Here is a 72,089-nt window from a genome sequence, read left to right as displayed (position 1 = left end):
CACCTCATAGACACAGACAACAGTATGGTGATTATCAGAGGGAAAGAGGATAGGGGGAGGTAGAAGAGGGTAAGAGGGGGATAAATGATGATGTAAAGAAAAGACTTGGAGTGGCGAAACAATACAAAATACAGAAGATGTGTTATAGAATTGCACAGATGTTGCCTATATAATTTTATTAACCAATGTAATCCCAATAAAGTCATTTTAAAAAATTGGCAGAATAACTGTAGTTTGCTTTCTTACAAGGGCCCAGAAAGGTATCCAAGTTCTCAGAAGTTTGATGAAATATACAACTACATTTGAGATGCACAGAAAGTCTTAAGCAACTCTTGACCCCACCATTAATAAGATTATTCCAGTCTTTTAGTTGAAAAAGAAACTCCAGATCTATACCTGGCACAAAGGGGTAACACAATGATTACTTTTTGGAATGAATGAGGGTCTGCATGAAATCTGTGTTCAAATATTCCCGTAGTCAGTACCTTATAACAATCCACATCTCCCAGGAGGGTGCCAATGAAATCAGTAGTAATAAAAATAATTCTTTCACTAATTCATTTGTGGATTTTAATCTCAACCTAAGTGCTTTAGTCTTTGTGCATGCATTTTAACTTGTCCCAAAACATGGCTAACTTTTCAGGAAGAAAGTCAGGAAAAATCACTTATGCCTCAACAAGTAACCATAACAATAACACTGGCACATAGGAAGAGTCTGTAAGTCTGAGATAAAGCTGTAAAAAGAGCAGGCATAATACTCTTTTATACAAGAGGAAAAATACTATGCCTGGACATATCCTCTTAAACTCTTCATTTTAAGTGTCTTTTCACCTTCCTTGTTTTTATTCTTCCTTTTGTATAAACAGTTATTAAAAATATATGTGCCAAACCCAATGTGTAGCAACAGTAGCTACTTAATATATAATTGTTGTTTATTATGTAAATAATAAATAACAATAAATGGATAGATGGGTGAACATAAATAGAGAAGGGCCTGGCCAGGTATTAGTACCTATATATCTTATTATTGTTACAACAGACACCCAGGAAGAGAAATCCAGAACTGTGTCTAAAGGTTCCAGCCATCACCTGCTAAAATGTCTTCTGCTTTCTAATTAGTGTCCCACCTACTTTAATGTAGTATAATAATAGCAACAGAATTTGGATATTGCAAACCTAAAAGGAATCTTCTATACCTACTGCAGGGTTGGTGGCTGAAGGAGAACCTACCCCCTCACTTCAAAGAACACACTTACTTGAACATTCCCAGTTTAAAAATGGAAAAAAAATAGAACATTTCATGAGAAACTGAGGAGTCTTCACAGAACTAAAGTCAACTTATGCTCCATTTTCAAAAACTCTGAGAATACATGATGTATGAGGTAGCAAGGTCAGTGAAAAGTCTATAAAACTTTGTAAATTTAGATTTGTTAGAGTTAGTAATGAGTTGTATTACATAATTTAATAATTATGTGCCCATGGAGGAGATGGAATCAAAAGAGGAGGAGTAAAAATTAAGAAGTTAATCAATCAATCAATTAAGAGACTGAGAAAGACCAAAATGCAGTAAGCAAAAGGTGTGGTCATTTACAGGCAGTGATGCCCTGGCCAAGAACATTAACTAACATTTACTTAACACTTATTGTATATTTAAATGTTGTGTTTTGCTTGATGAAATATTAATACTTACTAAGTCCTCTGAAAGTTAAGGCTAATAAAGTCAGAGATGGAAAAGGACTTTATCCATTCCCAAAGTCCATGCATTTTGTAACATTTTTCATTTTCACCTAGGAGACCTGTTAGAAAAATGAAGGAATAGCTGGTCTCTATATAAAATACTGGTAGCTGAAAAAAGCAGTAGGTGAGTTTCTGCAGACTCCTTGCTCACACCAGCCCTTCCTGAGGGTCTGAGGAGGGGCAGGGTGCTGGGTGGAGGGCAAGCCTCTGAGAGGGCCCTCGCTGGAAAGCGGCTGTGACAAAGGTGATGCACAGCATAACAGGGCCTGAATGCAAGGAGCTTGCAGGTCCAATGATCCCAAAATAAAGGAAGTGAATGAGACCCTGCTAGAAGGAGCTCTGTAGCAAAAAAGACACAAACTCAGCCTCACAGATCATGAGGCTGCTATTGATCACAAGAAGGTCTGCAGCCACAAGAATGGGTTGCAGTTTGAGCTCAGTGGGCTACTAAGTGTGAAAGTGGCCTGAAAAGACACAGACTGCTATTGATTATGAGAACCCTGCTGCACTGGCACACATCATTGCAAATTCGGTGGGATTTGAATTAATTTCTGCAAAAATAACAATTTAAAGGGGGATTGTACATTTCCAACACACAAATAAATTGCATGAAGGAAACTTGGAAGAATTTCTTTACATATAATTTTAAAGAAATAGAGACTAAGAATACATTTTATTAGTTCAAAATTCCAAGTACAAGATTCAACTAAAAAAAAAGTAAGAGCAATAGTACTGGCTAATGTCTGCAATAATTAGAATCATAAGTTAAACTGTGAACTAAAATTGTATTTACACCTTCATATTCTTCTTTCGTTGAAGCCATTATTTCCCTGTGACTAAGTAAAAAGTAGTTTTAAATGTATTTTAATTGCATATTAAGATCCAATAAATACTTTGAATGCCTAAAGCCTACCATTAAGAATTTTCTTTAAAAATGATCACCTTTAGTCATAAAAGTATAAACTGGACTTACTAAAACTTATGTTCAAACAGAAGAATTATCTTTTCATACAGTTAGCATTTTGAAGACGGCTACATAAAGCTTTGCCATGTAAGGAGAACAGTGAAAATACACCTATATATATAACAGACTTAGCTGAAAATCTATAGCCGAGCAACTGAATTGCCAAAATCGAAGAACTGTTGTTATTATTGCCTACTTTTTCATTAATTCATTTATTCACTCAACAAACATTTCTTAGCATGTAAGGAAGTTTGCTGAATAAAAATGATGAGATCAACTCTCATCTTCTCTGTCTCAGTCATTCTCGTATATTTGTATAGCTCACAAGCAAGTGATCTGATCTGACCTGCATTTAGAAAGTTCACATGATGACTCTCTGGTTTTGGAAAAAGCTATTTAATTTATAAAGTACCATACAAACTCAAGGTATGATTAGTATGGACTCATTTTCTTCACTGTTCTTCTCTCTCAAAGTGAGGCATACTTTCCTTTGTGTTATTTTATTTTTTATTTCTACATCTTATTTTGGTTTTCTTAGTACCAGTTATAACGCAGAACATATGTTAGGTAGTCAAAATAATGAAGATTCCCTAGCTCACATAAATATCCATTAAATATGACTTAAAATAATTGTAAATGGGAAAAATACAACTTCTATAAGAAAATATAGACTATATTTAGGCAACATGGTGAAAAAGTTCTCATATAAGGCGCAAAAAACACTATCTTAAAAGAAAGAACTGATAATTACATTAAAGTCAAGAACTTCTATTCATCAAAAGACTGCCATAAAGAAAGTGAAAAGAAAATATGCAAATTCAGAGGAGATTTTAGCCATATATAACCAACTAATATCCATAATATCTGAAGAACTCATGAATTCTCATTTGAAAAAACACAGTAAAGCGGCAAAATAATTTTAATAAATAGGCATGCCACAGAACAAACATGAAGGATCAGTAAACGTATGCAGTGACCTTTGATCTTAATAATCAGGTAAACTAAGTTACAATGTGATACCTTTTACAGCCACTAGGGTGTCAAGAAAAGAATCATTAAAAATCTGACAATGACAAATGCTGGTAAGGATATAGAAAAATCAGAAATCCTAAATGCTGCCCGCATGTGAAAACTGTTATAACTCCTATAGAAAAAAAAAATTGGCATTATTCAGTTAACACCCAAACATGTACAAATTAACGTGCAAGAAATATTTATACCAATATTGTTAGTGGGATCAAAAATAACTAACTCACTCACTAAGTAAATAAATGCATTCCACTTTCAATAGTGATATAATGAAATACCATATAGCTGAGAAAATGAGTAAATGAGAACCACATGCAGCAAGAATAAATCTTAGATACATAATGTTGAAACATTTACCAAGGTATAAGTCACCTTACTGCCAAAGGTGATAATTGTATGAGTATCAATTTTTATGAAGTTCAGAAATAAAACAAACAATACATTACTTAGGGATATCTCTAACTGTGATAAATGTATGTATGAAAGATATTATAATAATAATTATTGTTTTATTATGTTAAATTCAGGGTAATATTTATCTCCAGGATAGAGGCAAAAATTTGGAACTTGGAGGAAGATTGAAGAGATAGCAAGGGTTATGATAAGATTCAATTTCTACAGTCAAGTGTGTGTTTCAGAGGTGTCTGTTTTATCATTAGGTTTCTACATTATGTATACAGAACCTATATTCTTTTACATGTATCAAACACTTCCCAGTAAAATATGTAAGAATAATTTACAATTTAGAAAAAACTTAATGAACAAGAGATATTTAGTTTTAACACCTAGTAAAGAAGGTAAACTATACAAATATCACAATTTGATCTGAGATATGGAAATATATATATTAAGTTATATTTTAAATCAAGAGCAAAATCTTCATGATTTATCTCACAATTTCCATCTCTTCACAATTATCTCAGTTCCAGATGTCATTGTTTTGCTGAGGACCCTGCTATAGCTTCCTCCTCCACTTATTGCCTCTTGTTTTACGAGAACGTCTGTATCACACCAGAGCCAAGCTCATCTGTGTAAGGTGCAAACGTGACTGTCACCCACTCCTGTAAAACACTTCAAACACCACATGGCCTTCAAAAGGAGTTTTGAACTCTGTAATATGTCATGAACCATTTTTTTTTAATTTTCTTTTTTATTCTTGTTCAAGTACAGTTCTCTCCATTTTCCTACCACCACTTTCCCCTGCCCCACCTACCCCACCTACCCCACCTCCCACCCTCAATCCTTCCCCACTTTGGCTTTGTCCATGGGTCTTTATATATGTTCCTTAACTTGACCCTTCCCCTTTTCCCCATTACCCCCTTCCCGCCTCCCCTCTGCTTACTTTCAGTATGTTATTTTTATTTCAGTGTCTTTGGTTATATTTTCTTGCTTGTTTTGTTGATTAGGTTCCACTTATAGGTGAGATCATATAGTATTTGTCTTTTACCTCCTGGCTTATTTCACTTAGCATAATGCTCTCCAGTAGCACTCATGCTGTCTCGAAGGGTAGGAGTTCCTTCTTTCTTTCTACTGCATAGTGTTCCATTGTGCAAATGTACTACAGTTTTCTGATCCATTCATTTACTGTTGGGCACTTAGGTTGCTTCCAGCATTTGGCTACTATAAATTGTGCTGCTATGAACATTGAGGTGCATAGGTTCTTTTGAATTGGTGTTTTGGGATTCTTAGGATATAATCACAGCAGTGGAATTGCTAGGTCAAAAGGAAGTTCCATTTTTAGTTTTTTTAAGAAATTCCATACTATTTTCCACAGTGGTTGCACCAGTCTCTATTCCCACCAACAGGGTACTAGGATACCCTTTTCTCCATAACTTTGCCAGCATTTGTTGTTTGTTGATTTGTTTATGATGGCCATTCTGACCTACGCGAAGTGATATCTCATTGTGGTTTTAATTTGCATCTCACTGATGGCTAGTGATCGCTTAGCATAATGCTCTTCAGTTCCATCCGTGTTGTCACAAAAAGTAAGAGTTCCATCCTTCCTTCCTTCCTTCCTTCTTTCCTTTCTCTTTTTCTTTCTTAATGCAGATTGATCTGATTCTTTTTAAATGTCAAAGTCAGTTATAAAATATTAAAAAATTTAAAATCATTATAAAGTCTCAGCAATTAAAACAACATGACACCGGTACAGAAATAATCAAGTAGATCAATGAAATATAATGAGCATTCTAGAAACAAATGTATATATCTGTATAACAATGTAATATATGATTAAATTTATATATCAAATCAATGGGGAAAATAAAGCTTATTCAACAAATAAGGTGCATGGAAAAATATTATTTGAAATAAAACAAATATAAAGCCCTATTTCACACATTATACAAAAAATATTCGAGTTCAAAATCAATATGTAAAATCTAAAAAATTTTAGGAGAAAATACAAAATAATATTTTCCTTACCCTGAAGTAAAATCTTCAAACCAAGAAGCTATAAAGTAAAATATTGACAATATGATTATATTAAACCTTTAAGACTATACAGTAATATACATATTAACAAAAATAAAGGACCAGGAATAGAATAGGAAAGCAACACATCTAAAAAAGGGTTAATAGGTTTTTTGTTTGTTTGTTTTTAGGGAAGAAGAAAATTCTAGAAACATTTAATCAAAAAATTGATAAAGAATACCAAAAAGTCATTTAAAGCTAATGGAAATAGGCAAGAAATATACAAAAACAGTTTAGTTTCAACAAATAATAAAGGAACAATTAAAATACATCATTGTCACAATCAGATTAATACATATTAAAAATATTGGTAATATCAAGTATTGGTGACTTTGAAAGGAACTGGGTATTCATAGACTCTTTTTCTTCACCTTCTTAAAGCAGGCCCTTTAGCATATCTTGCAAAGCTCGTTTTGTGGAGGTATATTCTTTTAGCCTTCTTTTGACTGGGAAAGTCCTTATTTCACCTTCCATTTTAATTGAGAGCCTTGCTGGGTAGAGCAGTCTTGGTTGCAGACTTTTGCATTTTATGACTTGAAATATTTCTTGCCATTCCCTTCTGGCTTCAATGTTTCTGTTAAGAAGTCAGTTGCTAGCCATATGGGACCTTCCTTATATGTTACTACTTCTTTCTCCCTTGCTGCCTTTAGGATTCTCTGTTTGTCTCTGATATTTGTTATTTTAATTATGAGTGTGTTGGAGTAGGCCTCATTGGGTTCCACTTGAATGGAACCCTTAATGCTTCCTGGACTTGTGTGATTTTTTCTCTCCTCAAATTAGGGAAATTTCCATCATTACTTTTTTCAAAAAGTTCTCTATCCCTTGCTTCTTTTCTTCTCCTTTTGGTATCCTATTATATGGATATTATTAGGATTCAGGTTGTCCTGCATTTCCCTCGATGCCTTTTCATTCTTTTTGAGTCTTTTTTCATTTTCTTGCTCTTTCTCGGAGCTGTTTTCTACGTTATCCTCTGAACTGAAAAATTGTGTTCTTCAATTCAGAAATTGTATTCTTCATTTTCTCTTATCTCTTATTGGTGATTTCTATATCCTTTTTCATGCTGTTATAGTTTGCAGTAAATTCCTTGTAGTTTCCCTGTAGTTTTTTGTAATTTTCTTTGAGATCACTGAGCTCATTAAGCTTCCTTATAACCATTATTTAGAACTCAGTCTCTGATAGTTTACTTCCCTCTATTTCATTTAGTTCTCTTCCTGGGGATTCTGCCTTTCCCTTCCACTATGGCACATTTCTTTGTCTTCCCTATTTGTGAGACTCTTCTTTATTGCTTCTGCTTCTTAAATGGATCTGTCTTGACTTATGGACTTTGTGGTGTGAACTACGGTAGGAACCCCTGATTTTACTTTCTGGATGTTCCTCTGATGATGTCAGATGTCCCAGTTTGACCTTAGGCAGTCTGTTTGAGACTTCCAGGGATCTACTGTCTGTTGCTGTCCCCTTCAGCTGTTAATGGAGTCACTCTGCACTCAGCAGGGTGGTTTAGAAAACTCAGGGTTGGGTGGAGTCCTCCTGGGGGTGGGGTTATTGGGTCCTCTCACACTGCTGCAACTCAGGGGAGTGGTCCCTGCCTGAGTCAGATGGCTGCGCCATATAGGGGAGGAATCAGCTCCAGGACCCCACCAGCCACTGTCTCCGTTCTCTTCCCAAAGTCTCTTTTCTCACTCTCTCCCCAGGCATCTCTAGTCTACTCTGCCCCAACGTTTGCTGGAGACCAGAGTAAGTGGCTGCAAATAAAAATGTATGCATTGGCCTTTCAAATGGTTCTTTGCATCTCCAGCCGCCTTTCTCTAGCAGAGAGTAATACTGCTGCTTTTTGCAGCTGGCTGTTATTGTGTGTACTTTTTGGGCTCTGGTGTTTTAGGCTAGAGATCCCCACTTTTGGTTTAGACCCCACTCTTCTCAGGGGGATACAACTGGCTCTTTTAATGTCCGTCTGGTGTTGCTACCCGTGGGTGCCCCACTTCCCTTCTTTAGTCTCTACCAAACTCCTTACCACTTAGAATGTGCTAAAGCTGATTCTTATGTCTGTCTGAGGTTATAAGACTCCTCTCTCACTGTTGTCCAGTTGTTTGTTCCAGGTGATTTCTCCACAATTTATTTGTAATTCCAGGTTGATTCTGGGAGGAGATCAGTATGACTTCCACTCACTTCTCCGCCATCTTGATTCCATGTGATTTCTTTATATATTTTAAAGATCAAACTCTTGTCCTAGGTATCACTGGCAAATATATTTTCCCATATGGTTGGTTCTCCTTTCATTTTCCTGATGTTTTCTTTAGCCATGCAGAAGCTTCTTACTTTGATGAAGTCCCATTTGTTTATTCTTTCCTTTATGGTCCTTGCTCTGGAGGACATATCAGTGAAAATATTGCTACATGGAATACCTGAGAGTTTTCTGCCTATGTTCTCCTCTAGGATTTTTATGGTGTCACGACTTATATTTAAGTTTTTTATCCATCTTGAGTTTATTTTTGTATATAGTGTAAGTTGGTGGGCAAATTTCATTTTTTTGCATGTAGCTGCCCAGCTTTCCCAACACCATTTGTTGCAGAGACTATTTTTACTCCTTTTTATGCTTCTGCTCGCTTTGTCAAATATTACTTGAACATGGAGATGTGTGTTTATTTATGGGTTCTATTCTATTCCATTGATCTATGTGTCTGTTCTTATGCCAGTACCAGACTATATTGACACAAATAAATGGAAATGAGTTCATGGATTGGAAGAATTAACATCATTAAAATGTCCATACTACCCAAAGCAATTTATAGATTTAACACAATCTCTATTAAAATACCAATGGTGTATTTCACAGATATAAAACAAAGATTTCAAAAATTTATATGAAACCATAAAAGACCTGGAATAGCTGCAGCAATTTTGAGAAAGAAGAGCAAAATAACAGAGATCACAATACCTGACATGAAACTATACTACTAGGCCACTGTAATGAACCTCTTTTTTCTCCCTAGGATTTACTTCCAGTTCACTCTTCTAACCTCATTCCTATTTATCCCTTACTATTCTTCCTGCCATTTAGACTCCAGTTACAATGATAGCATTACACTTGCACAGGGCTTACAATGCCACAGATGTCCTTCCAAGCTCTTTACATATAATAGCTCTTTTAGTTTTCACAGCAATCTTAGAAGATAAGAACTATCATTATATTCATTTTAATTTATAAAACAGGCTCAGAGAAGTAACTTTCCAAGTTATAATAGCAAGTAAAATCAGGGCTTGGATTTTCCTTTTTGGAATGGCTGTCTCTTTATCTCTCACAGTTTGCTTGCCTAATTCCTCCTTGTTCATCCAGACTGATGTTAAATGGAGACTTTCCTGATCCCACATCCTAGCACACCCTATCCTTAATACTAGGGTAGAGTTAACATTTGTGAGCTCATGCAGCAAGGATGTATGAGTACATAGTACCTAGTACATAGCACATAGCTTCCACAGAATGCTATTAGTAACTTCTGTCTTAGTATTTTACTTTTGCCATCTTTACAACATTGTCAATTCCTGGTACACAATCATACTCAATACATATTGATTAAACTCATGAATAAGTAGACACATTTAGATAAGTAGTGACTCAAATACATTTTAAAAACTTTCTTTTATCTCTTCAAAAATGCTATTTTCTGTATTTTCTATGACTAATCATTATTATTATCCTTCTAAATTTTTTATCATTGTTTAATTACAGTTGTCTCAAATTTTCCCCCATTTCTCTCCCCTGCCCTACCCACTCCCCACCTCCCACATTCAATCCTACTGCACCCTGTTGTCTTTGTCCATAGATCCTTTAAACATGTTCCTTGACTTGACCTTTCCTTTCTTTCCCATTATATACCTTCCACCAACAATCTTGTCACTGTCAATTTGTTCTTTATTTCCATGTTTCTGGTTTTATTTTGATTGTTTGCCTGTTTTGTTGATTAGATTCCCCTTATAGGTGAGATCACATGGTATCTGTCTTTCACTTCCTGACTTATTTCACTTAGTGTAATACTCTTCAGTTCCCTCCATGCTGTCATGAAGAGTAGAAGTTCCTTCTTTCTTTCTCCTGCATAGTATTCCATTGTGTAAATGTACCACAGTTTTTTGGTCCACTCATCTATTGATGGGCACTTAAGCTGTTTCTAGCATTTGGCTATTGTATATAATGCTGCTGTGAACATTGGGGTACATAGGTTCTTTTGAATTAGTGTTTCAAGATTCTTAGTGTATAATCCCAGCAGTGAAATTGTGGGGTTAAAAGGCAATTTCATTTTTCGTTTTCTGAGGAAATTCTATACTGTTTTTCTCAGTGGCTGCACCTTTCTACATCCCCAAAACATGGTACTAGGGTTCCCTTTTCTCCATTACCTCGCCAGCACTTTTGTTTGTTGATTTATTAATGATGGCCATTCTGACAGTGTGAAGTGGTTATCTCACTGTGGTTTTAATTTACATCTCTTTGATGGCTAGTGATATGTCCCCTAGAGCAAGGGACATAAAGGAAAGATTAAACAAATGGGACTACATCAAATTAAAAAGCTTCTGCACAACTAAAGAAAATATCAGCAAGACAGAAAGGGAACCAACTGTATGGGAAAACATACTTGCCAATGATACCTCAGACAAAGGTTTGAACTGCGTAATACATAAGGAACTCACATGACTCCACATCAGGAAGACAAACAAACCAATTAAAAAATGGGCAAAGGACCTGAACAAATACTTTTCCAAAGAGGACATACAGAGGGCCCAGAGACATACAAAAGGATGCTCAGCAACACTAGCCATCAGAGAGATGTAAATATTATTCTTACTAAAACAATGAGAATAAAGCTTTAGAAGCCATGAAAACTATTAATATTGGAAACTGTTTATGACCCATTGTATTTTTACCAAATTATGAGTTTTTATAATTAAAATAAATAAAATAAGCTTAAATAACAAAAATAAGTAATTAAATGTTTCTTGAATAAATTTTGATAGGGTCTGTATTTACAGGTAAATATACTAAGCTCAGGATAACTTAATTCATTAATAATAGCCAATTGAGGTCTTTAAGAGAATTAACAGATCCCCCTCAACTGTACATTTAAGATTATAACACTACAGGATAAAATATTGTATTAGCTTGTTCAGGTTCATATCAACTTAATTGGGATGCTTGGCTGATGTTAACCCATAGAAGGTGCCACCAGACACTTGGCTGAGAGAACTTAGGAGCCACTCAGCACTCACAAATATTACTATCTATAATATTTGTGATATAGATAAATATTATAGATAGTAATATTATAGATAGTAATGATCATGAATAAAGAGATAGAAACATGCAGTGACAGTAAAAAGTCTTGTATTTGTTTCACTTACAATTGTTTTCTACAATTTTAAGCAGAGTGATCATTTCAATACATTGATTTTAATGCTCCCTGAACCAAGGAATTATCAATGCTTTCAAGATCCCAGGCCATGCCAACAAACCTAAAGCTTATATTAGGCTGGGTGTCAGCTGCAAGAGATTTCTTTTGTAGAGTAGGGGCATCAAATTTACCATGAGATCATGACAATCAGGCAATTCTCCTAAAGCAATATTTTTGATAATTCTAGGATTAAGTGATATTGCATCAATATTTCCTTCAGGTAACTCTACAGGTTGTCATCAGCTCTTTGTAAAATCACCAAAACATTAAAAAACTAAAAAAGAATGAAAATCAATGACTTAATATTTTATTTATCACCTGATGTCAATAAGACAATAACCTTTCTTTCCCTCTCTTCCCTCTTCTCACCTTCTTCTCCCTCTTGACTCCTTCTTTGTCAAGAAATTTGATCAATTTGTTCTCTTAGGTCATGTCCACATTTCCTGATGTGATGTGATAGGACACAATGGAAGGAAAAGAAGATGGAGAGAAGAAAGAAGGGATGTTGATAAATAAATGGGATTTCTCAGAAAATACATAAGATGAAGTATAATCTTAAATAAGTTGTAAAATCAGGAGCATCACTATTCACTTAAAAGTGTCTGCTGGAGGAAAGAGAGCAGGTGGGGGAAACAGGCAAGGAATTACTAGACCTTCATTTGTGTTCATATGTGCACTGACAGCTGGGTTAGTGGGAGATCAAGAGACCACATGGCAGCAGAAAGAGACCTAGAAACTACATCAATGTGACCTGCAGACCTGTGTGCTCCATTTGAAGAAATGTATTTGCAAATATCTCAAGAGTTTCATGCCTTCCTGAGGTGTTAAAATGCTCTGTCCAGGATATAGAGGTCAAGGAGGTAATACAGGTGGAAAGCATGTGCCAAGAGCTTTTGATCATTTCTGATAAAGAAATAAGAATCACTGATGACTGTATTTAAAAAACACTAAAACTATATCAAAGCATAAACTACACCTTTGTCTAAAACCATTGAGCATTGTAATCTTTTATTTTTTTTATATTTAAAATATGTTTTGTTTAAGAATTTCTGCATTTTTTATAATATGAAATATACACTAAGTCCTTAGTAGTCCTCATTCTTACTTTAACATTTTTAGACACGTGACTTAATTAAAATTAAGACAACATTATCAAAAAAATATTGTGTACCTACCAGGTGCTTGGCACTTTTCTGAAGCAGAATTTATAACTATTTATAGTGTAATATTGCATATATTATATTTCTAAAGTCCAAAGATAACTGCCGCCTGCCTGTGTTGTCAATAGCAGAAGTTCATGACATTTGATTTGAGTCTTTGTGAGAGGCAATGTTATTCTGATTTAATAGCTTCCATCTGCTCTTCTCATTTTCATTGCTCCTTTTACAGTTTCCAAATTCCACCCTGTACCTCCAGGGAAATCTTCTCAAGCATTGATTCTATTCATCTATGAATTGGAGGAAGGGGAGTGTTCTGCAACCTTATGGTTTTGTTTATTGATCTTGATTGTTAGGCAACTTGTTGACATGCACACAATTGCTTTTCTATTTCTCACATACTATTTGGTGTTGGTAAGAGCTTGGTAACCACAAAAACTTAAGTCCTAAACAAAATATAGTGTTGATACATTTCTTTTACAAAGTCATTATTAAATTTAGGTAGAAAAGAGATCCTTTTTCCTTTGTTAATCTATAACTGAACAATATTTATTTACTACTATTATTATAAAACAAGAAGATATATATTTAAATTTACTTGTTTAAAATAAAGAAACATGAATGCAGAGTTTCATTTAAATTTATTACAATGTATTGCAACATTAGTAAAATGTTAGCACGATATTAACACATAATACATTTGGGAAGTCTCATAGGCCTATTGGCCTCATGCAGCATTATTTTCAAACTTCTCATTTTAAAAGTAAGTATTAGATTAGCTGGAAAAGTAAGTATAATTCTATCTTGATATAATATGCCATCTGACTTCATGCAGAAGTCAGATATTGAATGTACAATAATTTCTCTAACATAGAAAAGACTTATAAATGTGTTCATCCTCATATAGATAAAATGAAAATAAAATAACTAATATTTTACAAACACCCATCATGTGCATGATACAAATTTAATCACATATGCCTTATTATTATTTTTTGAGAAACCATATTTTATGATGTCTTAACACTAAAATGCTTTTATTTTCAATATAAAAATCTCAGAGGGAGAGGCATACAGATACATTTCAATGATGAATGGGGCAAAGAAGGAGAAGGTTTGTCAAGGAACATGTATAAAGGACCCATGGACAAAGACAACATGGAGGGGGAGGATTGAATTTAAGAGGTGGGGGTAGGTAGGGCAAGGGTGAGTAATGAGAGGAAAATTGGGACAACTGTAACTGAACAATAATAAAAAATAGACAATAAAAATTTACTACAATTAAAAAAATAAATTACAATTTGATAACATTTAAAAGTAAAAAAGAAAAATGCCACTAAGCAATACCTTTAGTAAAACATTTTTCATACTTATTAGCCATAGAGTGTGATTAGTGTTTTTATTTTTTTTAATGTTTTTAAGATTTTGTATTTACTTATTTTTAGACAGAGGGGAAGGGATGGAGAAAGAGAGGGAGCAAAGCATAATATGTTGCTGCTTCTTGTGCATCTGCTACTGGGGACCTGTCCCACAACCAAGGCATGTGCCCTAACTGGGGATTAAACCAACGACCCTTTGATTTGCAGACTGGCACTCAATCCACTGAGCTACACCAGCCAGGGCTTGATTAATACTTTTAGACACACATTCTGGAGAAATTAACTTTAATTTCTAAAGTAAATGAGAAATATATTAAAACAAATAAAATAGACTTAGGTTGAGGGTCAGGAGCTGTCTTTGCAAAAACATAGAAGAACCGTCACTGACAGGAATAAGGAGACCCAGATGTTAAAGTTTCCTCTGGGCTTCTCTGAATGCCTTGTTCATTCCCTCAGTGTCGTTGAATTATAGAATGGCTTGAAGGGCTTTTACCGCAGTCTTCTACACTCTGATAATAGTTGAGTAATCTTGCACAAGTCAGTGTTTCACCTGCTTCACATAGATACTGCCTTTTGATTGAGAATTTCTAAATTGAAAACCCAATTAATGGTTTCTTCTCCATTTTGCTGTGGGTTGCATTTTTATTGTATGTGTTCCTTCTCTAGGTATGTATAGATAATTAGAATAAGTCTACAGTCAAAACATTGGGGTCATTTCTAATTCCACCTGCTCTATGCTATCCATTAGATGTACTCCCATCACACATCCTGTGTATTTACTTACTAGATTACTTAAACTTTAGTTTATTTTCTACACACTTTTACCTTTGTCATCCATTTAACTAGTATTTAAGCTCTTTGCTGGCAGAGATGTCTTTTTAACCTCTAGCATGAGTCACCTTGTTTTATACATAGGCGGTTAAAATAGTTGTTTATCAGAATGAAGCTCAAAAGTAGTAATTTACATCTAATTTTATGAATTTATTATTTAATTCCACAAATTACAATAAAGACCTACTATGTGCTCAACATTTTAGAGGATGCTTGAAATATGTGCAACACTAAATCCTTATGTTCTGAAAAAGGAATATTTAATGGTAATGCTAGGTTTGAGATTTTATCTCTTGAAATAATTAACATATTATTTTAAAATAAAAGCAATAGCTGATTCTGCTGAGGGAATATTCTAAAATATAAGGTAACTGAGATAATTAGGTAGTCCTAAATTAATTTCATACCTCAGTCATTCCTTGATTAAGTCCTCATCTATATCCTCTATTAACCATTTATTTCTCACATTTTCTAATTTTTACAAAATTCAAATGAGAGTTTCTCTAAGTTATTTAATTTTGGAGACAAAAATTTATTACATTTAGTACGGTATTAAATAATTCTCTTTTCTTTTTTTATTTTATTACTCATTGCTTTGATAAATTTTATCTAGTTTCTCTACTATAATGCAATCTTTTTTTCCCTCTAGTATAGTAGTTTTAAGTATACTTCTTTGAACTAATTAACTTTTATTTTTGGTGTTCTTGGACCCACTGTTGAGTTATCTATTAAAATAATGAACTCCAAACTAGAACACTGTTGGTGGGAATGCAGACTGGTGCAGCCACTGTGGAAAACAGTTTGGAATTTCCTCAAAAAGCTAAAAATGGAACTGTCTTTTGACCTAGTGATTTCACTGCTGGGATTATACCCTAAGAATCCCAAAACACCAATTCAAAAGAACCTATGTACCCCCATGTTCATAGCAGCACAATTTACAATAGCCAAGAGCTAGAAGCAACCTAAGGGCCCATAAGTAAATGAGTGAATCAAAAGCTATGGTACATTTACACAATGGAATACTATGCAGCAGGAAGCAAGAAAGAGCTACTACCCTTCACAACAGCATGGGTGGAACTGGAGAGCATTATGTCAAGTGAAATACACCAGGGGCCGAAAGATGAATACCATATGATCTCACCTATAAGTGGAACCTAACCTACAAAACAAACAAGCAAGGAAAATATAACCAGCAACATTGAAAGAAAAAAGAAACCAACAGAATCAAGGGGGAAGGAGGGAGTGGGGAGAGGGAAGGGAAGGGTCAAGTCAAGGAACATACTTGAAGGACCCATGGACAAAGCCAAAGTGGGGAAGGTTTGACAGAGGGAGTTGGGGGAGCGAGGCAGGGGAAAGTGGTGACAGGAAGGTGGAGACAAATGTATTTGAACAATAAAAATAAATAAATAAATACAACTACAAAAATAAATAAATAAATAACAAACCATAAGCGTAAAGCATGAAAAAAAATTGAACTCCATTCTATCCAAGAGCAACAAACCAAATTAAGTGTATTACAAATACTTTTGCCTTCAAAACTAACCTCGAGTATAATTCTTGCTTATTGAGACAATTTATTGCATAACAAAATTAGAATTGCTTTATAATTTGACTACACTTCACAAAGTTCCATCAATTTTCCAGCTTATTCATATTTTATATTCGTTTTCTAGATTTTCATTTTCTGAATTGAAATATAATTTTATTTATTTACACATATCTTTAAATTTATTTAATTGCATTAAATTTTCATTCCTTGTTCATGCCAGTATTAGTAAAACCACTCAAATGTCAAATTCTAGTACACAACATTTTACAAGTGTTCTCCCTTTTTGAAAACATGTAATGTACTTTATTTAAATAGTGATTGCACTTACTTTCTACTGGAAGCTCTACTCCTAGTTTTATAATGTATGAAAACATCATAATGGTTTTTGATTATGGTGTTTTATGCTCATTCATATCACTGACTTAAGTTTCTCACCAAGACAATTAGGGGACAATTTCACAATAATATATTTGTGAGCATCTAAAAAGATATATATTCATTTATTTTACAATTAATTGTAGGATTTACTGGAAATAATCACCATTTTTAAAGGCTGGTACACACTATATTTTATTCATATGCTACGTTTAAGTTCAAATTTTTATATTATTTTAGATTAAAATCTATCTAATTTGTTTTTTTCTAATTGAAACCAGCCAACACCATTTTATTTTTCTCTATCTAATTATTTCAATTTCCTTAGTTCTAACGTTTTGTTTTCTGAATGGATTTCTGAGTAATCATTTAATAAAAATTTTTGTTTTGTTTTATTTTGTCCTTTGGTTTCTTTTTTTTTTTTTTAACATTTGAGAAGTAGATCTGCCTTACCAACTTAAATGATGAAACTTACTAAAGGAGACAGGACACATTGAGATCTGATGTGAAAGTTTGAGAAGAGTCACATTTAAGGTTACCTTCATATTTGAATACAAAACTCTTATAAAACTTCAGTTTCTTTTTCCTTTCTTTTTCTTTATAAAAAGAGACTTTTTATACAAAGAGATGTTTCTGTGTCTTTTAAAAGCTATTTTCAATAAAGTACATAATTGTCTAAAGATGTCACTGCAAAAGCAGATGGAAAAAAGGCAGTAATACTGTTTTGTTTCTCTTTTTTATTTGTTGTTCAGTTACAGTTTTCTCATGGCATTTTTATGCTCTGCTGACCCCTACCCTATGCTCCCCCCTGCACTGTCCATGCCCATGAGTCCTCTATTCATGTTTCTTAGCTTGCCTCTTCCCCTTTTTTCACCATTTCCACCCCCCATCCCCTCTGGTCACTGCCAGCTTTTTTTTTTTTATTTCCAGGTCTCTATTTTCCTCATTTCTTTGTTTTGTTGATTAGGTGAGATCATATGGTATTTGTCTTTAGCCCCCTGGCTTATTTCACTTAGCATAATACTCTTCAGTTCCATCCACGCTGTCCCAAACAGTAGGACCTCCTTCTTTCTTCCTGCTGCATAGTATTCCATTGTTTAAATGCACCATAGCTTTTTGATCTACTCATTTACTGATGGGCACTTAGGCTGTTTCCTGCACTTGGTTATTATAAATAACATTGCTATGAAGGTGGGGGTGCATAGGTTCTTTTGAATTGGTGTTTTGCGATTCTTAAGGTATAGTCCCAGCAGTGGGATCACTGGATTGAAAGGCTGTTCCATCTTCAGCTTTTTGAGGAAATTCCATACTATTTCTCACAGTGGCTGCACCAGTCTCCATTCTCACCAAGAGGGTACTAGGGTTTCTCCACAACCTCTCCAGAACTTGTTTGTTGATTTATTAATGATGAGTATTCTGACAGGAGTGAAGTGGTATCTCATTGTGGTTTTCATTTGCATCTCTCTAATGACTAGTGATGCTGAGCATTTTTTCATGTGCCTATTGGCCCTGTGTATGTCCTCCTGTGTCTGTTCAAGTCCTTTCCCCAGTATTTAATTGGATTGCTTGTCTTCCTGGTATGGATTCATGTGAGCTCTTTATATATTTTAGAAATCAAATCCTTGTCTGAGTTATCATTTGCAAATGTTTTCCCATACAGCTGGTTCCCTTTTCATTTTGTTGATGTTTTCTTTAGCCATGCAGAAGCTTCTTATTTCAATGTAGGCCAATTTGTTTATACTTTCCTTTATATCCCTTGTCCTAGGGGATGTATTGGTGAAAATATTGCTGTGTGGGATATCTGAAATTTTCCTGTCTATGTTCTCCTCTAAGACTTTTATGATGTTATGACTTATATTTAAGCCTTTTATCTATTTCAAATTTATTTGGGTGTATGGCATAAGTTCGTGGTCTAGTTTCATTTTTTTTTTACATGTAGTTGACCAGATTTCCCAATACTATTTGTTGAAGAGACTATTTTTCCTCCATTTTACGGGCCTACCCATTTTGTCAAATATTAACTGACAGTATTGACATGGGGTTATTTCTGGGCTCTCTATTCTGTTCCATAGATCTATGTATCTGTTCTTATGCCAGTACGAGACTGTTTTGATTACAGTGGCCTTGTAATATAGTTTGATATTAGGTATTGTGATCCTTCCTACTTTATTCTTATTTATCAAAACAGCTGAGACTATTTGGGGTCATTTATGGTCCTATATAAATTTTTGAAGTATTTGTTCTATATCTGTGAAATGTGTCATTGGTATTTTAATAGGAGTAACATTGAATGGAGAGATTGCGTTGAGTAGTATGGACATTTGATGATGTTAATTTTTCCAATTCATGAACATGGTATATGCTTCCATTTATTTGTCCTCCTTCACCTCTTTCTTCAGTGTTGTATAGTTTTCTGAGTCAGTCTCTTTTTCTTAATCATACATTTGTTATGGGAGAAACTTGGTTTTTCTTGCAGAAACAATAAAGAATTACAGATCAACATCCTATTAGTGTGCAGGCAAAATATACTGGTGCTAAGTTCTAATGGGATAGCAAAAGCAAGGGTGGGAAGAGGTGGGAGTGGCAAGAGCAGGTTGGCCAATGGCTGGGTGATGAGAGAGAGAAGCCAGGGGACCAGAGGCCCCCCCTGTGGCAAGAGAGAGCCAAGAGAGCTAGTCCTTTGTTCTGAGGACTTATATAGTTAGTGAGATGGGGGTAAAGAAATGTACATATTGATTGACAGGTAAAGGTGGTGCCAGGTTTCCCAGAGGGATGTGACTATCCAAACACAAGTATGTGGGGGCAGGTCTGTTAACCTGAATCCTTATCTTGTTCCTGACTCCATTTGTTCATTTTGTATGCAAGACAAAAGACAAGCAATTAACCAAAGTTGTTTTATGGGCTTTTCCTTTGGACACTATTGACTCTCTCTCCTCCCTTCCAGGCCTTGGGATGAATATACAGTCTCAAGGTTTTGCTTTTCCCAGCTAGCGGAGATGATGCACACAGATTTTCAAGTCCCCACCCCCTCTTGTGCTATCATAGTTCTGCTTGTGCTATTCAAAATGCTTGGCAATCATATGGGACCAGGCTCAGGACTGCTGGGTCAATGTGGGAGACACGACTTCCTTTGCTTCTAGACACCTGTATTAAGTTCTTTGTTAGACCGTAATAGTGAGAACCCTGCCTTTATTTCCCCTCTGGCTGCTCATTCCTAGCTGCTACATAACACATTCATAAATTCTTATTCTTTATATGTATATTTTCAAGTTATCGTGCTAACAAAGATTGGTGAGACCAGAACATTAGTAACTGCTATTTTCATTCCAAACTCAAATGCATTCATAAAAAGCTTCAAGAAGAAAAAATTACTGATTATGGATTTTCCAAAGTATTATCAAATCCATAGAAGCAAATGTATTAATATTGACTCCATTTATAATATCAGTATGACACACTGAGGATAACATTACACTTAATAAATAGCCCAACTTAAGAGTCTTCTGATTAAAATGAAATAATTAATTAAATAAGTATAAATACCAATAAGTAAATAGGCAATAGATTGATATACGAGTGCTGATGAAAATTTATTGAAGGAATTTTGACATTTACAAAATATCATATAGAGGAATGTGCTTTGAGGAATCTTGAGCTAATTTTTTTACTAGAAGACCAGCCCTCTCAAAAATATTGTTAAAGTTTTAATATTTTTTAAAGATATTTTATTGTTATTCTATTACAGTTGTCCCAATTTTTCCTCCTTTGCCCTCCTCTACCCATCCCACCCCGTGTTCCCGGAGTCAATTCCCACACTGTTGTCCATGTCCATGGGCCATTCACACATGTTCTTTGTCTAGTCCCTTCCCCTTCTTTCTACTATTTTCTCCCTCCATCCCCCATTCCCCCGGTCACTGTCAATCTGTTCCATGTTTCCAAGCCTATGATTCTATTTTGTTCCTTAGTTAATTTTATTCATTAGATTCCTCTTATAGGTGAGATCATATAGTATTTGTCTTTCACAGCCTGGATTATTTCACTTAGCATAATATTCTCCCATTCCATCCATGCTGTCACAAATAGTACTAGTTCTTTCTGTTGCATAGTATTCCATTGTGTAAATGTACCACAGTTTTTTGATCCACTCATCTGTTGATGGGCACTTAAGCTGTTTCCAGCATTTGGCTATTGTAAATAGCACTACTATGAACATAAGGGTGCCTGAGTTCTTTTGAATTGGTGATTCGGGACTCTTAGGGTATATTCCCAGCAGCAGAATCACTGTGTCAAAAGGCAGTTCCATTTTTAATTTTTTGAGGAAATTCTATACTGTTTTCCATAATGGCTGTACCATTTTGCATTCCTACCAATGGTGCAAAAAGGTTCCATTTTCTCCCCATCCTAGCCAGCATTGTTTGTACATTTATTAAAGTTGTTAATATTAATATTACACACATGATGATGACTATTACAAAACATTCCAGAAGAGTGCCAATGTTCACGTTATCAGGTTTTATGAATAGTAAATTACCTTTATTTCCATTCCCTCCTCCAGTGTTAGTAATTACAGTCCACAAGCAAACAGCCTATTGTGTGACAAATAACCCTCTGCAGTATTCCATCTTTGAATTAAAAGAACAATTTTCCCTCTTTGTCCAGTGGTGACAAGGTGGCAAACAATTTATCTACTGGCTTGACAAACCTACTCAAATATACTGAGAATGTGGCACATGTCCTGCTGAATATGGCTAAGTGGGATAGTGAGGTGAGGTTCTTACAAATACACCTTTCAAGTAATCAAAACACAAAAGCAACTGAGAAGGACATTATTTAAAGTCACTCACTTACACTAAGATCAGTAGTGACAAGAACATTTTCTATCATTCTATTCATTGTTTTCCAGTTGAATTTTAAAATTTTTCTAAGATATAGAACCTCAAATTTTAATATGTTAATCTGAAATGTGACATTTTGTTTTTCAGTTTTATTTAAAGAGCATCCAATCAACAGTGATTTGGAGATCTTTGTATTCTATGGGCTACTTTGTTTCTCTTTCTCTCTCTATTCTTAAGTCACTTCCCACCATAAAGCCTTTGCATCTGTTATTTTCTAGAAATATTTTACATATTCCAGTTTTTTGTTAGGCTTTTGTGTTTCTTAGTTGCCACAATTTCCCCTTTCAGCCACAACCCCAGGCATTTCCTACTCGAGAATGACACTGAACAACATGTCAAGAGCCTTTTTAAATTGCTGCCAGACTTCAGTGACATTCTTACAGCATATGGAGTACTGATGTGCTGAGAATACGGCAGAAAACTACCTGATGCTTACCGCATCAGGAAGTTCCAGTCTGATGGAGTGCTCTGGTTCAGATTTGCAACATAAATGGTGCTTTAACTGTTTTTTAACAAAACATCTAAGTAAGAGTTACCAAAAATGTCATTTCCAATCAATTGTATTTCACAGTCTTCAGCCACTAATCTGCCAATAAAGAAGAAAATATTAAGATAAAACAAAAATTAAAATTATTCCTAAGTGATCCTGGCTAATAGAATAATTCAGTTAAAATTTAAATCCCCACCCCATTCCACCGCTACTGAAATTCGCGGAAGAAAATTTAGTGCTTGGCTCTATGGATACCAGTTATACAATAATCTATTTTGCATATGAAGGTTTGTATTTAACTTTTTTGTCTGTTAAAAACTTTACAGTGGCTATGCCAAAAAAAAAAAAAAAAAAAAATTAAATGTGTTCCATTACCTTAGATCAAGACAACACCATATGAGAGCTAAGTGTTTGCTATTTGTTTTTATATGGGGAAAACCTTTTACAGAATATGAAATTCAAGATGAAAAGAAAAAATATGAGTTAGGAAATTCAGTAAATACTCATTCAGAAAAAAATTCAGTGAAATAATCATGTGTTTAATCGGGGTACAGCTTTTAATTTGTTAATAAATTGATATTTGTTTAGCATTATACATAGCATATACATGGTTATATATGCAAATTCATTATCCATAAATATATGTGTGTGTATATATACATAATTTTAATGGTTTTTCTTATTGGAAAATTACCATATTATTAATATGAATGCAAAATTACTTAGTATAAAACAGTGTAGGGCAGATGTGCTATTGCATGATTTCCAGATGGTGGTAAATTTGTCCAGCTGATTCTATATTTCCTAAATAAACTGTAATCTTTTTTATGATCAAAAAGAATATAAAGATTGAAACAAGTAATATCAGAGAATGACACAAGTGCTCCGAAATTTTCCTTGCAATTCAGTTTTATTATAGATTTAAATCAATAACCCTCCAAAAAGTACTGTCTATATTTATATATTTATTTTTATTTTTTTCTTTTTTAAATTTTTAATGTATTTTTCTATTACCATTTATCTTCTTATAACCTTCCCACAATCATGACACCTGCCTATGTTCATGAGCCCTTTTTCCTTCTTGCTCGATGCTCCCACCCCCTAACCCAAACCCTACCCAGAGCTGTCAGCCTGCTCTCTACCCATGAGTCTATCTTTATTTTGCTTGTTAATTCAGTTTGTTCATTAGATTCCACATATGAGTGGAATCATATGGTATTTGTCTTCCTCTAAATGGCTTCTTTCTCTTGGAATAATGTTCTCCAGGTCCATCCATCCTGCCACAAAGAGTAAAATTTTCTTTTTTGCAGCTGATTAGTATTCCATTGTGTAAACATCCAACAGTTTTTTTTTACCCGTTGATCCACTGATGGACACTTGGGCTGCTTCCATATCTTGGCAATTATAAATGACACTGCAATGAACATAGAGGTATTTATGTTCTTTCAAATCAGTTGTTTGGGTTTCTTTGGACAAATTCCTAGAAGTGGAATTTCTGGGTCACAAGGCAGCTCCATTTTTAATTTTTTAAGATATTCCATACTGCTTTCCACAGTGGCTGCACCAATTCTCACCAACAATGCAAAAGTGTTCCACTTTTTCCACATCCTTGCCAGTACTTGTTGTTTGTCGATTTATTGATAATAGCCATTCTGACCAGTATGAGTTGATATCTTTTTAATTTGGTTTTAATTTTGCATCTGTCTGATGATTAATGACATTGAGCATCTTTTCATATATCTATTGGCCATCTGCATATCCCCTTTGGAGAATTGTGCATTCGTGTCTTTTGCCCATTTTTTAATTGGGTTATTTGTTTATTTGATGTTGAGTTCCTTCTGTCAGTCTTCTTATGTTGTTTATAAGTTCCTTCTGTCAGTCTTCTCTGTGTAAATATATTTTAGACATAAAAACCACGTCACTTTAATAGTCATTGAGTTTTTGAGTAATTTCCTAAAATTTATAAAACCTTAGTTTTATAAAAAAAATGCATAACAATATATTTCATAGAGTTTTTAAATTAATAAATTAAATAATAATATACATTTATTTATTCTTTAATCTTCACCTGAGGGTATTTCTATTGATTGTAGAGAGAGAAGAAACAACAGAAAGAGGGGGAGAGAAAAAAAAACAGAAAGAGAATCTTCAGTGGCTTGCCTCCTGTACATGCCTTGACTTGGTATAGAACCAGCAACCTAGGTATGTGCCTGACCAAGAATCAAACTTCCAATCTTTCACTGTTTGGGACAATGCTCCAACCAACTGAGCCATCTGGCCTGACACATATTAAGTGCTCAACAACTGTATCCTCATTTTTATTTAAAATGTGTACTACTATTTTTTAAAGTATATTTTATTGATTTTGCTATTACACTTGTCCCATTTTTTGTTCCTTTTATTCCTCTCTTCCCTGCACTCCCCCCACCAGCATTCCCCCGCCTTAGTTTATGTCTCTGGGTTGTAAATATATAAGTTTTTTGGTTTCTCCATTTCCCCTATTTATTCCACTATTCTTAACCTCACCCTGTTTATTTTGTACCTACCATTTATACTTCTTAATCTCTGTACCTTTTCCCCTCTTCTCTTCCCTCCGCCCTCCCTGCTGATAACTCTCCATGTGATTTCCATTATGAGATTCTGTTCCTGTTCTACATGTTTGCTTAGTTTGTTTTTGTTTTTGTTTTTAGGTTCATGTTGATAGTTGTGAGTTTGTTGCCATTTTATTGTTCATAGTTTTTGATCTTCTTTTTCTGTAACATGTCCTTTAACATTTCATATAATAAGGGCTTGGTGATGATGAACTCCTTTAACTTTACCTTATCTGGGAAGCACTTTATCTGCCCTTCCATTCAAATTGTGTACTACTTTTTATTGATACAATTTTATCTTAAACTTGAAACAGGAAATAATATACTAGTATTTATATTACAAATAATTATTGGATAGATTATTGGAATGTTAGCTTCTCTCTCCTTCACTATAGGTTATCCTCAGATTGTATTTAAAATTCTTCAGTGGCATCACTTGAATTTATCTATGCCAGTCTCCGTCCTCATTACCAATTCCTTTTTTTTAAGATTTTATTTATTTATTTTTAGAGAGTGGAGAAAGGGGAAGAAGGAGAGGGAAAGAAACATCAACATGCAAGAGTTACATCAACCAGTTGTCTCACACACCCGCAACGGGGAACCCAGCTGCAACCCAGGTGTGTGCCTTGACTGGGAATCGAACCAGCGGCCCTTCGGTTTGCATGGCCAGCCTGAACCATGACAGCCAGGGCCTTAATTCTTAATTAGTCAAAATTTGCCTTATCTTGAGTATACCATTCAGACCTGCACTTGGCTTCATTTACCTTTCAAATCTACTTCCCATTAATTTTTAATATAAGAATTTTTCCTTCAAAAAGCTGCTTTTCATTCTCCATTCTAGGATGTCAAACGCTCAGTAAACAAATAATATGTAAATATGTATCATACGTAAATAGTTTTAGCACAGAAAAAAATTTTAACAGTAAAACTTGTTAAGCTACTATATAACCATGATACTAAAACTTGACTAGGAAAAAAAAAAACACTGAAAACAGACTGTAGTGATAAAACACAGGCTAAATAAAATAATTAGTGATGAATCATAGTACCTTAAAGGATTAAGTTCTCATTTGGAATATATTTATCTAGAAAATAGGGAGATTAATCTAGGATATTATTAAAATAATGTATTACATAAACAAGCAAAACAAAACCACAGTCTATAGTTATTTTGAAGGCATGAAAATCCATTCTTAATTTTTTTAAATTAAATAATACATATATAAAGATTCACCAATACTATGACTAGAAGGACAAGGACACTTTCTTATCATGAAAAAGGATAAGTATTCTCCAAAAATATATTGTACATAGACAATAGGGTGTTGTGTGTGTATATGTTGAGAAAGAGAGAGAGAACACAAACTTGAAAAACAAATGATGAACGCTTATTTTCAAGTTTTTCAATTGAAATATGACATATATAAACTAGTGAAGGATGTAACCATTGTATAGGAGAAGGAAAATTTTCATTATTTATAGAAATTTTCTTGATACATTTAAAATGCACAGGAGAATCAACAGCAACAAAATATGTATAACATTAAATTAGCTAAAGAGTTCAATAAGAAAGATTGACCACTAGAAATAAATGAAAGGTCAATAAATTTTTCTAAAGTGAATTTGAGTATGCAATGGTGGAAAATATCACTTGTATTTAATACTATAAACAGGATATAGGAATTATTTATATGAAAAATTTACAAATATTCTTGTTATATAAAATATAATGACTAAATGAAGACAAACCCATTAATAAAAAAAATATTTAAGGCACAATAACAGAAAGCTATCAATTCGTTCCAAATTAATGAGTCTTTCTGCTATTTAATGAGGGAGAGAATCTTCCTACCTATCCCGATTCATTCTTCCTTCCCTAAGAGAGAAGAAGATTCTGGCTCACTACTTCCAGTTAATCTTGCATCAGTACCTCTTATTAAGCAAACTGGAAGAACATCACCAGAATGGGCAAGCAAATGTACACACAGAAGTCGCCCCCTGGGACTGAAAGGAGGGGTATAGGTCTGAGTGCAAACAATAAATACATACACATTCATTTTATCACTCACCCTTTGCCATCTTATGCTACAGATTTTTTTTTTTACTTACCATTTGCAGTCTTACACTCTGTATTTAAACCCCACAAAGCAAGTTTATATTTTCTCTTAACATGATACAACTATAAATAATACAAAGATGCTTTCAAAATCTTGCAGAATAGGGTTACACATACTATCACTGACTTTATCCACTTCCAAGGATATTAATTCCCTTCAACCCAGATCCTACTTGGACACAGTGTAATTTAAAAAATGAATATAAAATTAAATGCCACCAGGATTATTCTTATAAAACAGTGGAGTAAGTAGGAAAAGGGGGAAAGATTGGTTAATACCTACGAATACATATAAAATTATAAACTTTTGTTTTTTTTCTAGAACTATCAATTAGCCTGTAGTTGGTATTTATGAATTTCTTTTTCCACCAGCAGGGCACACATAATTTAGAATCTTAAAGAAGTGCACTCATAACAAATTTGATGTGAGTTAACTTTATATTTCATTTCTTTATATATACATATATATATATATACACCTTTATATATTTTACAGATATTTCTTAGATATCCATAATAAATTGTCAAAATTTTATTTATTTGTACTTGTCATACTGTGAATGTTGGTCTCTGATTCTGGTTATAGATCTGAATTGAAAAAGAGACAATAGATGTGATGCCAGATAGATACTAGACTTAACAGGGATGGTCACTTTTTAATACATACAAATGCTTAATCACTATTTAGTACTCCTGAAACCAACATAACACTGTGTGTCAACTATAATTAAAAAATAACTTAAAAGAAAGAGTCAGTGAACATAAACTTTGAGGAAAATAGGCTTTATCTGACAAGCAACTGGTTAAGATGAAGGTAGTAAAAGATATTTGACTCCAAGAAAAGAAAATCACAACTGTCATGAATACACCAGATGCTTCTGTGGGAAAAGTAGGCTCAAGGAAATCTGAAATTCCAGATTTTCAGAATTTCTTGGCTTTACCCAATAAGCCCTATTCCAGTTCTTCCCACTCTTGCAAATCAATACCTTAAGCTTTACATAGAAGGCATGGCGAGGCTTTGCATTCAACTTGTTTTGTGATTAATTTGCTAAAAGAACTATTAAGATGTTGGCTATTACTTTTTAGCTAGTTTTGTCCTGCAGTTAAAAGAAATAAAAATTAATTGTATGATATGCCAAAATTATGGTTTTGAGAAGATGTATTTTACTAATTTGAGTAAATTTGAGTAAAAAAGCCAATACTCAAAATTTGAAAATTAATGTAATAATGATAAATCTTCTAAACATCTTGCTAAATATTTTATGGAATTTCTAATGCCAACCACTTTTTCTAGCTTTGTTGTTAGTGATTTCTCTTTAGATTACTCATGGCAGCTACTTAATGATTTTTTTAGTGTTTTCCTACTCCATTTTTATCTAATCATTTGGAAGATGGTTTCCACTTAATTAAGGTCCACTCTAATTTTATTATTTATTCCCCTTTTTTCTAGTTTCTTTAAGTTGTTAATAGTCTGATTTCTTTATTTTTTGGATTTAATCTTAATTGTATTTTTTTCATTACAATTTACTCCCTTTATAACCCCTCCACCCTGGAATCCCCACACTGATGTCCATGTCCATGAGTCCTTTTTCCTTTTTGCCCAATCCCTCCACCCCCTCACCTCACCCCACACTAACTATCATCCTGCTTTACATCTATGAGTATGTCCCCATTTTCTTCGTTGATTCAATTTGTCCATTAGATTCCACATATGAGTGAAATCATATGGTATTTGTCTTTCTCTGACTGGCTTATTTCACTTAGCACAATGTTCTTCAAGTCAATCCATACATTGCAAAGGGTAAAATTTTCCTCTTTTTTGTTATAATCAAGTAGTATTCCATTGTGTAAATGCCCCATAGTTGTTTTATCCACTCATCTCCCGAAGGACACTTGGGTAGCTTCCATATGTTGGTAACAGTAAATAATGCTGCAATAAACATAGGGGTGTTTATCTTCTTTCAAATTAGAGTTTTGCATTTCTTCAGATCTATTCCCTAAAGTGGGATCACTGGGTCAAAAGGCAGATCCATTTTTAATTTTTAATTACTTGAGGAATCCTGATACTGCTTTTCACAGTGGCTTTACCAGTCTGCATTCCCACCAATAGGGCAAAAGAGTTCACTTTTCTCTATATCTTAGCCAACTCTTGTTGTTTGTTGATTTACTGATGATAGCCATTCTATCAGATGTGAGATGATATATCATTGTTGTTTTAATTTGCATTTTTTGATGATTAGTGATGCTAAACACATTTTCATAGGTGTATTAGACATCTGTATGTCCTCTTTGGAGAAGTGTCCATTCCGGTCCATTCTTTGTCCATTTTGGGGTTGTTTACATTTTTGATGTTGACTTATAAGTGCTTTATGAATTTTGGATATTAACCCCTTTTCAGATGTATTGGCAAATATGTTCTCCCATTCTTTGGGTTTTTATTTTGTCAATGATTTCCTTTGCAGTGAAAAACTTTTTAGTCTGATGTAGTTCCATTTGTTTATTTTTTCTTTTGTTTCCCTTTTCTGGGGAGATATATCTGATAAAATATTGCTACAAGCAATGTCTGAGATTTTGCTGCCTATGTTTTCATCTATGATTTTTATAGTTTTGGGCATAACATCTAAGTCTTTGATTCATTTTGAATTCATTCTTAACTGTGGTATAAGAAAGTGGTCTAGTTTTGTTTTTCTGCATGCATCTGTCCAATTTTCCCAACACCATTTAGTGACTAAACCTTCTTTATCCCATTGTATGTGCTTGCTTCCTCTGTCAAATATTAATTGACTATAAAGGTGTGGGCTCTGGGCTCTCTGTTCTATTGAGCTATGTGTATATTTTTGTTAGTAACAAGCTGTTTTGATTACTATGGCCTTATATTTTCATATTAGGTAGCATGATTCCTGTAAGTTTGTTTTTCTTTCTCAGGATTGTTATTGCTATGCAGGCCCTTTTGTGGCTCCATATAAATTTTTGAAATATTTGTCCTAGTTCTGTGAAATACATCATTGGAATTATGACAGGAATTGTATTGAATCTATTGATTGCTTTGAGTAATATGGGCATTATAATGATGTTAATTCTTCATGTCCGTGAACATGATATGTGCTTCCACTTATTTGTATCTTATCTTTTTTTTTCCTTCAGTGTCTTATAATTTTCTGAGTACAGTTCTTTTACATCTTTGGTTAGGTTTAGTCGTAGGTATTTTATTCTTTTTTGTAGCAGTTGTGAATGGGATTGTTTTTTCAATTTCCCTTTCTGTTACTTCCTTATTGGCATTTAAAAATTCATTTGCCTTCTGGATATTAATTTTGTACCCTAAACTTTGCTGTATTCATTTATAAGTTCTAGTACTTTGGATTTTAACACCCCTGTGACTTCAATGGACAGGTCTTCTAGACAGAAAATCAACAAGCAGCCTTAAACAACACACTACATCAAAAGAATTTAATTGATATCTTCAGTGCTTTTCACCCTAAATCAGCAGAATATAGATACTTTTCAATGGACAGACCACATATTAGGACATAAAGCCAGTGTTAATAAATTTAAAAAGATTGAAATCATGTCAAGCATCTTCTTGGACTACAATGTTGGAAATTAGAAATCAACCACAAGAAGAAAACTGAAAAACATGCAGACATGGAAGCTAAATAACATGTTATTAAACAATGAATGGGTCAACAACAAAATCTAGGAAGAAATCAAAAGATATCTTGAAACAAATGAAAATGAAAACACAACTATTCAAAAACTGGGGCAGTGGGAAAGCAATCTTAACAGGGAAATACATGGCATTACAAGCCTATCTCAAAAAAAAAAAAAAAAAGAAAGAAAGAAAAAGCTTAAATAAACAATCAAACTTCACACTTAAAGGAACTTGAAAAAGAACAATAAACAATGCCCAAAATGAGTTGAAGGAAAGATCTAATAAAGATCAGAGGAGAAATAAACAAAACAGAGTCTAAAAATGATACAAAAGTGCAGTGTATCCAAGAGCTGGTTCTTTGAAAAGATAAAAAAGATTGACAAATCTTTAATCAAACTCATCAGGAAAAAAAAAGAAAGTACCCAAATAAATAAAATCAGAAATGAAAGTGGAGAAATAACAACTGACACAAAAGAAATATAAAGTATTGTAAGAAAATGTTATGAACAACTATATGCCAACAAACTGGACAACTTGGATGTAATGGATGAATTCTTAGAAACATAAAATCTTCAAAAACTAATCAAGGAAAAATCAGAGAATCTGAATAGACAGATTATACCTAGTGAAACCGAACTGTAATAAAAAAAAAAAAACTCCCAACAAACAAAAGCCCTGGACCAGACTATCTACATAATCTCTCTCTCTCTCTCTCTCTCTCTCTCTTTCTCTCTCTCTCTCAAAGAATCATTGGATTTCTTTATGTGAATAAGTTTTACTTACCTTCACCTCTGATGGATATTTTTACTGAATATATATTTCATCTTCACAGGTGAATTTTACTAAACATGCCAAGAAAAACTAACACTTCTCTTTCTCAAACTATTTCATAAAATTCAAGAGGAGGGAAGGCTCCCAAACTCAGTTTACAAAGCCAGCGTTATCCTAATTGCAAAAGATAAAGACTCTATAAAGAAAGAAAATAGTAGGCCAATATCCCTGATGAACATAGAAACTAAAATCCTCAACAAAATATTAACAAGCTGAATACAACAATGCATCAAAAAGATTGTACACCTTGATCAAGTGGAATTTATTCTGGGAATGCAGAGTTGGTACAACATTCACAAATCAATAAGTGTGATTCACCACATAAACAAAGTGAAGGACAAACACCACATTATCATATCAATAGATGAAGAAAAAGCATTTGATAAAGTCCAGCACCCCTTTATAATAAAAACTCTCAGCAAAGTAGGAACAGAGGGACCATACCTAAACATAATAAAGGCCATGTGTGACAAACCCACTGCCAGCATCATACTCAATGGGCAAAAACTGTAAGGGTCCCCCTTAAGATCAGGAACAAGACAGGGATGTCTGCTTTCAATTCTCTTATTCAACATAGTACCAGAAGTCCTAGCCACAGCAAACAGATAGGAAGAAGAAATAAAAGGCATCTGAATTGGAAAAGAAAAAGTAAAACTGTCATTATTTTTAGATAACATGATACTGTACATAGAAAACTCCAAAGTTCCACCAAGAAACTACTAGAATGGATTTCTTAAAATAAAAAAGAATATTGACTTTCAGCTTGGTTCTTGTCTAATATATGCTTTTGAAACAAATCTGTGTATTCTAATGGCATCACACAATGTTGAAATGAAATATTTTCATTATAATTCAGACCATAACTTCTATTTTCATTTTATTACATATTTGATCAATGAATATTACCTAATTAGTAAAACTTTCAGAGTTTTCTTAATAGTGTTTGTCATTGATATCTAGTGAAATTATACTGTAGTCTGAGAACATAGCATATAGACAGTGGGGCAAAAGTAGGTTAACAGTTGTGAGCACTTGATACACAGAGCTTATTCTTGTACAATTATTTATTAATTATGGTGCTATTTTCCATAAGAACAACTGTAAAACTACTTTTGCACCACCCTGTATGGTTTCTGTCCTCTGGAACTTGCTGTTTCATGAACCCTGCATATTGTTAGTTTTGGTAACTATTCCACGCGGACTAGCACATACTGTGTACTTCTTATGATACGGTATTTTACATGTTATCAGGCAGGTCACTTTTGTAGAGAACATTGTTCACATCTGTACTTAATAATTTTGTGTTTGCTATTTAACTCTGTTCTGGGAAAAATTTGCTAAAATAATGTGCTTTGAAGTTTTCACCTATATCTTCTCCAGCAATTATCATTTTATATACTTTGATGATATGTGCTTAATTATTTTTAGAATAAATCCATCTTGTATATTGAAATTTTAATCATTATTAAGCATCTCCCTTTATACTTTACAATTAATTATACTTTTCTACTAAAATTATATTATCATAGGGAAAAGAGGTGGGAGAGGTAGAAAAGGGTAAAGGCAGATAAATGGTGATGGGAGGAGACTTGACTTTGGGTGATGAACATGCAAAACAATATATAGAAGATGTATTATAGACTGGTACACCTGAAACCTATATAACTTTATTAATCAATGTCACCCCAATAAATTCAGTAAAATTTTTTAAAATAGTTGTTTGAAATTAGACTATCTACATAATTTCTCTCTCTTTCTCTGAATCATCAGTTTTCTTTATGTGAGTAGGTTTTATTTACCTTCATTTCTGAAGGACTTTTTTGCTGAATATATATTTCATCTTGTATCAATTTAGGAAAATTCATAAATTGCTTCTTTCCTATTCCTACCTCCTCTTCTTTTGGGACTGAAATTACATTTCCCGCATGTTTAAACTCATGTCTGTCTTTGTGTGTGTGTGTGTGTGTGTGTGTGTGTGTGTGTGTGATTTTGTCTGACTTTTCATGTTATCTTTTAGTTTATCAGCTACACATTATTATTTGGAGCTTTATTAAACTATATTTAATCAGTTATTAAATGCATCTATTTTTTATTTCTAGTTTTGTATAAGTATTTCATTTTTTATTGTTGCAAAAATGTAGCATCTGAAAGCTACAAGCATTTATTAACTCACAGTCTGTGGGTTAAAACTCCAGGTAGATTTGATTGGATTTTCTGCTTAGGGTCTCACAGCACCAAAATCAAGGTATTGGACCCACTGGACTCTCATCTGGAGACTCTGAAGAACAATTTTATTCCAAATTTATTCAGGTTGTATGTTGAATTCAGGTACTGGTAGGTGCAGGACAGAGATTCCCATTTATTGTTTGGCTTTCATATGGGGGCTGTTAGCTCCTAAACCACCCACATTTTTTTGACCTGTTGCTCCTTCCAACTCTAGATACAGGAATAGCAAGTCAAAGACACTTAAGGTGATTTGAATGTCTGACTTCTTCTTTTGCTACTGACCAGAGAAAACTCTCTGCTTTAAACTGTTCATTTGATTAGACTAGTCTTACCTAGATAATTTTCTCATTATCTTAAGATCAACTAATTAGGATTCTTTGATTACATGTGAAAAATCTATTTTGCCATGTAACCCACATAATCACAGGGATAATGTAAAAGGGCAAATAGCCTGGGCCGCCTAGAATTCTGTCTACAACAGTACAGTTCAGTTATAGAATCTCCATTTTATTCTTTCAGTTTTTGCTGAAATTCTCTAATTTTCTATTTTATTTCTTAATATTTATTCATTACAGCTATTTTAAGAATGAGACTATTCTCCAAAATATGGACTATCTTATACATTTTTTTTCTTATTGCTTAATTTTTTTTCCATACCTGGTTATTTTGGACTGAATGTCTGCCATTATGTATGAAAATTATAGATTAAGTTTGAGATGCTGAATGACTGTATCTCTTTCCACAGGGGATTTAATTATTTTAGCAGACATTCCAGGTAGTAAAAGCTCATCTAGGGTTGTACTGATGTGACAAAGGGTTTCAATCTTTAAAAAGGTGCCCTATTTATAACTTATCTAACTGCTTTTTAGGATCACAATTTATAGCTTTTGATTTTATCATCCACTTCCACTTGATGAGATCTAAAATTTAAATTTTGTTCCCTTTCTTAGAGATTGTTCAAAGACCTACTCTTCTTTCACAGTTGTACTTATGCTACCTTATGCTCAGCTTTTTCATCTCTCATTAATAGTTTAGAATTATTAAATGCATCAAAACATAAAGTGGTCCTAAACACTAGTTTCAGCTATCTTGGCTGAATTTCTCTCCCTGATGTAAATGCCTCTATCTTATCATTTCTTAAAAGATTGTATTTATCTATTTTTAGAGAAGGAAAGGGAGGAAGAAAGAGGCGGAGGGAAACTTCAATGTGTCATTGCCTTTCACACACCCCCTACTGGGGACCCGGCCCACAACCCAGGTGTGTGTCCTGACTGGGAATCAGACCAGTGGCCCTTTGGTTTGCAGGCCAGCACTCAATCCACTGAGCCACACAAGCCAGAGCTCTATCTTACCGTGTTGATAGCTATCTGATGTCCCAAACATTTGGACATATTAAAAAAAAAAACCCAGATTATTTAGTTAATTTTATTTTAATCAACTTTATTGAGGTATAATTTAAAAGAATAAAATATATGTATTTTAATCACAATCTCAATGAGATTTGACAAATGAATATACCCAATACAACCATCGCTACAAAATAAAGATATAAAGGCATTTCTATTATCCCTGAAACTGTCCCTGTGACACTTCCTAGTTGCTCCTCACTCCCCACCCCAAGTTACCATTGATTGATTTTCATCAGGGTAGGTTTATCTTTCCAGATTTTCACACAAATCATTAGCATTTTTATTTTTACAAAAACTACATATGCAGTGCACAAAAAAAAGAAAATATAATATAGTCATATAATAAAGAGTTGACTCAATTATTACAACGCCTAATTCTGTGGGCATACTTTAAAGTTATACAGAAAAGATTTAAAATAAATGTTAAAAATTTTTCGTTGATTCTTAACCTCAGTAATGTTATCCATGCATTAGTAAAACTGCTAACATAGTGGAGGAAACATATGTGGAAGACTAAAAAACAAAATACATCCAGCTCCTGTTACTCTCTTCTTCCTTTTTTTTGTTGTTGTTTTCTGTTTTTTGCTTTTGTTTTTTTTTTATTTTTTACTTTATTTTTTAATTTATAAATCGTTTATTCTATTACAGTTCTCTCAATTTTTCCCCCTTTACCCCCCTTCCCCACCCCACCTCCATCCTCCCACTCCCACAGTCAATTCCCACTCTGTTGTTCATGTGCACGGGTCATTCATACATGTTCTTTGTCTAGTCCCTTGCCCTTCTTTCCACCATTGTCCTCTTTCCCCATCCCCTCTGGTCACTTTCAGTCTGCTCCATGTTTCCATGCCTGTGATTTATTTTGTTCATTAGTTTATTTTGTTGAATAGAATCTACTTATAGGTGAGATCATATGGTATTTGTCTTTCATCAACTGGCTTATTTCATTTAGCTTAATATTCTCCAGTTTCATCCATGTTGTCACAAAAGATAGCAGTTCCATCTGTCTCTCTTTCTTTCTTTCTGAAATGCAGATTGATTTTACTTATTTTTTAAATGTCAAAGTTAATTATATTTAAAAAATTTAAAACCCTAATAGTCTCAGCAATTAAACCAATATGATACCAGCACAGAAATAATCAGGTAGTTCAATGAAATATAATGAACATTCTAGAGACAAACGTGTGTGTGTGTATGTGTGTGTGTGTGTGTGTGTGTATATATATATATATATATATATATATATATATATGATTAAGTTGATATTTCAAGTCAATGGGTAAAATAAGGCTTTTTGAACAAGCAAGGGGCATGGACCACTATTATTTGAAATAAAACAAATATAGAGCCTTATTTCACACATTATATAAGAAATATTCAGGTGAGTTAAAAATCAATATGTAGACTCTAAGGAGATTTAGAAGAAAATAGAACTAATATTTTTCATGATCTGAAGTAAAATATTCAAACCCAGAAGCTATAAAGTAAATATTGACAATTTGACTATATTAAACATTTAACTATATAGTAGCATACATACAAAAAAGGTTAAAGGACCAGGGATAGAAGAGAAAAGTATTTGCAACACATCTAAAACATGGTTAATAGGGTGCAGTTTTTTTTTGAAAAAAGTTCTACAAACCTTTAATCAATAAATGGATAAAGAATACCAAGGAGTCATTTAAAGTTTTTTTTAAAAAATATTAGAAATAGGCAAAAAATATACTAAAACAAGTTTAGTTTCAACAAATAGTAAAGAAACAATTAAAATAAGATCATTGTCCCAATCAGATTAATGAGTATTAAAAATATTGGTAATATCAAGCATTGGCAAATCTGAAAGGAACTGGGTATTCATAGAAACTTTTTCTTCATCTTAAAGCAGTCCCTTTAACATATTTTGCAGTGCAGGTTTGGTGAAGGTATAGTCTTTTAGCCTTCTTTTGACTGGGAAAGTCCTTATTTCACCTTCCATTTTAATTGAGAGCCTTGCTGTACAGAGCAATCTTGGTCGCAGGCCTTTGCTTTTCATTACTTGGAATATTTCTTGACATTCCCTTCTGGCTTGCAGTGTTTCTGTTGAGAAGTCAGCTGCTAGCCGTATTTGGGCTTCCTTATATGTTACTACCTCTTTCTCCCTTGCTTGCTTTAGGATTCTCTGTTTGTCTTTGATATTTGCCATGTTAATGGTGATGTGTCTTGGAGTGGCCTCATTGGGTTCCTCTTGAATGGGACCCTCTGTGCTTCCTGGACTTGTGTGACTTTTTTTCTCCTCCAGTTGGGGAAGTTTTCCATCATGACTTTTTCAAACAGGTTCTCTATCCCTTCCTCATCCTCTTCTTCTGGTAACCCTATTATACAGATATTGTTACGTTTCAGGTAGCCCTGAATTTCCCTAAATGTGTCTTCATGCTTTTTCAGTCTTTTTTCATGTGTTTGCTCTTTCTGGGAGCATTTTTCTACTTTGTCCTCCAGCTCACTGATTCAGTCCTCAGCTTCATCTAGCCTGCCTTTGATGCCTTCTATTCTGTTCTTCAATTCAGAAATTGTATTCTTCATTTCTTCTTGTCTCTTATTGATAGTTTCTATGTCCTTTTTCATGCTGATACAGTTTGCAGTAAGTTCCTCATAGTTTCCTTGTATTTTTTGGTAATTGTCTCTGAACTCACTGAGCTCATTGTGCTTCCTTAGAACCATTGGTTGGAACTCAATATCTGATAGCTTACTTGCCTCTATTTCATTTAGTTCTCTTTGTTGGGATTGCTCCTTTCCCTTCAAGTGAGGGCATTTCTTTGTCTTCCCATTATTTGTGAGACTCTTCTCTTTTGCTTCTTCTTCTTAGATTGATCTGTCTTGATTTCCTGACTTTGTGGTGTGAACTTCTATGGTTAGAGACTGCTGTTTTTACTTTTTGGATCTGTGTGTGATGATGTTAGATGTTGACCCTGTCTGACCTTAGGCAGTCTGTTTGAAACTTCCAGTAATCTACTGTTTGTGGCTGTCTCCTTCAGCTGTTGATCTGTTCTGTTTGCACTCAGCAGGCCACCTTAGACAGCTCAGGGTGGGGTGGAGTCCCTCCTAGGGATGGGGTTATTGGGTCCTTTCATGCTGCTGCCATATGGGGGAAGAGTCTGCACTGGGATCCCTCCAACTACTCTCTCCATTCTCTCCCCAAAGCCTCCACCCCCAATCTCTCCTCAAGTGTCACCAGACCTCTCTGTGCCCCCTTTCGCCAGGGATTTACTGTCTGTGGCTGCCACTGTGCACACAACTGGCAGCTTAGACAGCAAGGGGTAGGGTAGAATCCCACCTGGGGTGGGGCTATTGGGTCCTTTGATACAGATGCTGCTCAGGGGGCATGGTCTCTGCCTGAGCAAGATGTCTACTGCCACATGGCGATGAGTCAGCACTAAGATCCCGCCGGCTACTCTCTCAGTTCCCTCACCAAAGCCTTCTTCCCCAGTCTCTACTTAGGCCTCTCTAGCCCACTCTGCCCCTGCCTTTGCCAGAGACCAGGGTAAGTGTCTGCAAATAAAAATTATGCATTGGCCCTTTAAATGGTTCTTTGGGTCTCCAAACACCTGTCTCTGTCAGAGAGCAACCCTGCCGCTTTTCACATCTGGCTGTTTTCTGTGTACTTTTTGGGCTCTGGTGCTGTAGACTAGAGATCCCTGCATTTGGTTTAGATCCCGATCTTCTCAAGGGGATCCAACTGGCCATTTCAATATCCTTCTGGTGCTGCCAACTGTGGATGCCCCGCCCACCTTCTCAGGTCTGCACCGCACCCCTTACCAATTAGATCATGCTAAAGCCAGTTCTTCTGTGTCTGAGGTTACAAGGCTCCTCTCTCGCCATTGTTCAGTTGTTTGTTCCAGGTTATTTCTCGACAATTTAGTTGTAGTTCCAGGTTTGTCCTGGGAGGAGGTCAGTGTGACTTCCACTCACTCCTCCGCCATCTTGATTCCCTCCCAGTTTTTTTTTATGCCTACTCACTTCTTCTTAATCTTTATTTCCTTTTTATAGAAATAGAGTTAAAATAATGATTCTAAAATATTTTTCTATATTAAAATTTTGTATGTTGAACATTAGTAGTCACTATCAAGATAAATTTTTGGAAAGGATTTTATTATTTCATATGCCCACCAAACATTAATTGAGAACTAGAATGTAAACTTTACCCGAGCAGGCATTATTATTTTATTCATTTCTCTAACCCAGAGCCCATAGATACTGACCCATAATAAATAGTTCATAGATATTTGTTGAATAAAGAATAAAAAAACCTAACTTACTAAAAGTAAAATAATAAATATCAAATAAGAAAAATAAATAAAAATTGTCATTTTTTTCTAAGATCATCATGTTTTAGGAATTTGGAGATTACCTATTTGCGGCCTAAATATTACAGAATTTTTATGAATCTTTGGAAACTTTTGTCTTCTTGGCCAGATACATATTACTTCAAATTTATGTTGAAGAGAAAAATTTTGTACCTATGATATTGGATATTTATGATCTTAATACCAAAATATAAAAATATACTTCTGACATTTAACAAATATTATCAAAATAAATTTGCAATTAATCACATGCAGTGATTAGGGCTTGATGTTTACTAATCTATGTTGAAAGTGAAATCAATCAAATGAATTAACCTCTTTGCAAAACGTCAGTTTCTTCTGGACTTACAAACAATAAACCTAATAAATTTTACTGAGTTCAGGTGTTACTAAATTCATAAAATACATTGGGAAGCATTTTTAAAATCATTTTTATTTCCATACTCATTTTTTAATTAAATAAAATTAACTTCAGGCATTGTCGGTATTTTTTTTTTTTCATTTTCTTGTTTGTACTGTTGTTCAGTTGGATACATTGATATTCTTACCTCTTAATCCATTGCAAAAATGTCTTCACAGTTTTCTCTGTCTTGAGTGTCCCATCTATTCAATCTTTCTCAAATGGATGGCACTGCTTCTGTATCCTCTGATCAGAAAACTGCAGAGACTCCCCATGGCACAAAGAACAAAGTCCAAATTTCTCTCCTTTCAAGAAATGATCCCTGGTACTTCTACCTGCCTCTTAAATATATTTAAAATACAGGCATCTCATTCCATCACTATTTCCAGCATCTTAGTTCAGCCTACTTCCTTAATTAACTGCATCACAGCAATAGAAACCTCCATAACTCTGTTCTACTCTTTTCTTCTTCTATTTGCAAGGTCATATGGACACCAGAGTTAATTTGAAATTATGCCTGATCACATCTTTACAAAAATTCCCTGCTTAATGCACTTTGATGGCATATCTGTTTGTTGTTAGAGCCATTCCCTACATTTTATATGATGCTCTTTATCACAAAGAACAGCTCTCTGGACTCCTTTCCCCCTGGTTGCTTTCACAGTAGGCTATGAAAAATGGAGGACAATATCTCCAGCTATAATTCCAGGTTCCATCTACATGGATCTGTCATAGATTCCATGTGTGATGTGTTCCTTGCTGCCATTCCTTGCCTCCCACTACTCTGTTTTACATTCAGTGTAAATTAATTTTAATTCTACCCTATTTTGGCTGCTAAAAACACACTTGAAAACCTACTAGGAAAACTCTACTCATATTTTCATTATAACCATGAGTAAAATTATTTAAGGAAAACTTCACTGAACTAACCTACTCAAATGATTATTTTTTTCTTTTGTGTCTGAGATTGCTGTTACCTCTTTGGTTGTGTAATGATTTGGTTAAATTGCTATCTCCCTTACTCTTCAGTAACCTCAGTGTACTAGGGAGCATGTGCATACCAAGAGACTAGAAGAGTGGCTGATACAGGTGACATTCAACAAAGATTTGTTAAGCTCAATTTCAATATTCTTCTTTGTACAATTTTTAAGAGTCAGTGAGTGATGGGTACTATGGATACAAAGAATTTTTATTCTGGTGGAGAAGAGAAATAGAAGACATGTGATTGCAATAAGACATGAGAAGGACCATGAGGATATAAATACAGAATGACATAGGAATAACATGAAGATGATTCTAGCATAGGAACAACATGAAGATGATTTCTAGTTCTTTGGTGTCAAAGATCTAGAAATAAAATTAAAACCACCAAATTAATAAATAGTATTCTGTTAGAGTTTACTCTACTTATAAGAACAGTTCGTGGACTGGAAGATTCCATATTTGAGTAACAGGATGGCTTATAAAGTGAAAATGAAGATGTTCTTTTACAACAATTGGTTATACAATGGGGGTTTGCAGACAGCGGGGGCTTGGTTGATAGTGAGTAGCATACCATTTTTAAAAAGAAGACTTGAATTTCTTTTATGATTTTTAAAGGCCTTTATAAGAAAAAAAACTAAGTTTCAGTTATGTTCATGAAATAAGTCCAGTCTCCATTTTGTATTTAATTTTAATGTTGAGATATTCAGAGTGATCAAAGTTATACTGGTGAACTTACAGATATGAATGTTTAAACCAAAAAGTCTCAGTTGTGAATGAATGTAATAATCCATGATTTTAAAAGTCATCAATACCTATGCTTTATTTATGAACAAATTATCAAGATTCTGGTGTAAATCCTTGATTTTTAATTCTATTCTGCAGCCAGGATTGAAAATAACTAATTTGTTAAAGGACTCATTATACGTATAAGCATAGAAATAATAAAAGAAGGTGAATAAATGAATTTAAGTGGACTGCTACAAAGATTACTTGAAGAGAAGTAGATTAAAACACCAAGAAATGAGGTTAGAGAAGTAAGCTGGGACCAACTGAAGAAATAATTGTTTGAATTTATATGTTATGATGGCATAAATGGAAAACCACTGGAAAATTTTAAACAGGGAAAGGATTTGGTTAGGTGAGTGTTTGAGAAAGATCACTCTGCTAGCTGCATGATGAATAAATTATTAGCCCAGATGAAAAGCTGACTAAAATCCTAGGTTTATGTGTTTTAGAAACTTGCTTGTTGCAGAGTTCTAGACCAAAAGCCTAGGAAACATGCTTGAGGTATGTTCTCAAGGAGCTGCTTCTGAGCTTTACCTATTGTCCTGCTCTTAACATAAATTCAAATCTCTTTATGATCGAAATAATGTTGTATACAAGATACATCTAAAATTAAGCACAATAAAACCTTTGAGTTTTTGAACTACAAGCATTCTTATTTAACATTGTGTCATAGCTTCAGAAGCCTGAAATCTGAGGCTCTGTCACCTACCCTGTACTCATGGCACGAAAGGTGCAATGGCATCACTCATAAGTACCTGAGTGTGCCTATATAGCTCAGAAGACATTGAGTATTTGGATCTTATTTTAAGCTGCTTTTCATTTTTTACAACTGATTTACAACCTAAATGGTCAGCCAATATATTGAGGAAAAATTCAAACAGCTATTCTTTTTGTTTACTTCTGGACTGTTATAAAATAACTTTCAAGTTTCTGAGGGTGAAAAAAGAAAATATAAACACCACTTCAAAAGGAGAAAAACAAGTGTGCATTCCTGTATGTCACTGTGGCTCAAGGCTAAGAAACCTTAAAAATCTCCCTTGTGCTATTCTTGGATCTGTTGGTGAGACCCTACTCAGATGCTGCTCTTAAGCTCAAGTCCACTGGGTCCAGAGCTCCATGAGTTTTTTTTAATGGAGAGATGCAGCCAGTTCCACCAGTTGTGTTAAAGTGCTTCTCTTTTCAGCTCTACACATCAGTTAAGCTTAAGTGACTCAATTGTTTGCAGGTAGCTGAGTGTGCTGTATGTTTTAGTTGGGACTAATCTCTGCTTCCCATACAGGGACAAGAGTAGTATCACACTTCAGCCAAAAACAAAACAAAGCAAAAGAAAACAAAAACAAAACACCCTAAGTAGGAGAAGCAAAATCTTTGCAGGTGTTCTCCTCCCTAATGGGCCAAAACACTACAGCTTGTGTAAGCTTTTATTTATAAAGTGTTTTTCTCTGTCTACATGTTTAGAATAAGACTAGTGTAAAGCACTGCTGTTTAATTACTAGCAGGGCTAAAGATTTCATTTTAATTCAAGATTATTTAAATAAAAATGTTATTTATAAATGAAGTGTTATTTTCTGTCCAAGTATGTAAAAATGCTACTTCTGGCTGAGATCTAGTGTTATTACAAAAGAATTAAATTTTGTTACATATTTGTATTGAATTTTTTTGAGAATTGGGATTTCCATTAAAACACTCATTATTTTAATCAGACCCAATTTTAAGATGAAATGAAATAGTGGAACACTCTTATATATGAGTATTTTATTTTTACCAATTTTGATTATCTTATACACTAGCAAGATGTCAATATTACTGTTTTTCCATCTAGTTAAAAAAAGCCACATTATTGTCATTATAATCATTATCGTGATAAAAGCATACATTATTAGCACCTTATATTTGTGTGTTACTGTTATTTTTTGAGATGTACATACGTTCATCATTACTCAGCAAGTATTTATTGAAAACCTATTTATGCTGAGCACTATGCCTTATTGCATCAGTATTTTGGTCAATTTTAAATAAGCTTGGGAAACCTTTGAAATACAGGACACTATTAGACTAAGATATTGTATCTATCTACTTATCTATCTATGTAATTATTTACAACCTCATTACCAAAGCATTGAGGCAGCCATCTAGATTATTTTATGAAAATTAATCACAAGTTTTCCAGGTCTACATCCTCACTGGAAACATGAAAAAGTACAATAAAATAATTCATAGCCTTTTTTTTTCTTCAAATGCTGTTTTCTATGGCATATAATCTTTCTTTCTAGTATGAAAAATTTTTATGCTAGAGTTAAAAATTGAGCTCAAATTTTATACATGTGTAGGGCTAGTAGGGCAGAAAACAGTTCTGAAAATGAACAGAGATAAATAAATGTTTGTGGTCACATTACACTGGAGCAAACGAAGACTGGAACTTACTCCAAATCACTCACCAAATTAAATTTAGAAAGTTACTTTATTTATATATAGTTTTAAACTGAACCTTGCTGTAATTTTAAATGTAGTATTTAAAAAATAATGATTACTCTATAATCCAGCCATTTATCAGTCATTGACTGAGAAAGAACAGTAAATTAAAAAGATTTACTCCTCCCTTTTAAGGCTTTCAATTATGATTAAGGAGAATAATTTAAAAAATTAAAAATGAACAGAAAAATAATAATAATGGCAGGTTTGGAAATCTCTTAGGAGAAAAATAAAAAGGAAGGGTAAGGAATAACAACAAACAGGGCTGACTTTACTTAGGCTAGTCAAAGAAGAAGTCTGAGAAAGAACAAAGCAAGCTGAGCCCACAGGGAAGAAAAGGTGATAATCTTTGTGAAAGTGAGAACAGTTGAAGCAGACATTGTTCATACAAAGATCATGAGGCTACAGAGTGCTCACCCAGCTGGAGAACTAATGAAAGACCAACCTGGACAGAGCATGCAGGTCTTTGCACATTTATCTATTTTAGCATTCATTAAAATGTTATAAAATTAGTGGTTTATATTTGTTTCACTCAAACTAGAATGTGAATAACTTAATGACAACTAAGCATAATATTTATATCAATAAATGTTATTTGTAAAAATAATTTACTAATGCTTTTAAAGATCTCAGGTGCACACTTTTGATAAACTAAACTGAGAAACTTAAGAATTTTCTGACAATACTAGATTATAAATTTTATATTGTATTTATTAGAAATGATTATAATTTTACATTTTAAGATAGTGGTATTAAATATTTAAAATTATAACCAATACATTTTCACACAACCTTTTGAGAAGAAAAATAAAAATAATTGAGGTTATTTGCAAACTCTATATGGAGTGGATATGAACATTCATGTAACTTCACAGAGTTTATGCATGAGTATGTGTATATATGTATATGTATACACATAAATAGTATATAAAATACATATTTTGGTATAGAAATGTATTTTTATGCCATGTTTTAAATCTATGCATCCTATTTTCACTTAAAAAGATAACTTGAACATAGTTACATATAAACAAGAATCACAATAACTGTATGATTTTTTTAAATATGTTTATTGATTTTAAAGAGAGAGGAAGGGAATGAAGTGAGAGAGAGAGAGAAACATCAATGTGAGAGAGAAATATCGACTGGCTGTCTCCCATATGTCCCCCAAACAGGGATCAAACCCAGAACCTAGGTATGTGCCCTGACCAAAATCACCCAACCACCTGTGAAGGGGATGATGCTCCAACCAACTTAGCTGCATCAGCCAGGGCACAATTACTCTATGATTTTTTAAATCAGGAATGTCTGTCAATTTTTAATTTTTTAAACTTTTATTTAGGTTAGGAAAATCTAAGAAAACTTACATTTTCTACATTATAGTTTTTTGTATAAAAATATTAGAAAATTTTGTAATGTTGAAGTAATCATATATACTTGGATAAATCATAACTTTATGATTATTTTAGTGACTTTATTAATTTTATCTGATAACATTTCTTTTAATATTTTCATATCTATATCCTGAGGTAAGATTGATCAATAGTTCTCTTTTCTGCTTTATTCTTATGTGGTGTTAGAATCAGACTTTTTTCTAGCATTCTGTGTTGGGGAGCTTTTATTCTATGCTTATAAATCTTTATCTGATAACAAAATAAGTGCTTATTTGTTGATAGATCTCTGCCAATTTTTAGAACTCATTCTCTGGCTTTGGTGTATTCAGCTTGATCAATTTCTTTTTTTCTCCTTTTTAAAAATATTTGTGCAATTACAGTTGTCCTCATTTTACCCCATTATTCTCCCCCACCCTACCCACACCCATCCCCTATATTCATTCCTCTGCTCCTCTCCTTTGTGGTCTTTGTCCATGGGTCCTGTATATATATTTCTTGATTACCCTTTCCCTTCTTTCCTTTATTATCCCCCTCACCCCTCCCCTCTTGTCACTGTCAGTTTGTTATTTATTTCCATGTCTCTGTTTCTATTTTGCTCACTTGTTTGTTTTATTGATTAGATTGCACTTATAGGTGAGATGATATGGTATTTGCCCTTCACCCCCTGGCTTATTTCACTTAGCATAATGCTCTCCAGTTCCATCCATGTTTTCTTAAAGGATAGGAGTTCCTTCTTCTTTTATGCTGCATGGTATTCCATTGTGTAAATGGATCACAGTTTTTTGATCCACTTATTTACTGATGGGCACTGAGGCTGTTTCCAGCACTTGGCTATTGTAAATTGTGCTGCTATGAACATAGGGATGCATAGGTCCTTTTGAATTGGTGTTTTACGATTTTGGGGTATAATCCCAGTAGTGGAATTGCTGGGTCAAAAGGAAGTTCCATTTTTAGTTTTTTTGGAAATTCCATACTATTTTCCACAGTGGCTGTGCCAGTCTACATTCCCATCAACAGTGTATTAGGGTTCCCTTTTCTCCACAACCTCGCCAGCACTTGGAAGGCATTTTTGCACACCAACAATGAAATATTAGAAACAAAAATTAGGAAATATTCCATTTTGCTATAGTAACAAGAAAAATGAAGTACATAGGAATAAACCTAACCAAGGAGGTAAATGACCTGTACTCAGAATACTACATAACACTGAAGAAAGAAATTAAGGAAGACAAAAATAAATGGAAGCATATACCATGTTCATGGATTGGAAGAATTAACATCATCAAAATGTCTAGTTTCTTTTGAGTTAATTTTGGACTTTCATCTTTTGTAATGAGCATTATTTATTTCATGGATATTTTCAATTTTAGGGATATAAATTGTACCTACCACTATGGTGATCTTTCTATTCCCTCATTCGTTCCTTCCCTTATTGGCTTTACTGGTATTTATTTATTTCTCTGCTAGGCTTTTGCTTTGTGTCTAACAATTGGTAATATACAGACTTGAGAGGGAAGATAAGGATACAACAAACATGCTAAATCTGTTTAGTTAGCTTCTCTTTCAAAGAATGGTAGCTGCCCACACATCAAAATACTGCAAAGTTATTTTGGTGCTATTCCCCTACTCAGTCCTGAAACCCAACCCTGTGCTATGTCCCTGGTCAGAGAGTTCCTTTTCAGTCTGTTCTTGGGTTGAGAAGAAAGCCTGAAGGTGGTTGGTGCAGGGAGGAAAGAATACACATTGCAGAAATATAGGTGGGTGCTCTCTTGCCCCTTGAGTTATCTACCCGCCAACCACACACACAGGGCTCATGCCATTGATACTGTTTCTGTTCAACTTCTCTGGAAGAACACTCTAACAACTAAATTTGAATAGTTTTCACTCAGTTCTAGTGGAATTCATTGTCAATAGGTTAATATTCACTTTATGATTTCCAAAGGGGTTCTAAAACCACATATTGTTTACATATTGACTAAAATTTTGGGATTAATACAGGAACATACAGAAATGATACTTTGAATGAATTTTAAAAGTTTTGAAGACAAAAATAGCTACCTTTTAAAAATGCAGAGCTGTCTACCCTTTTCTAAGACTAGAATTTCAAAGCACAAAAAAAAAAAAGTATAGGCGGAGACAGGATAATTTCTGTGTTTGAAGACTTCTATAACTTTTATCCTTCATGTTTTTTCCTATGATAACCTACTAAATAAAACTATAACTTAAAATGTAGAATGATAGTCCAAATGTTCTCTCTCTCTTACCTCAGAGTTCTGTGCATTCTTATCACAAAGTGCTCACCATAGTAATCATTCAAATAAAAATAAACACAATTGCTAAACTTTATTGATTACTTATGTCTCAGCCACTACACTAAAGCCTTTATATGGATTATCCCATTACATCCTCCTAACTACACTATGAACATCTCCACATAGAAAGGTTAAGTAACTTGGCAAGATCACACAGCTAGTTAGTGGTATATGAAATAAAATCCCAGATAATCCAACACAGAAGTGATAAACGGTTTTATTATGTGACAGTTAAGAATTAATATTTGTTAATTAAGTCATAAAGTTTCCTTGGTGATATATGATATGATATACATATTTTTCAATATTATTTATGATTATGTGTCATAAAATTAAATCTTTTTTTTTTATTAATTTATTTACTTTTTAAATACATTTGTCTCTGCCTTCCCCCCACCTCTTTCCCTTGCCCCCTCCCACCTTCCCTCCCTCAGCTCTTCCCCTTCGGTTTTGTCCATGAGTCCTTGCTATATGTTCCTTGACTTTCCCCTTCCCTTCCCTTTCCCTGCCCCCCACCTTCCCTCTTGTCTCTGTTGATTTCTTTTCTTTTCAGTGTTGCTGGTCATATTTGCCTTGCTTCTTTGCATTGTTGGTTAGGTTCCGCTTATAGGTGAGATCATATGGTATTTGTCTTTTGCCCCCTGGCTTATTTCGCTTAACATGATGCTCTCCAGTTCCATCCATGCTGTCGCAAAGTTTAGTACTTGTTTTTTTCTTTCTGCTGCGTAGTATTCCATTGTGTATATGTACCATAATTTTTTGATCCAATCATCTACTGATGGGCATTTAGGTTGCTTCCAACACTTGGCTATTGTAAATTGTGTTGCTATGAACATTGGGGTGCATAGGTTCTTTTGTATTGGCGTTTTGGTGTTCTCAGGGTATAGTCCCAGCAGGGGAATCGCTGGATCAAAAGGCAGTTCCATTTTCAGCTTTCTGAGGAAATTCCACACTGCTTTCCATAGTGGCTGCACCAGTCTGCATTCCCACCAACAGTGGACTAGAGTTCCCTTTTCTCCACAGCCTCGCCAGCACCTGTTGTTTGTGGATCTGTTTATGAGGGCCATTCTGACCGGTGTGAGGTGATACCTCATGGTGGTTTTGATCTGCATTTCTCTAATGGCTAGTGATGCAGAGCATCCTTTCAAATGCCTCTGGGCCCTCTGTATCTCCTCCTTAGAAAAGCATCTGCCCAGGTCCTTTGCCCATTTTTTGATTGGATCGTTTGTCTTCTTGGAGTAAAGTCGAGTGAGTTCTTTGTATATCTTGGAGATCAAACCTCTATCTGATGTATCATTAGCAAATATATTTTCCCAAATGGTTGGCTCCCTTTTCATTTTGCTGATGTTTTCTTTCGCCGTGCAGAATCTTCTTATTTTGATGAGGTCCCACTTGTTTATTCTTTCCTTTATGTCCCTTGCTTTAGGAGACATATCAGTGAAAAAATTGCTGCGTGGGATATCTGAGAGTTTCCTGCCAATGTTCTCCTCTAGGACTTTGATGGTGTTGCGACTTATATTTAAGTCTTTTATCCATCTTGAGTTTATTTTTGTGTATGGTGTCAGCTGATGATCCAATTTCAATTTTTTGCATGTAGCCATCCAGCTCTCCCAACACCATTTGTTGAAGAGGCTGTTATTGCCCCATTTTATGCTTCTGCCCCCTTTGTCGAATATTAGATGTCCATAGAGACCTGGGCTTATTTCTGGGCTTTCTATTCTGTTCCACTGGTCTATGGGTCTGTTCTTGTGCCAGTACCAGATTGTTTTGAGTATAGTGGCTTTGTAGTAGAGTTTGATGTCCGGTATTGTGATCCCTCCTACTTTGTGTTTCTTTCTCAAAATTGCTGCGGCTATTCGAGGTCGTTTATGGTTCCATATAAATTTTTGAAATGTCTGTTCTATTTCTGTGAAATACGTCATTGGTATCTTAAAAGGGATTGTGTTGAATCTATAAATTGCTTTTGGTAGTATGGACATTTTAAGGATATTAATTCTTCCAATCCATGTGCACGGTATATGCTTCCATTTATTTGTGTCTTCCTTAATTTCATTTTTCAATGTTGTATAGTTTTCTGCATACAGGTCTTTTGTGTCTTTGGTTAAATTTATCCCTAGGTACTTTATCTTTTTTCGTGCTATATCGAATGGTATATTTTTTCTGATTTCTTCTTCTTCTATTGCATTGCTGGTGTACAAAAACGCCTTTGATTTCTGAACGTTGACTTTGTATCCTGCTGTTTTGCCAAATTCACTTATTAGGTTGAGGAGTTTTTTGGTAGAGTCTACAGGGTTCTCTATGTACACTATCATGTCATCTGCAAACAATGATAGTTTTACTTCCTCCTTTCCTATTTGGATGCCTTTTATCTCTTTCTCTTGTCTGACCGCTGTGGCTAGGACTTCCAATACGATGTTGAAAAGAAGCGGTGAGAGCGGACATCCTTGTCGTGTTCCCGATCTTAGTGGGAAAGCTTTCAGTTTTTGCCCGTTGAGTATGATATTGGCTGTAGGTTTTTCATATATGGCCTTTATTACATTGAGGAATGCCCCATTTATTCCAATTTTGCTGAGTGTTTTGATCATAAATGGGTGCTGTACCTTGTCAAATGCTTTTTCTGCATCTATAGAGATGATCATGTGATTTTTGTCTTTTCTTTGATTTATGTGGTGTATCACGTTTACTGATTTGCGTATATTGAACCATCCCTGCATCCCTGGGATGAATCCCACTTGATCGTGGTGGATAATCTTTTCAATGTATTGCTGGATGCGGTTTGCCAATATTTTGTTGAGGATTTTAGCATCTATGTTCATCAGCGAAATTGGCCTGTAGTTTTCTTTCTTTGTAGGGTCTTTATCTGGTTTTGGGATCAGGGTGATGCTGGCCTCATAGAAGGAGTCTGGCAGTCTTCCCTCCTCTTGGATTTTTTGGAATAGTCTGAGAAGGACAGGGGTTAGCTCTTCCTTAAATGTTTTGTAAAATTCTCCTGGGAAACCGTCTGGCCCTGGACTTTTGTGTGCTGGGAGTTTCTTGATTACTGCTTCAATTTCCCCAACTGTTATCGGTCTGTTCAAGCTTTCTGTTTCTTCCTCCTTCAGTGTTGGAGATTATACTTTTCTAAAAATTTATCCATTTCATCAAGATTTTCAAATTTCTTGGCATATAATTGTTCATAATAGTTTCTGATGATCATTTGCATTTCTGTGGTATCAGTTGTTATTTCTTCTCTTTCATTTCTGATATTATTAATTTGGGTCCTCTCCCTTTTTTTCTTGATGAGTCTGCTTAAAGGTTTGTCCACTTTATGAATCTTTTCAAAGAACCAGCTTCTGGATTGGTTGATCCTCTGAATTGTTCTTTTCATCTCTATGTCATTCAGTTCTGCTCTAATCTTGACTATTTCCTTCCTTCTACTTGCTCTGGGATTTATTTGTTGTTGTTTCTCCAGTTCTTCAAGTTGTAGTGTTAGGTCTTTTATTTGAAATGTTTCTATCTTTTTAAGGTAAGCCTGTATTGCTATGAACTTCCCTCTCAGGACCGCCTTTCTGTGTCCCATAGGTTTTGGACAGTTGTCTGTTCATTTTCATTTGTTTCCAGAAATTTTTTGATTTCTTCTCTTATCTCATTATTGACCCATTCATTGTTTAATAGTGTACTGTTCAGTCTCCATGAGTTTCCAAGTTTTTGAAGTTTCTCTTTGAGTTTGATTTTGAGTTTCAAGGCCTTGTGGTCTGAGAAAAAGTTTGGTATTATTTCAATTTTCCTGAATTTACTGAGGCTTGCTTTGTGTCCTATCATGTGGTCTATCTTTGAAAAACTGCCATGAGCATTTGAAAAGAATGTGTATTTTTCTTCTTTGGGATGTAAGGCTCTATATATGTCAGTTAAGTCTCTTTGATTCAGTGTTTCATTCAGCGCCACGATATGTTTATTAATGTTTTGTTTGGAAGATCTGTCCATTTTGGACAGTGGGGTGTTGAAATCCCCTACTATCAGTGTGTTGCTATCTATATCTTTTTTGAAGTCATCCAACAATTTCCTTATAAACTTGGGGGCTCCTATATTGGGAGCATATAAGTTTACAATGTTGATGTCTTCTTGATAGATTCTTCCTTTAAGTATGATAAAGTGCCCCTCTGGGTCTCTCTTTATGGCCTTTGCTTTGAAATCGACCTTGTCTGATACAAGTATGGCAACGCCAGCCTTTTTCTCATGTCCACTTGCTTGGAATATTATTTTCCATCCCTTTACTTTCAATCTGTGTAGGTCTCTTGCTCTGAGGTGGGTGTCTTGTAGGCAGCATATGTGTGGGTCATGTTTTCTTATCCATTCAGCTACCCTCTGTCTTTTGATTGGGGCATTTAGTCCATTCACATTGAGAGATATTACTGATAGAAACTTACTCATCTTTTCTCTTTGTACTTGTGTTCCTCTCTGTCTCATTCTTTTCCTTCATCTGCTTAAACCAGTCCCCTTAGCATATCTTGGAGTGCTGGTTTGGTAGAGATGTATTCTTTTAGCTTTCTTTTGTCTGGGAAACTCCGTATTTCTCCTTCCATTTTAATGGAGAGCCTAGCTGGGTAGAGCAGCCTTGGCTGTAGGCCCTTGCTTTTCATGGCTTGGAATATTTGTTGGCATTCCCTTCTGGCTTGGAGTGTTTCTGTTGAGAAGTCAGCTCCTAGGCGTATTGGGGGCCCCTTGTATGTTACTTTCTCCTTCTCCCTTGCTGCCTTCAGGATTCTCTCTTTGTCTTTGACATTTGCCATTTTAATGATGATGTGTCTTGGAGTGGACCTCCTTGGGTCCTTCTTGAGTGGGGTCCTCTGTGCCTCCTGGATCCATGAGAGCCTTTATCTTCTCAACTTAGGGAAATTTTCCATCATTACTTTTTCGAGGAGGTTCTCTATTCCTTGCTCCTCTTCTTCTCCTTCTGGTATCCCTATTATACGGATATTGTTGCGTTTCAGGTTGTCCTGCATTTCCCTAAATGCTTCTTCATTCTTTCTGAGCCGTTTTTCCATTTCTTGTTCTTTCTGGGAGCTTTTTTCTAACTTGTTCTCCATCTCACTGATTCTATCCTTGGCTTCATCCAGCCTGCTTCGGATTCCTTCTACTGTGTTCTTCAATTCAGAAATGGTATTCTTCATACCCTCTTGTGTCTTCTTGATAGTTTCTATGTCCTTTTCCAGGCTGATATAGTTTGCTGTAAGATCGTGATAGTTTCTCTGCAGTTTCTCATAGTTCTCTTTGAGCTGGCTGAGCTCATTGAGCTTCCTTAGGACCATTGTTTTTAATTCAGTATCTGAGAGTTCCCTTACCTCTATTTCATTTAGCTCTCTCTGTGGGGAGTCCCCTTTTCCACTCATTTGGGGAGAACTTCTTTTTCTTCCCATTTTTGTGAGAGTCTGTTAAGTATTTTTGTCCTTTACTTTTCTTTCTGGGCTTGCCTCTGATGATGTCAGTTGTTGATCCTATAGGGCCTTGGGTTGTTTGTTTGAGCCTTTCAGGAGTCTAATGCCTGTGTCTGACTCCTGCTTGGAGCAGCTCTGTGACCCCTTCGGTCAGGGCTGGGCTATTTTTTGGGATCTCTATGCGCTCTCACGAGAGCTCCTTGAGCGCGTTCCCAGCGCGGCAGGGTCCCCCACCTGCCTGGGCTCGCATGTGTTTGCCCCAGACCAGGGGGCTTGTTCGCGACCTCCCGTGCTCATCTGACCTCGCTGGCACGGGAGCTTTGCGGCACTGGTCAGTTTAGGGTCTTCTATTGTGTGTTTTCCCCGCTTTTGGCTCTTTGGGTGCATTGCTTGTCCTCGCCAAATGGGGACTACGGAAATGGGAGGAAATCAGCTCTAGGACTCTCCAGTTAATCCTGTTTCTGGTCTCTCCTCCAGGGACTCTGGGCAGCTCTACTTATTTTGTGGGCTGCTCCGCAATCGCGGTGGGTAGGTCAATTTATGCCTGCCCTTGCCCCTCTGTGCACTCCCTCGCAGGCCGTATGGGTGCCAGTCTGTGTGAGGCCTTGCCGGCAGGTGCAAGCGTTCGCCAGCCCGCGTGGGTCACACACACGCTCGCCAACCCTCGCCAGTCACTCGGCGCAAGTGTGCGCGCCTGCTCTGGGTGTTTTGGGGGTGTCTATGTTTGCTTTTCGGCTTTTGGCTCTTTGGGGGTGTGGCCTCTTCCCGTGCAATGGAGACTTCGGCAAGGAGAAGGAGTCAGGACTCCCCGGTTCCTCCTCCCGTTCTTTCCCCAATGCCTCCGTTTCTAGTCTCCCCTCAGGGGCCTCTGGGCAGTTCTGTGACCCCTTCGGCCGAGGATCCAACCCCTGTGCGGACTGCGTTTCAATCGCAGGCAGTCTGGTTAATGCGCGCCCCGCTTCTGCCTCTTTGGGGTCGCGCCTTTCCAGCCCACAATGGAGACTACGGAACGGGGAGGGAGTCGGGACTCCCCGGTTCCTCCTCCCGTTCTTTCCCCAAGGCCACTGTCTCCAGTCTCTCCTCAAGGCTCTCCCAGCCAGTCTGCACTCAGCCCTGTAGCTCACTCGCGTACAAGCTGTGCGCGGAGCGCACAAAAGGCAGGTTAATTGATTCCCTTATGCCTGAGCGAGATGGTAGCTGCAGAGTGGGAAGTGCGTTATCACCCGGGCTCCACCGGCCGCAGTGTCAGTTCTCTTCACAAAGTTTTCCTCACCAGTCGTTTCCCAGGCACCAGCCCACCCTGCTGCCGCCTCTACCCAGCGATCAAGGAGGGTGGCTGCCGCTGCAACTTTTGCGTTTGCCCTTTAAATGTCTTTTTGCATCCCCAGCCACTTGTGTCTGGCAGAGAGTGCCCCTAAGCTTTTTTGGGGTTGCGTTTTGTCTGTATTTTCTCGGCTTTAGCTGCTGTAGTTTAGGGGTTCCTGTTTATGATTCAGACCCCGTTCTTCTCGGGGGGACGCTAACTGGCCGTTTCAATGTCCCTCTGGTGCCAGTGCCTGTGCACACCCAGCCCACCCTCTCGAGCCTCCACGGCAATTCTCACCCGTTGGGATGTGTGAGAGTCGAATCCGCTGTCCGCGGCACCAAGGCTCCTCTCCCACTATCGCTCCACTGCTTTCCAGGTGATTACTCCATTATTTAGTTGCAATTCCAGTTTGGTTTTGGGAGGAGGTCAGCGTGACTCCCTTTCACTCCTCCGCCATCTTTTTCTCCATAAAATTAAATCTTGATCTGATTTCAACTCAAGTTGAAAAAGGCATAAAGTTACATGATTGGGAATGTCACCATATAGGAATTTGAAAGTATTTTTGAAGCAAAATTACTAATATTTGTGTTTAAATAGAAAAGTCAGCACAGGCCCTTAGACCACAGAGAGAATGTGGGAGACCTGGTTGGCATTGCTGTTGCTATTGTCGTTCTATCTATGGCACCATTGTCTGCAGCTATAAACAATCTTGAAATTTTGGTTCCATGATTCTCTGACTTTGTATATATTTGCAGTGCTCTGGGAATTTATTTTGTAAAGTAAAGCTCATCACCCTTTTGCCTCACCAGAAACAAAACCATGAACAAGAAATACCTGGTAGGTAATTTTAGTTTTTAAATGCCACATGCCTACCTAAGGAAGTGAGCACAAAGCAGACTGTATCTTCTTGAATGAGTGAAATGCAAACATACATGACAAATACATCTTATTGAATTACTCTCCTTTTAGCAATCATTTATTCTATCATTGATTAAGGAAACATTTTTAATAATGTATGGTGACTTCACTGTTTTGTGAAACAAAGGTGTATAGACAATAACACAGACCTTAAGACTTCATAGTCTAACGGGTGACTCTATGACATTCCTGCTCTCTCAATTAGTCAAGCAGTGAATGGCTCATGCAAGAAACAAAAGTGTATGGGCCTTCACACAATTTAAATAAACTTTATGTCAAACTTCCTGGAAGAAGATAGCATTTTTCCCTCCAACATGTTAAAATCAGAGCTTAAGAATCTTTTTGTTTAGTAAGGGGGGGCACCTATCAATATGGCAAACTTAATACTACAAGTTCTACAACTGAAATTTAATGTCTTCCCTACACCAGAACCCTTCTGTGAGTTCAAATGACAAGACAAAAAACAGGCCCTGGTTGATGTTCACTAACAGTGAAGACTGAACCAAACTAATCATCTGGGACAAACCGCACTTTATGTTTAATAGGAAGAACACTACAGGAGAGAAGAGGAAGCAGGGATCTAATTCCTACATGGCCACTCGCAGGATTTCCATGGAAGAATCATTCTCCAGACCTCAGTCTGCTCCTATGTAAAGATGAAAAAGTCTCCTGATTCCTCTTGAGGGATGGTTTAAAAATCCCAGTTAAGGGCTAATAAAGAATCCTATAACTTTTACAATGTTCTCATTGATGGTTATAATTCATTACTGAAAATGTTATTTTTACTTCTATTCAGGGATAATTCTTTGTGATACAGATGTACTATGTATGCCTTGTTTATAGATGGCAATATGTAGATTTACACACAAAAATGCATGATTCATAAAACTCAAGTATATTTATAGAACTTCAAATTTATGTCTCTTATCCATAATATTGATGTTATCAATATCAACAAACTTTATATCCAAAATAGATTATTTACCTTGGCATAGATGTGAAAATGGGTACAAACCCAGTTAGTACCTAGTAAGCTATTCCTTAGAACACCATTCTGTCTTGTGACATTTAGTTTTAAGCTTAGTTTTCTTCCCCTCCAACCCCAGCCAGATGTAAGATTCTTTTTAAAAAAATTTAATTTATTTATTTTTCCAAATACATTTGTCTCCGCCTTCCCCCCACCACTTTCCCCTGCCCCCCTCCCTTCCCTCCCTCCCTCAATCCTTCCCCACTTTGGCTTTGTCCATGAGTCCTTGCTATATGTTCCTTGATTTGCCCCTTCCCTTCCTTTTCCTCCGCCCACCCCTCCCTCCTTCCCTCTTGTCTTTGTTGGTTTCTTTTTCTTTCAGTGTTGCTGGTCTTATTTTCCTTGCATCTTTGTTTTGGTGGTTAGGTTCCACTTAGAGGTGAGATCATATGGTATTTGTCTTTCGCCCCCTGGCTGATTTCACTTAGCATAATGCTCTCTAGTTCCATCCATACTGTCTCCAAGTGTAGTAGTTCTTTTTCTCTTTCTTCTGTGTAGTATTCCATTGCGTAAATGTACCATAATTTTCTGATCCAGTCATCTACTGATGGACATTTACGCTGCTTCCAACACTAGGCTATTGTAAATTGTGCTCCTATGAACATTGAAGTTAGCTTCAGATCCCAAATAAATGTTTTCCACTTAGTGTCTTGTTTGATATTATAGACACATCCTCAATTAGTACAAAATATTTGTGAATCTGTGATAATACTTTGGAGAAAAATAAAACAGTTCATAAAAGTCTGGTTTTTAAACAGTGCTATTTGATTGTGTATCCTTTGTTTTTCTTGAAAGTAAATTTGACAACTTTTAATCTTACACAAACTAGTTGCTCTATTTTCCTAGTACAAGTATATCACAACTAGTTTTTTCCAACTTCTCAATACACTATTGAATTTTTTTAGTTTATAACTACTATTTATTTGCAAGTATATCTACACAGTTTCCTTTTATTAACAGTCTTCCAAATAGTGATGCAAAATGCAGAAAATGAAAAAAATGAGGGAAAAACTAAGTGTGCATGAAAACATGCTCACGATTTCAGATTAAAAACGAGGGAGAGCTGTGGCTGATATGGATCACTTGGTGGGACCTCATCTCATAATCTGAAAGGTTGTGGGTTCAATTCTTTGTCAGAGGCACATACCTAGGCTGCAGGCTCAGTCCCCGGTGGGGATGCATGCAAGAAAAAAACCAATGATGTTTCTCCCTCATATTGATGTTTCTCTTCCTCTTTCTCCTCCCTTACTCTCTATAAAATCAATAAGCATGTCTTAGGTTGGAGATTTTAAAAATTAATTAATTAAAAATAAAAAGCTAGGGAAAAGCAACATTTACGAAGGAGAAACCAGGAAGTTTGTAAGCTTGTTGTAACCATGTTTTAAGAATGGTGGCAATTTAGGGAAAGACTGAATTTAGACAATATTTGAAAATTTAATAATTTAACACATTTTGTCCTTTAATGTTTGTTAAACTATTAAATTTATGGTTATTGCTGGACACTTGAGTATCATAGAAAAAAATCTACAAAGCATTAAAATTAGCTACAAATAACCAAAGTCTTACATTGCACCCTAAGAAAATCAGCTTTTCCCTACTATTAATTGCCAAGAATAACAAGGAGAGTTCATCACAAATAAGTGATACTTATGGAAGGAAGAACTGATGCTCCATTACCATTGCAGATAAACTCTGTGTAAAAGTTGGGGGAAAAAAAAAAGGCTAATCTGAAGAGCTACGTACCCAAAACATTTTAGCAGAAGTGTCTATGAAGAAACTTATTTAGCCACTCATCAAGTAAAAGCTAAATAACATAAACATCCAAAAATTAACTTCTTTTTTTTATTCTTTCAAGTTTAAACACTTTTTTTATTGTTGTTTTTCTACTACAGTTGTCCCAATTTCCCCTGTTGTGAAGGAGTATAGAGATCCTGGATCTGAGGGTCACTGTCTGGACCCAGCTGAGGTGGGATGCTGGACTCTGAATCCCACAGAGCCTATACCAAGGTTGTCACTGATGGGGGGAATAAACACAAATCATCGCAAACCCTCCTCTGTTTGCCAGGAGAGAGGACATGGCTCTTCCCTCTGGTGGAGAAGGCCTCGAGCCCCTTTTTCCAAAGGCTTTTATTGAAAGGGTTATCAGTGGGGCTACCTTACAGGTGATATCATTACATCAGTATGTCAATGTTTACAGAGAATAGATGATGTTTTGAAGAAAACAAATGGCAGGAACACATCAATTTACATGGGTCCAAGAGGAGACCAGTAAATATGAGAGTGTAAACATAAGAGTGCCAAAGGGTTTAGGGTTAGGGTCTGTGAATAATGTAAATTTCCTCCCCAGCATGAACTGGCTATTATAGCTTTTGATGGAGAAACAACATGCTTTAAAGAATTTACTTCTAGGCCTGATTTCCCCCTGGGAACTGCCAGATCCAGTTTAGGACAGTCTCCAGTATTGTTTTGAGCCTGAGCCAGGTGGGCGGCAGGAGCCACCAAGAGACAAGGAGACTTCCTTCAGATAGAACAAGAACCCTGGCCATGTCCAAGCCAAGCTGAGGGGTGAAGGCCTTTTTACCCTTTTTCTGTGTCCCCCAAGTCCTTATCCTCTGTCCATTTCAGCTGTGTCTGGCTTAGGTTGTCCCTCCTCAAGGGATCTTAACCGTCATTGATTACCAACCATCACAGGGTCAAGCAGGGTGATGTGAGGAAGGCAGGGGTTGTGCTACTGTCAGGGGGACAATTTTTATCTCCTCAGTGGCCTGTTTTCCCAAGGCCTCCTTGATTATTTCCAACCTTGGGGCCCTCTCACCCATCAGAGGGGCTATAGTTCCTGAAACCAGAAAGGGTGTTTCTCAACATTCCCCCAATTCTCTTCCGTGGCCCCCAACCCCAATCCCACAGTCAACCCCCACCCAGTTTTCCATGTCCATGGGTCATTTATACTTGTCCTTTAACTAGGCTTTTTCCCTTCTTTCCTCCCTCATCCCTCCTCCCTTCTGGTAACTGTCAGTTTTCTCCTTGTTTCCATGCCTTTGATTCTATTTTGCTCATATGTTTATTTTATTCACTAGGTTCCTATTATAGGTGAGATTATATAATATTTGTCTATTTCCACCTGGCTGATTTCACTTAGCTTAGTACTCTGTAGTTGTACTGTATCTAACAAAAGGTAGGAGTTCCTTCTTTCTTTCTTTCTGCTGCACAGTATTCCATTGTGTAAATGTATATAATTTTTTGATCTACTCATTTACTGATGGGCACTTAGGCTGTTCCAAGCACTTGGCTATTGTAAACAACACTGCTATGAACATTGGAGTGCATAGGTTCTTTTGAATTGGTGTTTTATGATTTTAGGGTATAATCCCAGCAGTGGAATCTCTGGGTCAAAAGGCAGTTCCATTTTTAGTTTTTTGAGGAAATTCCATACTGTTTTCCACAGTGGCTGCATCAGTCTGCATTCCCACCAACAGTGCACTAGGGTTCCTCTTTCACCATATCCTTGCCAGCACTTGTTTGTTGATTTGTTAATGATGACCATTCTGATCAGTGTGAGATAGTGCTTCTTTGTGGTTTTAATTTGCATCTCTCTAATGGCTAATGATGCTGAACATTTTTCATCTGTCTGTGGGCCTTCTGTATATGCTTCTTGGAAAAGTACCTGTTTCAGTCCTTTGACCAATTTTTAATTGAACTGCTTGTCTTCCTGCTGTGGAGCTGTGCGAGTTCTTTTTATATTTTGGAGATCAAACCTTTGTCCAAAGTATTGTTGGCAAATAGGTTTCCAATACAGTTGGTTCTCTCTTGATTTTGATGATGTTTTCTTTAGCCATGCAGAAGCTTTTTAATTTGATGTAGTCCCATTATTTTATTCTTCCCTTATTTCCCTTGCCCTCTAAAAGATGTATTGGTGAAAATATTGCTGTGTGAGGTATCTAAAACTTTACTGCCTATATTTTCCTCTAGGATTTTTATGGTGTTGTGGCTTATGTTTAAGTATTTTATCCATTTTGAGTTCATTCTGATGTAAAGTATATGAAAGTATGCAAAATGATCTTTGACTTGCTAATTCTAAATTTCTTTTATAGTGTTTACATCTTAACAAGGGATACCTCTGTGGCAAAATTTTAAGAATCATTTTTCTTTCAATTTTCAGGAGGAAACAAATAGCTTTTAAAATTGAGTTGTGAGAAGGTTTTTACCAAGAATTTATATTTCCTTTTTATTTAGTGGATTTTTTTTGTACTGTGTTTGTGTTCTTTAAAATCCTCTAGGATACAGTAAAAAAAAATACATTTTATTTGAGGGATATTTATTTATATTTAGCCCCATATGCATCTGTTCCGGGGAACTAATTTGCAATTAGACATACAAAGAGGCTTGTTTTCATTAATTTTTGTTGTTGTTGTTTTAAATGCAATAAAAAAAGTGCACCTACAGTCCATTACTTTTGGAAAAATAGCAATCTAATGAAATTGTACTCTTAGACACCATGTAACTGATCCACAACAGAGTATTTTTCCTGACCTTTAGATGATCAAAATTACAGACAAACCTCCTCTCAACACATTCCTGCCATTAGGGTAACCTGTGGCTGATGCACGTGGTTGATCAGCTGACCAATGTGAAGAAACAAGACAATTGGAAAATGCAATTAACTGGTAGTTGGTTAGAGTTAGTTAAAGCTTTCTTTTTTTTTTGATTTGGCTAAATTGACCTCATTTTATTAGATAAAATCATAACAAAGTTAAAATGAATTTAATTATTAAATCATGTTGGAACACATGAGTCTTAGGGAAGAAGTGAAGACAAAGGAGCTGGGAGTTCTATAAGTGCCCCAGGAAAGGGGATTATATGCCATCTTCATTAAAAAAAAAAAAAATCTATCCATTTGCTTATAAATGCATAAAATTTTAGATATCTCCACATATGTTTGAGAAGCAGTGATTAATATTTTATTGATTCTGAAGAAAATGTGCCTAGGATTAACATGTTAGGTAGTAGAGGCTTGTTAGATTTCCCCAACTAGCACCATCTTCCTTTTTTACTTTCCTACTCATGCCTCATCACTTAAGCTCACCCATACTTATTATAGAGGTATCCTAAAGATATATACACTTTCATAGGAACAGTGAATGGAGGAAAGGTGGTCAATTTAAGACATTAGATTTTAAACATTAGAATTGTTTGAGATTCATATGAAAAAGCATGTCTAGAATGTCTAAATGTCTTAATAATGGTTTGTCCACTCTATACTTATAAGGCTAGGTGTTTCATTTACATTTTAAAAATCTAAATTATATAATGTATAAAAATATTAAAGGCATAGCTGAAAATACATATATTGACAACTGAAAGTTTTCCTATTTAATTTTCTTTAAAGCATTTTTGAAAGCAATTGTATTAAAAATAAACATTAGATATACTATTTTCTAAAGCTGCACATGAGAATGTTGGGGAGAAAAAGTGTGGTTTGCTGGGCAGAATGATGGGTAAGTAGACAAGGAAACCAGGCATCTCATTTTAATCCCTTCCTCTTCACATAATATTTTATTGTGATAGTGAAATTAAATTGTTTGAATTGCATGATCTGTCTTTGAAATTAAAAAAATAAAAAAGACTATCTGACAAAGGTAGTATGAATAATAATTGGTAGTTTAGATATTAATGATCTGCTTTGATATTACATATAACTCTTAGATTTTGTGGTAATCAACAATTTTGCTTATTGTTTTATTGACAAAAGTAAATTCTTTATTATTCTAATCTTGGAAGTTCTAAGAAGAAAACATTTCTAGCCAAACCACTAGCCTCATAGCTCAAAAAAAGCATTTATTTACAAGGAATTTAATTGGGTCTTTCATATGGAGAAAAAGAGCCCAGCAAATATGTAAAGAGGTTAGTAGAATTTTATATCATTAGAGCTGATGCAGCTAATTCTTCTCCCACAGAATCTGGCAATCATCTTTACCAAAATAAAGTATTCAAGTTAACCAACTTTTATACTTATCTGGGTAGAATTGCAAGTTTAAATATATTGGAATTAGACAACAGTTATAAAAATTAACTGGATTTTAAGTATAGACTACTAAAATTATATCCTTTTTAAAAAAATCTCATAACTAAAATACTAGGCTTTTGACACAGTCACATTTGCTAACAACTTGTAATTTCAATTTTCCTCGTGGTCTGTATTCCTTGATTTGTGGTTATAGTAATCTATAAGCTTAATTTCCACTCACAACAGTGATTTAACAGTAAGTTACAAGAAAAAATTCTAAATGACTGAAAGGTAAAAATTGAACTTACCATGATTATTTACTGTAATAATTTCTTCAAAGTTATACATTATTAGCATTAATGCTCTAATAAGGTTCTAGTTTGAGTTATTTCATACAAAATCACAGTCACATAAGATTATTTATGTATTAAGAAGTAAGACAGTGTCCTTGGGCCATAGTCTAAGAATCACAGAGAAAAGTTTCAGTATACCTTAAATTACCTCCAGAATACATATTCATTATTAATTTTAGTCAAAATTTTAAATATTTGAACCTGACAGTATTGTTTTCTTTGGTATTACTTCAAAAATTTCAAATGACTAATATTTTTCACTTGAAAAAGTGATCCTAAGTTTACATAATTTTCCTTTTGTCTGTAGGAGGTTATGATGTACTATAATAGTAAAATTTCAAATAAAAATGATGACAGTATTGTTTTATCACTATCTATAAATGGGTTCTCAATTTAAAATATTCCTTCTTTTGCATTTACATTGACTGTTTCACATGGACACTGATCACACTGATAGATATGTTTTTTAGTATACAGGATACATATAAGTCATAGTGAAGAATCATTTTCATATGCAAAAAGTAAAGAGTAAAAATGAAAGAATAAAGTCTTTTTAAAGATATATGTAAAGTAGAAATTCAGAGTATCATCTGAAGTAGAATGACCTCTATGGGAAATCAATCAATAAATAAATAATCCTAGAACTTGGCATTTGACACACAGTAGGCACTCAATAAATGTGTATCACAATATGAGAAAATAACTGAGTGTGTTTATAGCTATTCAGTGCCAAGTGCTTGATACAAAACGGTGTCTCCGGATCTTCTTTGTTAGTTCTTTGGTTGCTCTGACAATTTGAATACTCAGTTTATACCACCTGAGAAGTTCTGATTTATCAGCCTAAACCAGACCTTTTCCCATTCTTACGATATTATGCTGACTTGGAGAACATTATGCTAAGTGAAATAAGCTAGTCTGAGAAAGACAAATACTATATGATTTCACTTATATGTGAATCTAGTGAACAAAATGAACTAACAAGGAAAATGGGGACAGACTCATAGACAGAAAGCAGAATGACAGCTTGTGGGCAGGGTGCAGTTAGGAAGTGGAGGGATTGAGCAAAACAGAAGTCCTGGAGAAGGACAACAGTGTGGTGATTGTAGGGGGTGGCTGTAAAGGTGTAACGGGGCACAGCCAGGGCTCCTCCCCCAAAGTGTATTTGTAACAGGGTCCAGAGATTGGGGTGTCCAAGAAAAATATATTCCCCACCCCCCAAGGGTGGGCCGCCATGGGGGATGGGAGCCTTGAGCAAGACCATTGAGAAGTCAGTTTGCTTGTCAATAACAGGATAGCTTCATTCCTCCTTTGCAAAGAGGATTATTTAGCATATCACCAAAGGTAATCAGGAAGGTTTAAAAGACTTAATACAGAATGTAACTAGGAGAGAGAGAGGAGAGACAGGGTCCTGCAGGAGAGAAAAAAGGACACAGACTCTGGGAAACTGTGAGGACTACCTGGGAAGAAAGAGGGGAGAAAGGACTCTTGCTAGTGGGCCAGGAGAAGGTGCCACATGGTTATGGATTAAGACCTGGAGAGCGCGGCGATGCAGCAGATGGTGCTGAGACCCTCGAGAGGTCTGCCTAGCCGAGCCCCACACTTCTGTTTTTTTCTTCTGAAGGACGGTACCCTGACTGGCCTGAGTGACCTAACTGGGCAAAGGGGGCAAGGCAGGACAGTGGGTGTGCTGGTGGTTGTTTCGAAGGGATTTTGAGGTTTAAGGGTGACATTTAGCCATTAATCAAACCTGTATAACTTTTGAATAAATAGTTCCTTTCCTTTTCACCAAACTCTGCCATTCAGAGCAATAATTCCAAGGGCGGCGGGCAAAGGACCCACAACTGAGGGGTCCCGGGGAAGGAGGGTGTCATTGTTTCGGTTATAGCATCTGGGCATCCCCCCCCCCCCCGCCCATGGGTCCTTTTGTTCAGTAACAAAGGGACTAAATGGTAATGAAAAAAATATAATGAAAATGTACAATAAAGATTAAAAACAAGGAAAGAAAGAAATCAACCTTTTATGTTGTTAATTTAAGAAACAACCAAACTTCTAAGAATTTTTATGAGTTTAGTTGAGTAAAACTGACAACAGTTGCCAGGAAACAAAACCTCAACAGATTGATAAAATGCTCTGGGAAAATGGCAGTTTTGTGCCTTATTTTATACATTACAATCAAGAGAGAAGACATAAATGGGTTACATGAAATCCACTGGTGATAGATTAGGGAGGCTGGAGAAAGAAAAGCGGAACCCTCTGGGATTGGATAAAAAGTAAAATAATAGACACATATGTCTTTTACATAGGTGGGTACAGGATAGTTAACAGTCAACAATTAACAAGATAACAATGACAATGAAAGGATCTATGGTCTCTGCTTTGAGGGCTCAGGAAAAAGGAAATTACTTTGTTATTGCAAAAGCATGTTTATCAAGTATGTTATCCTAGATGCAAAAGACAAGGAAATCTTAGTTAAGGTGAGGATTGACCTTTGTTAAAGAAAGATATCTTAAGACATGACTACCCTCCATGAACTCCTTTTAGTTAAAAAGGTTTAGTTAAAAAGGTAATTTCAGACCATCCTATGTGGTTACTTTTGGTCTCCCTGAGCTTGTCAGGTTTAGTATGTGGCCCCTTTTTATCTGCTACTTGATGGTTTCCATCTATTATGCTCTTGAGTTCTCCAAAAGCAGAGCCAAGGTCTTATTATCCATTAAACCCAATGCTTGGTTCATGCCTACCTGCTCTCTGTCTCTCCCTCTCTCGTTTGCTGACATCTTTTAAAAAATATTGTATTGATAAGGGCAAGATGACTTGGGAGGAGCAGCCTAGCCAGAGACCCCCTCCCAGGTTAACTGTTAATCATTGCTTATCTGCTTCTGTAGCCCGTTTTCACATCCCTTCCCCCGCCTGGGGTAGCACATCAATCTCCCACCTGAATGCTAATCCCTTCTGCCCATCCGTTTCCCGCCGGAATGCTAGGGCTTATAAACCCCTATCTAACCCCTATTCGGGGCTCAGAATTTGGAGACTGCCTCCTCTGAGCCCGCGCGTGTGAATAAAGGCTTACTCCGTTCCCTGAATCGTGTCTTGAGTCTGGCTTTCCGTAACAGTATTAATTAATTTTTTCCACAATACATCCTCTGTACACTGTATTTTGTGTTCACCATCCAAAGTCAAGTCTCTTTCCATCACCATTTGTCACCCCATTCTCTCTTCTGCCTCCCTCTATCCTCATTCCTCTTGGCCATCCTCACACTGTTGTCCTTGTCCATAAGGTTTTTTTCCCTTTTTTTCCCTCAATTCTTCTACTACCCAATCCACTTCTCACAGGGAACAGGCTGGCAGCTGGGGGCAGAGAATTGGCTGCTGACTTCTAACCCATTATAATTACAGCAATCTGAAGAGTCCATTTCAAACCCAGATATCATTGTGTTAATATTTAATTAAAATGATTAAATGAGTTCCTGTTGCATAGAGGATAACATCTAAAATTGCCCATTATCTGACCCTTGTCTCTTCCAGAATTGGTATATACTGCATTATTTTTCATACACTGTGTTTCAATCTTAACTGTTTTACTCTCAGTTCCCTCAACTGGTCAAGCTCTTTTCTGTCCCAATTCCTTCTCTTTGTGGACTCCTCACCTTCCTGCCATCTCAGCCTGGCTAACTGCAATTCAACCTTAAAATGTTAACTGTTCATGGGAGTCTTTCCTTCTTTTCTCCTGTTTTAATCCGTTAATCTGCAGTGCAGTATGCCTTTTCTTCATATGGAGGTTGAAATTTGTAATGAGGTATTTATTTGCGTGAACTCACTGGGATCAGAGTCTATGTGTTCTATTCATCATTTTATATATATATATATATATATATATATATATATATATATAATGATATCATATATATATATATTACCCTTTATCATGTTAGCCAGCACATAATACATTCTTGTTAAATATTGTTTCAAAAAATGAACAAATCTTAGTTTTGTTCCCAATTGTAAACATGCTAAAGAGAAGAAGACAAAAAAAAAGTGGGAGGAAGAACAATTTATGAACAGTTTTAGAAGACATGATAAAAATTTGACTTTAATGGTAACGTAATTGCAAGTGTCAAATATGCTGAAAAAGTGAAAGGAGGAAACTTAAGTTTGTTGATTCCTGACTGAATCCCTCCATACTCACTAAATAAAAAGTTCTTAAATGGGGTCCACATATTTTAATGTCCCCAGAAGATTCTCATGGACAGCAGGCTTAAAGACAATCCAGTGGAGGTGGTGGGGGTCTTCGGAGGCTGACTGAGGAATTACAGAGGAACCATCTTACCTCAGAAAAACTTCAAGGAACCAATGAAATAGTTCCTGAGAGTAACCAGAGGTTTTAACTCTGTAAATAATACCATATGTATAAAATAAACCCTCAAGGTATTGAAAAGCAATCAATATTGGGCTTTTGCTGGTATGGAGAGAGCGCAAAAAGAATTGTTGGGATCTGCTTCCTCTATAATCTTACTGTAAATCAAACATGAGTAAACTGGATCCAATTCTTATTGTCCCTTCAAAATAATCAGGCTTTACTATGAGAGGAAAGATATCAGGATATTTTGTTCCTAGCCATGAACAAATTACAAAATATCATCCCAGCTCAGTCAAAACAATTTATTCACTCTTTTCTGTACCAACTGTCTGTTTCTGAAATCCCTTTAAAGTCCCTTTTAAAAACTAATACATGGTCCAAGAAGACATCTCTGGAAAAGGAAAAAAAAAAAAAAAAGGAATTTCGAAAAGTAAGACAAAAGTAACCCTGCAGGAATAATAGTATGTTCCTGTCATTGGTGGAACCACCCTGAGCGGATCTAAATTAACTCAAGAACGAGAGAAGTTCCAGAAAGGCAAGAGCCAATAGTCTGCAGTGGTGCCTTGAAATTACAGTCAGTGTCCATTGCTGTTAGTTAAAGTAGGAATTGGCAAATTACAGGCCAAATGTGGCCTGTTTACCTGTTTTTTGTTTTTTGTTTTTGTAAATCCCAAGAGCTAAGGACGGGTTTTACATTTTTAAATATCTTTCAAATAGCAAAAGATGAATAATATTTTGACACATGAAATTCAAATTTCAATGCCCATAAATAAAGTTTTATTGGAACAGCTATACTTATTCATTTACATATTGTCTATGACTGCATTTGTGCAACAAAACAGTTATTTGCAAAAGGGACCATGTGGTCTGCAAAATTTAAATATTTAATAAGCTAACTCTTTAATGGAAAGGTTTGCCAACCCCTACATTAGATAATGCTAAAATATAAACATCCCTGAGAGCCTCAATACATTTAAGTGTGTATTCATTTTGATCACTGGCTTGGGAGAAAGAAAAGAGTTAAGAAATGTCTAATTTTCAAGAAGGCCTGGGGCCTCCTCATTGAGGGCTCCCAGGGACACAGGAAAAGCAGACAAAGTCTAGCTCTTCTGACTCCATAGTTGTGACCCAGGAAGACTGAGAGAACCACACAAAGAAAGCTATTCCCTTACCTCTTGTAAGGGAATACACCTAGAGCTATGCACAGAGCCCAAGCAGGATGCAATCTTCCTTGTTGGGTGGACAGTAGGAACTTTTGAGTTTTGTCACATCACCCTGCATTAAACTAACTAGGGACTGGTGAGTCAGGCTGGCTTTGCAGTGCTCATATGGGTCTGAGTATAGTCCATAATTAGAGGTGCAAGAATAGCACAGTTTAAAGTAACCAGAATGTAAGGCAGAACCACAAGGTACAAAACCAATGACTGAAATGACAGATGCCTCCTCTATCGTCAGTCAGAAGTAAACATTGGACTATTAAATGGAAACTCTGAGTGCCATTCTGACATGACAAAAATTATCCAAGGCTGATGGTCATTCTTCCTGGAGCTGTGGTCTAGTTGGCCAAGTCAGCTCCTGAATACTCAGAACATTAACCCTATAAGTAAGAAATCTGTTCCTATTGAAAAACAGGGCCATATTCATCTGCATGGGGTAAGGATCTTTTTTCTATCTCACATGGTGAGTATTAGAACTGATAGGATGCAGGCTGCAATAAGATGACTTCCCAAATGCAGCCTTTTAGATACTTTAAATGTCACAACTGGATATTTCCTAGCATTTAACAGAGTCAGATTATCTAAATTTCGCTTCACTTCTTATTGCTTCCTATTCAAATTTTGTAGGCTTTCATCCATCTCTCATAAAGTAGGAACCAAAGCTAGATAAGACTAGGTCCTTGTCAGTAACTGAAAGAAAAGATTTTTTTTTAATTGTTGTTCAATTACAGTTGTCCCCATTTGCCCCCATTACTCTTCCCATGCCCTACTCACACCCACCTCCCACATTCAACCCTCTTCTCCCCATTATCTTTGTCCCTCTCCCACTTGCCCCCATTATTGCCCTCTGCCTTCCCTTCTTGTTACTGTCAGTTTATTCTTTATTTCCATGTCTCTGGTTCTTTTTTGCTTGCTTATTTGTTTTACTGATTTGGTTACAATTATTGGTGAGATTACGTGGTATTTGTTTTTCACTGTCTGGCTTATTTCACTTAGCATAATATTCTCCAGTTCCATCCATGCTGTCACACAGGATTTGAGTTCCCTCTTTCTGCTGTATAGCATTTCATTGTGTAAATGTACCACAGTTCTTTGATCCACTTGTTTAGTTATGGGCACTTAGGCTGTTTCCAGCACTTGGCTATTATAAATAACTGCTATGAACATTGAGGTGCATAGGTTCTTTTGAATTGGTGTTTCAGGATTCTTAGGGTATACTCCCAACAGTGGAATTATGGGGTCAAAATGCAGTTCCATTTTTGGTTTTTCTGAGGAAATTCCATACTGTTTTCCACAGTGACTGCACCAGTTTACACTCCCACCAAAAATGTACTAAGGCTACATTTTTTCCATAGCCTCTCCAGCACTTGTTTGTCGATTTGTTAATGATGGCCATTCTGACCAGTGTGAGGTGGTATCTCATTGCGGTTTTAATTTGCATCTCTCTGATGGCTAGTGATGCTGATCATCCTTTCATATGTCTCTGGGCTCTGTGTATGTCCTCCTTGGAGAAGTGTCAGTTCAGGTCCTTTGCCATTTTTTAATTAAATCGTTTGCCTTCCTGATGTGGTGGTGTAAGCCCTTTATAAAATTTAGAGGTCCAACCTTTGTCCAAGGTATGATTGGCAAACATATTTTCCTATACAATTGGTTCTCTTTTTATTTTACCAATGTTTCCTTTAGCCTTGCAGAAGCTCTTTAATTTGATCAAATCCCATTTGTTTAGACCTTCCTTTATAACTCTCGCTCAAGGGGACATATTGGTGAAAATGTTGCTGCATGAAACATCTGAAATTTTTCTACCTATGTTCTCCTCTAGGACTTTTAAGGTATCACAACTTATATTTAAGTCTTTTATCCATCTTGAGTTTATTTTTGTGTATGGTATAAGTTGGTAGTCAATTTTTTTTATTTTGAGTGTACTATTTTAGATCTCCTAATACCATTTGTTGAAGAGGCTATTTGTACTCCATTTTATGTTTCTGTCCTCCTTTGCCAAATATTAATTGACCATAGAAACATGGGTTTATTTCTGGGCTCTCTCTCTCTTGTTCCATTGGGCTATGTGTCTGTTCTTATGTCAGTACAAGACTGTTTTGATTACAGGCCTTGTAGTATAGTTTGATGTTGGGTATTATGATCCCTCCTACTTTGTTTTTGTTTCTCAAAATTTCTGAAGCTATTCAATGTCATTTATAGTTTCATATATATTTTTAAAATGTTTGTTCTATATCTGTGAAATAAATCATTGATATTTTAATAGGGATTGCATTGAATCTATAAATTGCTTTGGGTAGTATGAATATTTTGATGATAATTCTTCTAATCCATGAACATGGTATATGCTTCCATTTATTTGTGTCTTCCATAATTTCTTTCTTCAGTGTTGTGTAGTTTTCTGAGTACAGGTCTTTTACTTGCTTGGTTAGGTTTATTCCTAGGTACTTTATTTTTCTTGTTGCTATGGCAAGTGGGATAGTTTTCTTGATTTCTGTTTCTGATGACTCATTATTGGTATATAAAAATACCTTAATTTCTAAATACTGACTTTGTGTCCTACTCTTTTGCCAAATTCAGTTATTAGGTGCAGTAGTTTTAGGTGGAATCTGTAGCGTTTTCTATGTGCACTATCATGTCATTTGCAAACAATGACAGTGTTTCTTCCTCTTGAAAGACAAGATTTGATTTTTAAAGCAAGATTTTGAAGAGATAGATAACCTGTCAATATCACCAACCATCCTCAAGTAGAATTGTAGTCATTCCCAGCTTACCCAGCCCTTTAACAAGTCTCACCAGAGGAACTATGTGATCTGCTCCACTTATCATCGTGTACTATAATTGGTGTAAACAGAGTAATGTGACTGTTATCCAGCAGGTCATCTGGGGGCTCGGGGGTACTTTAGCGAAGGTAGAAATATTGAAGAAGAGCAGCCAGGTCAAAGAAAGTCCGACATAATCTCGCCACCAAACCTAAATCCACTTGAAGCACAATGATTGATTCTGGTACTTGAGTGACACAGCAGAGGTTTTAAGTCATATGAGTGTCATGTGATAGTGTTTAATCTATTGAGGAGAACACTACAGGGAGAGGTGAATGCTGACAAATATTTTAAAAATCTGTGACATGAAAAGAAAGCCAGAGTAACAGAAACCTAGATATGGGAGAGATGAAAAACACATAGTCTATTTGAGACCAAAAAGGGGCCATTTCTGATGGTCTGGGAAAATCCAGATCTCTGAATTCCTAGCCTATGTTCTTTGCAGAGTACTATAAGCTCTGCAGTGGTTTCTCTTGTTGAGCTTTTGAGCTGGTCCTGGGGCCTATTTTCTTAGAAGAATTCCATCAGCCCCAACCATTCATGTAAGGCTAATGCACTAACGTGGCTTTCCAGATACAGCTTGGTTAGGTATTTCCCTCATCCATTCTCATCACCACAGACAGGAACAATGCTCACTATTCATGAAAAAGAAACTTCTGATTAACCCACATGTTTCTCTTCCTGACATTTCTGGGAGGTCAAGAAACATGATGGTGATTCTATAACAGTATTAAGCATCAATACTGTACAACACATGAAATCATATGGTCCCTCCCTTTCTCAAAGTTTCTTTTTCCTTTGGTATAATAAAGGAAATAATAAAGTATAGCCAATGTCACAGATAGTGATAAAAA

Source organism: Pteronotus mesoamericanus, unplaced genomic scaffold, assembly GCF_021234165.1.
Source record: "Pteronotus mesoamericanus isolate MK-2021 breed Mesoamerican mustached bat unplaced genomic scaffold, CSHL_Meso_final contig_48, whole genome shotgun sequence".
NCBI classification, from domain to species: Eukaryota; Metazoa; Chordata; class Mammalia; order Chiroptera; family Mormoopidae; genus Pteronotus; species Pteronotus mesoamericanus.
This window is presented reverse-complemented; position numbering follows the sequence as displayed.